Source organism: Netta rufina (assembly GCF_964035555.1).
Source record: "Netta rufina genome assembly, chromosome: 1".
Taxonomy (NCBI): Eukaryota; Metazoa; Chordata; class Aves; order Anseriformes; family Anatidae; genus Netta; species Netta rufina.
Genome location: NC_140123.1, coordinates 3,646,265 through 3,714,749, shown reverse-complemented (window position 1 = coordinate 3,714,749; position 68,485 = coordinate 3,646,265). Strand labels below are relative to the sequence as shown.

The 68,485-nt window shown below is 48.4% G+C and overlaps 8 protein-coding genes across 8 annotated transcripts in view; 6 read left to right on the top strand and 2 right to left on the bottom strand.

Annotated features, from left to right (window-relative positions):
• Positions 1 to 11,631, bottom strand: part of USP35 (ubiquitin specific peptidase 35) — a gene marked incomplete at its 3' end in the record, with an annotated part of 14,969 nt that extends 3,338 nt beyond the window's left edge. The window contains exons 1-7 of the mRNA XM_084281878.1: positions 10,935 to 11,631; positions 9,782 to 9,917; positions 5,049 to 5,178; positions 3,553 to 3,654; positions 1,493 to 1,651; positions 849 to 1,042; positions 637 to 730 (exon numbers count right to left, since the gene is read on the bottom strand). Of these exons, the coding sequence (XP_084138004.1) occupies positions 637 to 730; positions 849 to 1,042; positions 1,493 to 1,651; positions 3,553 to 3,654; positions 5,049 to 5,178; positions 9,782 to 9,917; positions 10,935 to 11,616 (1,497 nt within the window). The 5' untranslated portion in view covers positions 11,617 to 11,631. The remainder of the gene's footprint in view (positions 1 to 636; positions 731 to 848; positions 1,043 to 1,492; positions 1,652 to 3,552; positions 3,655 to 5,048; positions 5,179 to 9,781; positions 9,918 to 10,934) is intronic.
• A 7,472-nt stretch (positions 11,632 to 19,103) lies between these two features.
• KCTD21 (potassium channel tetramerization domain containing 21) lies at positions 19,104 to 25,604 on the top strand (the record flags this gene model as incomplete). The annotated part of the gene is made up of 2 exons (XM_084297367.1): positions 19,104 to 19,128; positions 24,790 to 25,604. The coding sequence occupies exon 2, from the start codon at positions 24,822 to 24,824 to the stop codon at positions 25,602 to 25,604; it is 783 nt and encodes a 260-aa protein (XP_084153493.1). The 5' UTR covers positions 19,104 to 19,128; positions 24,790 to 24,821.
• Positions 25,605 to 32,528: 6,924 nt separating this feature from the next.
• ALG8 (ALG8 alpha-1,3-glucosyltransferase) lies at positions 32,529 to 45,795 on the top strand. Its single transcript, XM_084306704.1, has 13 exons — positions 32,529 to 32,635; positions 33,236 to 33,314; positions 34,263 to 34,456; positions 35,506 to 35,615; positions 36,487 to 36,554; positions 37,106 to 37,232; positions 40,568 to 40,671; positions 40,797 to 40,917; positions 41,223 to 41,362; positions 41,683 to 41,822; positions 43,026 to 43,123; positions 44,195 to 44,267; positions 45,219 to 45,795. The coding sequence occupies exons 1-13, from the start codon at positions 32,556 to 32,558 to the stop codon at positions 45,448 to 45,450; spliced, it is 1,566 nt and encodes a 521-aa protein (XP_084162830.1). The 5' UTR covers positions 32,529 to 32,555; the 3' UTR covers positions 45,451 to 45,795.
• A 1,318-nt stretch (positions 45,796 to 47,113) lies between these two features.
• NDUFC2 (NADH:ubiquinone oxidoreductase subunit C2) lies at positions 47,114 to 51,286 on the top strand. Its single transcript, XM_084290569.1, has 3 exons — positions 47,114 to 47,324; positions 50,243 to 50,386; positions 51,097 to 51,286. The coding sequence occupies exons 1-3, from the start codon at positions 47,186 to 47,188 to the stop codon at positions 51,144 to 51,146; spliced, it is 333 nt and encodes a 110-aa protein (XP_084146695.1). The 5' UTR covers positions 47,114 to 47,185; the 3' UTR covers positions 51,147 to 51,286.
• Positions 51,287 to 51,975: 689 nt separating this feature from the next.
• LOC311207489 (mid1-interacting protein 1-B-like) lies at positions 51,976 to 52,714 on the bottom strand (the record flags this gene model as incomplete). Its single annotated transcript, XM_084283549.1, has 2 exons — positions 51,976 to 52,174; positions 52,295 to 52,714. The coding sequence occupies one exon, from the start codon at positions 52,712 to 52,714 to the stop codon at positions 52,313 to 52,315; it is 402 nt and encodes a 133-aa protein (XP_084139675.1). The 3' UTR covers positions 51,976 to 52,174; positions 52,295 to 52,312.
• A 2,083-nt stretch (positions 52,715 to 54,797) lies between these two features.
• Positions 54,798 to 55,536, top strand: LOC311210396 (mid1-interacting protein 1-B-like; the record flags this gene model as incomplete). Its single annotated transcript, XM_084288305.1, has 2 exons — positions 54,798 to 55,217; positions 55,338 to 55,536. The coding sequence occupies one exon, from the start codon at positions 54,798 to 54,800 to the stop codon at positions 55,197 to 55,199; it is 402 nt and encodes a 133-aa protein (XP_084144431.1). The 3' UTR covers positions 55,200 to 55,217; positions 55,338 to 55,536.
• A 2,220-nt stretch (positions 55,537 to 57,756) lies between these two features.
• LOC311213500 (mid1-interacting protein 1A-like) lies at positions 57,757 to 59,057 on the top strand (the record flags this gene model as incomplete). The annotated part of the gene is made up of 2 exons (XM_084293539.1): positions 57,757 to 58,185; positions 58,919 to 59,057. The coding sequence occupies one exon, from the start codon at positions 57,757 to 57,759 to the stop codon at positions 58,156 to 58,158; it is 402 nt and encodes a 133-aa protein (XP_084149665.1). The 3' UTR covers positions 58,159 to 58,185; positions 58,919 to 59,057.
• Positions 59,058 to 63,243: 4,186 nt separating this feature from the next.
• Positions 63,244 to 65,884, top strand: KCTD14 (potassium channel tetramerization domain containing 14; the record flags this gene model as incomplete). The annotated part of the gene is made up of 2 exons (XM_084286417.1): positions 63,244 to 63,357; positions 65,213 to 65,884. Exons 1-2 carry the CDS (start codon positions 63,298 to 63,300, stop codon positions 65,882 to 65,884), a joined length of 732 nt encoding a protein of 243 aa, XP_084142543.1. The 5' UTR covers positions 63,244 to 63,297.
• Positions 65,885 to 68,485: the final 2,601 nt, after the last annotated feature.

Below are 68,485 nucleotides of genomic sequence, written 5' to 3'. Positions count from 1 at the left end.
GACCTATCTGGAGTCACCCACGTTAAATTTCAGATTTGTCAAGAAAGCATTCATGATTAATTTGTTTTGGGGTTATAACTTTTTAATTTTCCTCAAATGCAGAAGACTCAAAACATCTGGAATCCACAGGTTTGTTGTTGCTGGTATTGTGTGTGTTGTTTTTTTTCTGTCCAAACTGTTTTTAAGGCAATTTCTATTGATTGACTGCACTTTGCCATGAAGCAAGGGGACAAGCAAACTGCTCCAGTCTTCTTTGCTGCACAGCAAGAAACAGAAACTGCTGCTTTACACCAACAGGCTTTTCAGCTGGCCACATATGTAAGCTATTACCAAATGGATTTCATTGTCAAAACTATTAGTGATTGCATCAGTCAAACCCAGGAAGGCCAGAGGCTGGAGAAAGGCAGCCTGGTGTGAACACAGCTCGTTTTCATGGGTGAGAGGAGCTTGAGACTCGCTTGCCTCCTCCACCCCCAAAATTAGCCTCTTTCACGTAAACAAAATTCGTCCCGTTATAAAAATCCACCAAGATCCACAATTCCTTATCAGCACATTGGAGTCGGCAGGAAGCAACTTGGAGACGAGCCTTTCCGCAGCCGACAGTCCAAACAAATAACTAGAACATGAAATAATTACCTGACTGTGCTCCAAAAACGCAAAGAGCCACTGGAGCTTTGTCATCAGGGGCTGGGAGTTGCCCTCGGTTAAATTCAACACCGAATGCCGAAAGCTGCAAAAGAAAACCAGAGAGGCAAAACAAGATGGAAAATTAGCGTGGAAAGCATAACGCCTGTGTGATGAGCAACCCCAGAGCAGTCTTGAATGGGAGCAAGGGAGCAAAAACTCACTCTGAAGCCATGAAAAGAGACTGTATGATGCTATTCATGTAGCAGGTGTTTCCCAAGTTAATTAAGCCAATCTTTCCCGTCTCTGATTTGGATGCCAGGCGTGGGTAGAAGCAGGCTAGCTCATTCTTCTGGGAGGTCCAAGCATTTTGTCCCAAGAGATGTTTAATCCTGTCTTCATTTGGAATTGGAAGAGCCTTGGAAAAAGAGATGGCTGTCATGAATCCTTGCCTTTCTACATGAAGAATTACTAAAGGGCAACTGCAAAACTCCTCTGCTGGAGGTGTCCATGGCACAACTCATTTCCCTGCTCTTCACCTGAACATGCAATCATGCAAGGAATTGTTTAGCTACTAGTATTAGTACTTTAGAGGCACTCAAGTCTAAATCTATGGCTAAAACCCACAGCCATGACAAGGACTTCTGCAGATCCACCATAAGAAAAGTCTCTACTCCCAAAACACAGCCAGCTTGCCTACATGGGGTTCAAACTCAGAATTTTAAGCTGTTTCTTCTGCCACAACTGGAGGTGTTGAAGTTTGGGCATCCCTACCAGTAGGACAGTCCCTCAGCACTGCACTGCAAACTGAGATGTCATGTCCATAAGCAATACAGAAAAAAAAACAGCCAAGAAGTACACATCTTACTTTAATTGCTTCCAAGACCGGTTCGTAGAGATCTGGAAATCCTGAGAAGCGGAAGAACATGCAGTGGATGAGCTCGGCCAGCTGCTCCAGGGAGCTGGTGGCAGAGTTGGAGTCCTCCTTCTTCAGAGAGGCCACCAGCCTGGGGATGTGAGGGAGCAGCTGGAAAACAAAAAATAATAAAATAAAAGTTTGCCATGCTGTATTTTCCATTCTTAGTGCAGATCAGCACCTGCTCAAACACACACCCATGCTGGAAAGGAATGTTATATGTTAAACACCAAGTGCAGGGATTCAAACCTGTAAAATAGGTGAATTAACCTCCAAGAGGTGTTATATCGTGTGCTATATTTTATTTCGTACTGCGTAAACTGAATTGGATGGGTGGATGGGTAGCAAGAGGCACGTAAAGAGCACGTTTGTTATTTATATATATATATAAATATATATATATATATTATATATTTATATATTTATATATATTATATATATTATATTATATATATTATATTATATATATTTATATATTTATATATTATATATTTATATATAAAATCTAGAAGATTTTACAATGAGCACACAGACCCAAACACAAAGATACATTGCTCACGGGCACCCTCTGCCGACCCCACAGCTGCACAGAGCCTTGCTAACCTGTTCCCAGCCCTGCAGATGTGCTAGTCAGACCCCGTTTTTCTTATTTCTATTTTACGTGATTTTACCCCAGAATGATCCTGGTTTAATGGCTCAGAATCCACAGTTCAACCTTTAGCTTCAACCTTTAGTCCCTTCTTCACTCTTCTTCCTCTCTTCTCCCTCTCTTTTTTTCTTCCTCCTCAAAGTGTTGGGGATTTTAACTGCTTCCTTTCAACTGGAAAGCTTTGGTGGGGGAAACGAATCCCAGAACCTTTACGCATCAATATTTTGCCAAGCTGTCATCTGAACAATTCTCAAAACTCTTCCAAGGTGCCAGGGCAAACAGAAAGAGATAAGAAGCATGACAGGCTTATGCCTTGTTGTTTTGTTGGGTTTGGGGTTTTTCTTTTTGTTTTTTTTAAATAGGAGAGGGAGGAAATTTGCACTCGCTGGGCTGCAGATGGAAACTTCAGGCCAAGAGCAACTGATGGCTTTTGGAGTCTTTCAAATTTTGGACGCCCAATCGAAGACAACCCTTTGGAACGTCTATTTTTAGGAACTGAGGAGTTTCTCAAGAAATGAGGCTCGTTTAAAGCGGCTGCAGCTGAGGAACTAGAAAACATCAGTTGAAAACTTTGGATGGCTTTGCTTTTTTCCAACCTTATCTGTTTATTCCGTGAACTTTAGGTGAAAAGCCAAAAGTAAGGGCTTTAATGCAAAAGTATGAAATCGAGCATTAATAGCAGTAAATTTCCATTAGCTCTTTTATCAGTTCAATCACTGCAGGCATGCCTTTGCTCTCAGCCCCACTTTTTAATTACAGCATTCTGGGGGCAGCGCTGGTGGGAAGCAGAGCTGTGCCTTAGTGTCAACAGGCAAAAAGCACCACCCTGGAAATGAAAAGCAACTTTCAGAAACTTTCTTAGGAAACAGCAAGAGCTGTTTGGGATTATATTTGCTGCTACTTGAGCTTTCCAAGATCCTCTCAATCTAAAGTCTTCTCCTACTGCATCCCAAAGTCAAAGTGGCAACACCCACAACACCTCAGCTGAAAGGATGGGATCAAATATGGGGCCCTATCTTCTAAACCTGCCCACGAAACCCCATCCTGGGTCAGCATAGCCCTGCCCAAATTCCTTCCCAGGCCACCTCTCAATGCTCCCTTTCCTTCTCCAATGCAATAATGCAGTTTGGTGGTGACCCAGACCAAGCTGGGCAATACCAACCATCAGACTTCATTATATATATTACCATATTTATTTCTTGTTTACCAGAGGGTGAGCAACCTCCAGCAGGGACAAGCTGCAAGTTGATGGGCTGAATTTACATCACAAGGCAGAAGCTAGCAGAGGAGGGAGATATTCAGCCCCTTGGGCTCCCTCCCAGCTGTGGCAATGCACCCAGACAAGGGCTGGACGCATCCTTACCAAGTGAAACGCTTCGTGGGAGTGCTGGAAGCTCAGCAGCATGTACTGCAGGACAGACAACGCTCCCTCTCTCACGATGGGGTACAGCAACTTGGAGAAGACCTGGTGGGGAGAAGAAAAAAAAGCAAATGAGAAGGCAGGCTGGTATCATGACATGAGTGAGAAGGACCCAGCAGGAAAGGGAGGCACTGGGCATCTACCACACCTCCAGAGTCATCTCCTGTCCAGAACACATCCTCAGAGCACCCTAAAAATACCATCTGGGTTAGAATCACTCATTCAGGCCTGTGCAGTGCCTGGCACACTGAGGTGCAGAGCTCTGGGTGATCCTGATAGCTATAACATACCTCCAGATCTCCTGATAGATGAGGCCACCCGAGCACAAAGGGATGCTAGATTTTCTAAAATGTGCCTCTCCTGTTTTATGGTTGTATTTGGAACCTTATCACCTACCTTTCAGGCAAAGAGATAGAAAGCAAAGCTCTTGCAGAGCCTCTCAGCACTTTCAAAGGCTAAGCAATGATATTTATCTCATTCTACAGAAAATGGCAATGGTCTCTACCCCTTTCAGACCATACTCCTGAGAGTTTCCAAGAATCACACAGCATTTTAAGGGCAGTGTCCCTTTAATATGCATCAACAGTGTAAAAAAAATAAATAAAAATAAGGAAGTGTTGGAGATACTCAGCTACCTTCTCACTGCTTGATGCACATGGGGAATCACAAGAACAAGTGCAACCACAGATAATGTTCTGATGCAGATAATTATGGTATTGGTAACTTCTGTGGTGACTTCCACTGGAGACACAGCCAGGTATTATCTCCATCTTACAAAGGAAGAAATAGCAGGACCACAGCATGGAAAATGTTGGAAAATGGGGGTAGGGCTGTATCTGTGCTGGTAAATCAAATAAGGCCAGGACACAGGCTTTAAAACTGACCTACAAATACGTGACCTGTTAACCTATTCACTAGTGTGATGGACCAGCACTGATCCAGGCACAGTTGAAGGACAGCATTTCATGTTCCCAAGGACAAGCTGTAGAAGAACTTTGTGTTTTGGGAAGGAAAGTGCTTGGTTGGCTTTGAAGTCCTTGGTTTGTTATATTTTATAACCTTTAAGATATCAGTACCTCTGCAAACCAAGCACTAAAAAACTTCAGGTTGAGGTCTCAGTTGCTGCCACACCCAAAATCCTTTGGCAAGGAGTAGTCCCAAAGCTGGGAAAAGGAATCCCAGTGTCCAGCTCCCTCTAACAAGGAGCTAGGCACACAAACGGGTATTTCTGGTGAACATCATTCCTAGCTGCCCACGACCCTATAATATATTGCAGTAATGCAGCATCTGCAGAACATGCAGCGGGCTCAGTGGTCCCTTCAAAACCCCTTGGGACAGCATAATCTTTTCTATACATCTCAAGTCATATCTCATCCTTATTCAGTTGAGAGGCAAGATCTCCCAGATGCAAGGAAAAGCTTTTCCAAATGCCCACTGACCTTCTCGATCTTTGAAAGAGTAACTTCAATCAGGATGCTGAACTTCTTCACTGCAGCCAAACCCTTCAGCAGAGCAATAATCCACTTGTCTATGTTCTTTCCCAGGGGCCAGGACACCCAGTCAATCATCCTGAAATGAAATCCAAACTCTGACAGTAAACAACGGATATATTGTGAAAGCCCAGCTCCACTCGGGGTTAAATCTCTTCCAAGTTCCTGTCCATTCAACAGGTTGGCCAAATAAGAGAGAGGTTCCACATCAGACATTTAAAATCGTGTAATAGTTTGGGCTGGACGGGATCTTACAGACCATCCATTTCCAACCCCCTGCCACAGGGGGTTCATCACAGCATCCATCCCATTACTCAAAGCACAACAGAGCCTGAAGCTGAACTGCAGCAATGGCATCAGCATCCTGTGGCTCATCAGAGAATCTGTCCCAAATCCATACAAAAAAGTGGAGATTTCTACCATTAACTTAAATCAACTCGAGTTCAAGTTTCTAACACCAGTCTGGTGCCCTATAGACCACAGCACTGCTTTGTGTATTCTCAAATATGTCCTTCAGAGGAGGCCCTAGAAGGCCAGTTCTGTTTTCAAAGTGGTGGATATCTGCGTGAGGTCTTCACTGAGGTCTTCTCATTGCTGCTGTTAGAGAACTAATGATACTGGTATGGAAAAATACCCAGATTTGGATCTTTATCTTCTCTGGGTAGTAAACATTCATTCCCCAAATCACATTAAAGAAAGAAAATACTGGTAACCTTAATAGAAGCCAGATATTCCTGAAGGTCACAGCTAACAAATTTCTCCTATAGCCACTCAGCCAGCAAGATGCCATGTTTCTGCAACTAACGCTTCACAGGAGAGTCACTCGTTAAAAAATAACCTCAGACTGAGTGAGGACAGGTTGTTTAAATAATTACTTAAATTAAGCATTAAAAAAAAAATGCTTAAATTAAATGTTAAACAGAACAGCAGGGTAGCCAAGGCTTAGGATCTCCAAAGGTCAAACTTTGCTAATCATTTCAGGACCTTTGATTTGAAGATATCCCAGGTCTTCACTATCTCCCACCTCACCCCAGCTTTCTTACCCAATCAGCCCCTTTTGTTTATAAGCTTACGTCTTGTGCAAGATATATAAAAGCAACTGTGGATAAATAACCACATAAGGCAAAGAGCAAGCCCACAAGGAACTGGGAGGAAAAAAAAAAATAAAAGAACAGTTTGAAGAACAGAATATGTTGGGATGTTGAGAAATAACAAAAATCAAGCCAAGCTGGATAATAAAATAAATACCAGAAAAGCTTCTGCAGACATCTGCATCAGAGCAGAATAAGGAAAGACACGCAATCGCTGTACAGGGAGGATGTGATGGTGATTAAAGATATGATACAGCCTCCAGATTTGACTTCCAAACTAAACACATCCTCTGCCTCTATTTTGACGGAGAGGAAGGAATTGATCAGGGTGACAAAGAGGAGGCAGATAGAAGATATGAGAATGGAAACAGGAGCAATGACAGCCAATGTGAAAGAGGAACGAAGAGCTCATATGCTCCGAGGGGGGGCAGTGATGTTCATCAAGTAAAATTGAACTCTGGTGAGTTTAATGACCCTATTAACACTGGCATGGAGCTTTCTGTGGGAAGAATAGGAGGAGAGTTCCTACAATTAAGACAGGCAATAAGGGGGTGACTAAAAAGAAGGGGTAGCAAGGCACAGGGGTTTATCATAGATGACAAAGTATGACTTGTCAGGATATCTGATTTTCTAGTCAAAGGACGCAAGCAGATCATATCTGGCTGGGTATCTGAGCGGATACAGGACCTGACGGTGTTGGCACAAACATCCTGAAGGCAGCTGTGAAACTTGGGATGATGCAAAGCTGGGAGGCATCATCAAAACAAGAGGAGGATCCTGAGGAAGACCCTGATGACTACAGATGCAGAACCAGGATGAAATACTTTCATTCAAAGCACATGCAAGGCATGTGGGGAGCAAATAACAATAAACAGCTCCTGTGTGATGAGAATTGATCTGCCTGAAGAAGACCAGCAGGGCACCAGGTGGCTGTGAGTTCCCAGTGTCAGAATAACCATGGAAAAGGCCACCACCTGCTGCAGTGCAGGAAAAAAAAAAGACCTTGTCCAAAGCAAAACCATCACCTCCTAAGCCATCATTTAAGGCCACGATGCACCTCATCAGGAACACAGTGCACAAACCTCTCCATCCATATCCAAGACCGATGAACTGAAGTGGGAGCAGGTGCTGAAAAAGCCTCTTAAGATGGTCAGGAAAATGAAGAACCTCTCCTGCAAGAAAAGCTTGAAATAAGCTGGCTAGTTCAGCACAGCCACTGGAAAGCAGAGAGGGGATGGGGCTGTTGTCTGTGCATACATCGACACAATAAACACCAGGGAGGGAAAAGAGGTATTGCAGCTATTGATGCTGGCATAAAATCAAAAGAACTATGAGAAAGCAGGAAATAAATAGAGGCTGGCTACCAGAAGAGAGCTCTGAACCATTAAAGCAATCAAATGGTGGGGCAGCTATGAAAGAAAGCAGGGGGAGCAAAAGCCCTTCCTGCTTTGAAGACCGTGGCTGGACGTTCGTGAAAGGGATCTGTAGCATCAGTGCCTAAAAAGCAGGGAGATGGATTCAGGCATCCAAAGGCCTCCCTTCACCTATCTTCTTTTACACTGAAATAAAACAACCTTGTCTGCAATAAGCTTTTTTTTTTTTTTAATCAACATTAATGGCCAAGTTACAATCCTGCCCCACCTGCTGCTTGTATTGCTGCAGGAGGAACAAATTCCACTTTAAATTCACACTGCAGTTCCCACATTGTAAGATCGACAAACATTTTGTGAGCCGGGCCCCTAATTTGCCAAAAGGAGCCATTGATGTGACCTGCCCAGCTTTGAAAAGCTCAAATCCTGATTTCCAGAGATAACAAGTGCTTGCATCTCGGTGTGACAGCAGGCGCTCTCCGCAGCCGAAGCTGGGCTCTTTGAAACAGATACACCCTAAGAAAAAAAAAAAAAAATTAAAAGAAAAGTAAAAAATCAGTATTTCTGGATGCACATCAATAGAGTTTATCTGAAAAGAGACAAACTCTGAAAGAGAAACTAAGAGATTGCGGTGTACGCTTACACCAGCAGGTGCCAGGCTTGCTGTTTTTACCGCTCTTTGCTCTTTAAGTGCTTGATCAAAAGCTCTGCCCCACATCCATTTTTTTTCCCCAATGTCATGCACTCCCAAACCCAAACTTTGGAGGAAGACTTTGCCAGGGATCCCAGGCTGAAAGACCCTTTTGACTTCTTTGATTTCCTAAGCATGCAGCACACTCATCAAAAGGCCAACAGTCGCTCAGTTTTCTGGGGCATCCGTCTGCTATAAACGCGCTGCCAAAACTTCTGCACTTCTCCTAAGTGAGCTTAATTACATTTTGCAGGCCCTGCTTAATGTTTGGCTCAGTCTGAGTAATCATTTACTCACCCTTCTGCATGACAAAGAATTTTTTTAAGGCATGATGCAATCGCTTTTGCAACTGCTATATTTAGGCACTGGCGTTCGCGGAGGATTTATCGCCTGGAGCTCACAGCAGCATCTGGGAATAGGATCCCAGAAGGAGAAAAAGATGGAGAAGAGGCTTAAGAACTGAACTGATAACTTCTTGTTGTTGTTGCCTTGGGTTTTTCTTGCCCCTGAGGAAAGCATGACCCTCCCCAGCAAGTCAAAGTGAAGGGATCTCTTTCTTCAGGCATCAGGAATAATGTGGGTTTCTGTTCTGTAACTTACCTGGGGGAGGGGGAGAAATCCTTTAAGAGAGAGGGGAAAAAAGGAAAAAAAAAGATTTTTTCCAGTGAGATCAAGTCACCCCAGCTCCCTTGGGTTAAATCTGTGTGCTCCTGCATGTGAACATCACCCATTTAAATAGAGACCTCTGAGGAAGATACAGGTTAGAGATAATCCTAGGAAAAGCAGGAGCAAGGTACAGGGGCATAGAGGAGCTGTAGGACTTGGACATGGCTGCGCAAGGAAGATCTGGTGATGCCAGAGAGGATCCTGGCTCTGCAAAGACCAAGTCTGGCTCGTCAGGCAGTATTTCACCCGCTACTGCTTCATCATGCCTTGATGTCTCCGTGTGCTCTGCCTGCACTGACGTCAGGGATAAGCATGGCACAGCACCAAGATCCAGACCAGCAGCACCGCAGCCGCCTGGTGAAGGTCAGGGTGGGCTTGTTGAAACAGCTGGACATTAAAAAATGCCTGCGAGGTTTTTAGCTGTGGCTGGTGGTTTAGGGTGATGTCCTTGAAATTCTTTAAAGGAGATTTGGGGAAGAAACAGCCCTTTACATCTTCTGGAAAAAAAAAAAATAATCCATTCTTTTCAAGATACCTTATGGTGGGTATCCCATAACACAGCTTATTTCTGAGAAAAAAAAAAAAAAAAAATCAAACCAGACAAATACAGTAATAATTACAAAAATCAGTCTTTCTAATAATATAATCATAAAAAACAGTCTTTATTCTAGTTCTTTGGTCCCTCAGAACTGGAAGGAAGGATTCAGAAATTCCCCTTTTATCCCCATACCTCACAAGACACCAGCTAAAATGGCCTTTGCTCCAGCCCTGGGGTAAAACCCCACAGAGGAGCCGAGAGAAGCTTTGGGGCAGTTTTTTCTCCAGACCGAGAACATTCACTCCTGCATTCCCTAATTCTCCTACCTGCCAATGGCCATCATCATTTGCACGTCGCTGATGCTGTCGTCGTTGGTGAGGTTCCTGATGACACCGTCCATCAGCTCCAGAGGCACAAACTGGACCACGCTGGCCAAGGCGTTGGACGGCGCTTCCTGCTCCTCTGCAAGACAGGGACGAGCACCAGCAGGGAAGATGTTAGTCCCCGGGGAAACCAGGCACGTGAGGTCAGTTCTCAGCTCTAAAAGCCAGAAAATTCCTCCCTAGGTAAATGCAGCTGGCATAAACAGGCCATGAGGAGTCCACGCGTAGCTGTGCTAGGAGGACAATCCCCCAAACCCCAAAATATTGAGGTTGGGTCGCAGCAGAGGTTGTTGCATGCAGTCATACCCAGCCCAAAAGGATCACAGACACTAAAACATTATTGCCTGGGTCCCAAAGTCCCTCTGTGTGCTCTCTTTATGTTAATTACTGCAAATAATTGTAATAGGATACGACTCCATGTTTGCCTGCCTGGAGCACGTTTCAAAAGATGAGGTTTTGATATAGGGGATATTGAAATGTCCATCTCCTTATGGGCTCAGGAATAGCTGGGACAGGAGCTCACCTGCCTACAGTCTGACATTTCACGGCACTGGGATCTCCAAAAATCTTCTGAGCCTCTCTGTAATAATCTAAAGGCCCCAAAACATGGATCAATATTTTCTGTCCTACCTTAAGACGTAACCACTGTCCAGAGAGACAGCTGGGCTCCCTACCTCTAGGTTGGTGAGGAGTTAAGTCCTTAGCTCTGCTCTTACTTTCTGCTAAGGAGCAGGCTGAGGGCTTCATCGATTGCGAGTGACATTTCTGAAAGGTTTCAGGTCCCGCTCTGACCTGCCGCAGATAAGACGCTTTCCATCAAGCCCAGATGATGCTGAAAAGTACTGAACACACAAGCCTGCGCTGCATATATTTCAGCCCAGTTAACAATTCCTGTGTACAGACTCTGTGTGGTTTCAGGAAAAATTATTTTCTTAGCCTAAGGTAACAGTTAGGGGCACTTCTTTGTTATTTTTCAGTTGTGGTTGCATTTCTGGAGTGGGTGGAAACCAAGAAAACCACCAAGCGCTTTTGTTCCTCATCAAAGCCAATCCCTACATTTGCACCCCTTATTTTTTTTATTTTTTTTAATCATTACCTGTCGAAGAAATGATAGTGAACAGCTCCTTCAACGAGGGCAGGATGGCTGAGGTCTGAGTCCTCCAGATCCTCTGCAGGAGACCGCTCACCTTGTTCACATGCTCCAAAAACTCCATGATGTCCTCTTCCCCCTCGGAGACGCACTGGAACTGCCCGATGCACCGGATCAGCTGCTGACAAAACAAGACCTGGTGCTTGCCCGTGGGGATGCACTGAGGATGCTGGCTTAAGAGTTTGCTGATCTTGGCGCACTGCTTGGGGCCGGGCCTCTCGCAGACTTTCCGGAGCACCTCGATCCTCAGCAAGCTGAAAATGCTGTTTGCTGACGGGCTTTCCAAGACGAACTGCAGCCCTAACTGGATATAATCGAGGACGTAATGGCTTCTCTTCCCCAGGGGGCCGTAGCCCTCCTGGAGGAGACTCAGGAGGAAGCGGACGTTGAAGAACTCCTCAAATTCCTCCGGGTGGTAGTGGCCATAGACCTCCAAAACCTCCTTCCCGATCTCTCTTTTATATTTGGTGTCTCCCACGAGATAAAGCTTGGTGCACAGCTCCAGCATGGACCAGCACTGCTCGCTGTCCATGGGCTGCTTCGACGCCTCGATGACGCGCCTCACGAGGCCTTGCTTCACGTTGTTGGGGTAGGAGGACATCACCACAGCTTCCAGTATCTTATCCATCCCTGCTCCCAGCTGCTGAAAGAAGGAACAGAGCACCAGGTTAGTTCAGGAAAGATTTGTCAAGCTTTTAGGACCAGAAACAGAGCTTGGAAGCCATCTGGGACCTTATAAAGACGATAACCCTTGTGACTTTTTCATGGTGGTGTTCTGAGGGATGAAGAAAAGTTTCCACTCTGGTGATGCTTGATTGAGACAAAAGTCCCAAAGCCAGAATAAATACACAAAAAACACAGAATTTCTTCGGACTAGTCACATACTTGAGCATTTTTATCTTGTAAATAACCAACTATGACCTTACACTTGACCCTAGAAAAGGATGAGCTCCCTCTCCTCAAGGGGTGCAGCAGCTCAGAGTGGTGCCCCACATTTCCCCAAATCCACCCAGCTCTCAGCAGAGGGAGTGGTGAGATCCTGGCTGCCCCCCAGGACCTGCTGCATTTGTTTGCTGGACCAAATTGAGAGGGGAGAGAAACTGCAGAGTCAGGCAAAGCTTCCCATTCATCACAGCCCGAATTCACCAGCCATAAAGCATTAGAAAGCACTGAAAAAGCCCCCGGGTCTTCCCCTGGAAGACAGCTCTCCAGACACCATCCTGGCCTTTCTGTCCCCTGTCTGTTCACTGTTCATCGTTCACAAGCTGACCTTGTGGTGGAGGATCCATCACCAGCAAAGGATTTCACAATACAATATTAAACCTGTATTAAAGCTACATTCCAGATGCATTGTACTAAATAAAAATAAACACTACAGTCTTCAAACTACACTCAGACAGCATTCAAGTGGCAAAGTTTAGGAGTTAGGAGGGCTAATTCAGCCCCAGCACAGCTCCAGATGCTTTCAGGGATATTATTTAAAGGATCTCATATTAACTCTATCTATTTTTTTTTTCCAGGGACTTATTGGAGAATGAATCAGGGTTTGCAGTGAAGGAGACTGTTGCCTGCAAGAGCACTGCCTCATTTGTTGCAGAAATTGGAAATGTGTCATCAACAACCCAGGGAACTGCAGGAGACGGGGGGAGAGCTTCATCACTGGGCAGCCAAACGCTGCTCCGGAGATCTGGTGCCTGGTCCTCTTCTGTTAAATACTAAAAAAAAATAATAATAATAATAAAAAATAAAAATAAAAAAAATAAAAGAGAGAATAAATATTCAAAGAATCAGGAATCTGTCATAAGAAGTGGGAGAACTTCAACATTTTAGCACTTCATATTCCAGGCAATAACTCATAGAAAAGTTGGAAGGATCGGCTCATTCCTGCTTGCAAAAGAGAACTGAGCTCCTGGAGCACATGAAGATGCTGGAGGAGGTCAAAGTGTTAATTATTAATCTGAAGAGCTGCTCTGAGGTTCCATCTGGTGTGCAGCTCACACGAAACAGAAAGTACACAGCTTTGCAGAGAAAAAGAAAAAATTCCCATAAAGTGGTGAAACTGTTCTGCTCCCCTCGTGCACGACTGGCAGGAGCAACCTGGGGAAAATCGAAGGATCAGGTGGGAGGTTTGTGGTCCAACCCTTGCACAAAGCTGAAATTAAACCAATTTGCTCGGGGCTTTCTCCATCCAGGTCTTGAAAACATGCTAGGATGGAGATCACACAACCACCCTGAGCAACTTGCCCCAGTTTTTAACTAGCTCGCAGTGGGAAGTTTTTCCTTATTTCCAGTTGGAAACTCGTGTTTTGATTTATGCCTGGTTTTTCTCTCATTCTCCTGCCATGCACTGCTGTGAAAAGCCTGGCTCCATCTCCCAGATAACCTCCTGGGAGGCACTGGGCTGCTGCTATCAGCCAGCGCCCAGCTTTCACCAGGGGGTTGGTGCAGCCCAGCTGAGTCCATGCTGGATGAGTTCATCCAGAGACGAATCTGTATCAAATGCAGAACTTTGCATTTGTCATTGCTGAATTCCACGAGGTTCTCGTCAGCCCTGGCCAGCCCTGGTCCCCCTACATGGCAGCCCTGCCATCAAGCAAACCTCCTTCGTGTGCCCAGACACAGCTTTCAAAAGGCTGTGCCCAATGATTTTCCCAAAGACAGGCTGACAAAGGTAGTTTCTGAGATCGTCCTTCTTGATTTTTGGAGATGTGCTGGAGAGGGAGCTGTGCTTTGTAAAAGGGAGGAATGTCTTCCTACCTCATCTTTGTCATGCAGATGCTCAGACTTAGGAAAGTGTCCTGCAAACACTCTGCCTTCTGCCTGATAGATCAACGAGCACGGATGATATTTGGTAGCACAAACTGCATCCACAGACACACAGCAGTGCTTTCTCCCATACCTCCTCAAAATAATAAATAAATAAATAGATAGATAAATAAATAGATAGATAAATAAATAAATAAATAAAAAGGATGCTGTAAAGGACAGCAGCTCTGGCTCCAGACCTAAATGCCACCTAAAGCCACAAAGAAAATGAAGTATTTCCAGGCTTGCAACAGGCTTTGTTTGCTGCAAGATGCGTCCCTGCAAGGACAGCTGGCCAGCCGTGTTTCAGAAAGCAGAGAGTGAAATGGAGTATAAGCAGAGAGCATCATCGGCCAGCTTCATTTCACTCCCTCAACTGAGTAAACTGCAAACAAAAAAATAACAAAAAAACTGAGCTCAGGATGAAAAGTCACCTTGGGCTTTAGTTGGGTCTAATCTTCATATTCTGTAATGCTCTGAGGTGTCCTCTTAATATATTTCTCTCCTGACTATGTTTTTTTTTTTTTCTTTAATTGGGACTCATTTCACTTGAAGTCTCTCCAATTAGTTCTAAATCAATTCATTCCCCCATCTCTGCCAGCAGCAGATTTCCAGTAAAGGCTCCCCAGTACTTTTTGCAGAATGCAGTATTGGTTCCTGCACCCACACCATAAAAGCTGGGAAAACATAGACCTGAGATTTATCTTACCTTCAGGAAATCTTGGTAATAAATTTAACACATTTCCTATGATGGCATCCGGACTGTTTCATGCTATATAGCTTGATAAATACCACTAGGGGAGGGAAAAAATCCCACCGTCCAAATGTAGGCTGATAAATAATGTGACTTCCTTCTTACTTAAAAAGAAGACAAAATTGTGATCTACTTCCCTAACTGCTCTGGAGGTCTGGAAGTACAGAATCAAGAGTCACCTTTTATTGTCCTTAACTCCTGCTCAAGTGGTTCCTTTTATGTCAGCCAAGACATTACTGTTATTCTTCCTTCATCCTCCAGGCAGTCAGGCAATTAGGACTCGATCCTGCAGGCTGCTGAGCTGCTGCAGGACGGAGGTGAGTGCTCACAGCACCTTCCTAGAGCACAGCACACTGCACAACAGTATTCTCCGAAATTTCTATAAAATTTGCTGTGACTTATTGTCCAAACTTGTCCAAAGAAGCAGCCCCTGCTGTCACACACCTCTCTAGGTCTGTTTTCCAGGAACATCAAAGCAATTTGCAGTCCTAATTTTTTTTTTTCTCTTTCCTTTCCTTTCCTTTCCTTTCCTTTCCTTTCCTTTCCTTTCCTTTCCTTTCCTTTCCTTTCCTTTCCTTTCCTTTCCTTTCCTTTCCTTTCCTTTCCTTTCCTTTCCTTTCCTTTTTAGAGAATAAATATTTCCTTAATTCATAAGCAATGGGAATATTTTTGGTCCAAAGTACCTGCACATCCATCCATCTGAGGAGGGCAAACAACCTATAACACATCAGTACCACATCCAATAGATGCAGCCTCACCAGCAGGTATCGAGCAAGCACAAGCAATCATTATCACTTCCCTATGACTTTTTTTTTTTTCTAAAATGCTAAAAAAACTTATGTAAATAACCATAAAGAAATTGCAACTGACCTACAGAATGGTAAATCATCAAATAAAGGCTGTCATCACTGCTGCCATATCCCCTGCTCTTCTCTCCCTGTGATCTATTGCAGTTTACACAATCAGTTATACTCTTAATTTAGCTGGGATCTAGCTATTTTGGCTAAATCACCTGAATTAATTGGAGTGATGTGATGCCAGCTCTGTGCTCTTCCGTGCATACCTCAAGCACTCACAATGACTTAATGCTGCGGTTTCTTCCTCAAGTCCCCTCAGCGACACAGTTGCTGCTTCCCTCTTTATTTCTTTCCTAATTATTTGTCATCCTGCTGTTCATTAATATCTAAAGCCTCAGGCTGCCTTATTTATTATTCGCACTGTAATAATGCCTGGAGGCTTCAGCTGAAGCAGTGCCCGCTGTTCTGCAAGCCGTGGGTATCTATGGGGATACGCACAGAGGAGCACACATCGCCTTCATGAGACAAGGCTGTTGCAGCAATATAACAGAAACTCAGAGCTAATAACTTCCCCCCAAAACGCAGCTAAATAGCCCTTTAGAAACCAAAGTGAGACTCTACCCATCTGCGGTCGTAGCAGGGAAAGATTGGCAGCGTGGAAGGCTGGCCAAAATTTTCGCCTGTAATTACAATCTGCCTCCTCTAATCCACCTCCCCTTTTCGAGGAGATAACATATTCCTCGCTTCCTGTCCCAAACTGTTTTCCAGTGACAGATTGCACTCGTGTTGCGTGTCTCCTACTCACTACAGCTAATTAATTTGGGCTCTTAAGGCTCTTTCATGCTTTCCTGCCCTCTGGTGTACTCGATCTGAAGCACCCTGAGCACTTGTGGGGCTCCTCGCCCCACAGCTGGTGGAGCCACAGGTGGGTCCCCATGCTCTGCAGGACCTCCTGCCCTGCCCAGCACCTTTCTATCCTCTCCAGAAACTAAAGATTCATCCGAATATCATCACCCAGCCGGGGCAGCAGTATTTTGTGGGGCTTTGCTGTAGAGCTGGAGGTCCGCCTTGGGATCAGCAGGCTCCTTGTGGCCATACATTTCTCTGAGGGGTCCCTAAAAAGTAACTAGCTAAAGTGCATGTGTGCAACCAGCCTAGATTTACCAGATAGCAGGCCATATCTTTACTAAATTCTGTTGATGTTTCTAAAATCTGTTGGTTTTTCTCCTAAGAAGCCAGAGCTGGGGGTGGTGGGCCTGGGGAAGAGAAGGCCCTGGGGAGAGCTGCCAGGGCCTGCAGGGGGGGTAGGAAAGCTGGGGAGGGACTCTTGGTCAGGGCTGGGGGGACAGGACGAGGGGCAGTGGCTGGAGCCTGGCAGGGGGGAGGCTTCGGGAAGAAATTGGGAAGAAATTCTGCCCTCTGAGGGCGCTGAGGGCCTGGCCCAGGCTGCCCAGAGGAGCTGAAGGCGGCTGCCTCAGCCAGCCCGCTCTCTGATCTCCAGTGCTGCTCCTTCGGTCCCTTTGCTGCACACAAACCCCAAAGCCTCTTCTCTTGCTTTATGTTTCTCGCTGTTAGGCACTCAGTCATCAGACAAAACAAAACAAAACAAAACAAAAAAAGGCTTTGGCTAGATGTCAAAGCGATGAGTGCAGTAATGCCAAATAAAGCCCAAGGCCCTGACATTTCATCCTCTCTCCGTCTCCAGACTCCTCCCAGCTCCATTCCTCCCCTCCAGACAAGAGATACATGCACAGCTCTAACACATGTCAGCATCCTTCTCCAATAAAGCCTCTCAAAAGCATTGCTAGCATGTTATCAGCCATCACCTCCAGCTGTGGCTGCAGAAACTGAGGCACAAAGAATTACATTTCCCTCTCCCATTGCCCCCGAATTCAGTAGCAAAGGCACAGGAACCGGGACTTGGACCACCACTGACAAACCGCTAGCTTTATGGCTAAGCCCAGCACCAACCACAGACAAAATTTCCTCCTCCCAAAGCCTTCTGCTTTCCTCCCTAGCTCTCAGCCAGGGCTGCGTTTCTCCTGTGTGATACCAGGAGAGCCTGGCTCCTGCCCTGACCTTCAGACCAACGTCCTTTCTATTATCATCCCCAGGGACTGTAAATACATCTACTCCGGAAGGCTTTTTTGGAGGTATTTATAGAATAAACATCACTCTCCTTCCTTCACATTGCTGCCTGCTTTTATCTGTGTAGAGAAATAAAAGCCCTGGAGATGGTCCAAGCGAAAACCACGTCTCCTCCACCAAAGCACACCGGACCGAGCACTGGCTGGGATTTATCCGCCCTTGCCTAACTGCTTGGAGATACAGAGACCTCCAGTTTTCAGGAAAAAGGGGACGTGTCCCTCATTTTAGACCTCGGTTTCCCTGCAGCCCCCAAGTATTTGGCTGTGCCTCAGCTAATCCAGAAACCAGGAAGGCCAAGCGAGATCATGGCACATGGAGACTGTGGCAAACTTCACCGCCCCTGTCACAAAATGTGCTCTGAATCTTTTAGGGCCTGTGGGATGGGAACATCCCAGGCTGTTCCACTCCCCAGGTCGGTTTCCCTGGGTGAAAGCCTGGACACAATTTGTACCAGCTCCTTGTGGCAAGCTGCTGCCTCGCAAAGGAAGGTTTGCGGAGCTCTGCAGGCACCAGGGGAATGCGCACACACACACACACACACACACACAGCATTGTTCTGGGTTCCCCACCTGCATCCTGAGCATCCCCTTTGCATCCCAACCTTCATTCCAGCCATCCCTGCTGCACCCATTCCCCCAAAAATCCCTCCTTCTGGGCAGGCCTCCCTTTAGGCATCCCAGCTCCCGAGCCCTGAACACTCCTCCTGCACGCTGAACCCCAAGCCCCCATTAATCCCAGTTCCCTCCCTCATCCCAGTCCCTAAGCATCCCATTCTCTGAGCATCCTGGCCTCCAAACATCCCTCCAAGTCTCCTTGCTGTATCCTGAAGCCCCGAGCACCCCAACCCCTGAGCATCCCTCCCTCTGAGCATCCCAAGCCCTGAACATCCCTCTCTGTGAGCCTCGAGCCCCAAACACCTCTCCTGCATCCCACCCTCTGAGCATCCCTCCTGCATCCCTTCCCCAGAGCATCCCGAGCATCTCTCCAACTCCCAAATACCAATCCCGCATCCCGACCCCCGAACACCCTTCCTTTGAGAATCCATCCTATACCCTGAAACCCTGAGCACCCCAACCTCCCGATCCCCGAATACCAACCCTGCACCCTGACCCCTGAGAATCCCTCCTGCGTCCTGACCCCCAAAATCCCTCTCTCCAGTATCCCTCCTGTATCCTGAAGCCCCAAACATCCCAACACATTGCATCCCGAGCATCCCTCCAGCATCCCTTCCCCGGAGCATCCCAAACACCCCTCTCTGAGCATCCCTCCCTCGGAGCAGCCCTTCCCAAGAGCATCCCTCACCCTGCGCATCCTTCCAGCATCCCTCCACCCTTTTACACCCCAAACCACCCCCCAGCACCCCATCCCCTGACCTCCCCCCGTCCTCCTGCCCCCCGTTACCTCCCCCCCGGAGCCGTGCCGAGCCGTGCCAACCCGTTTCGCTCCTCTTTAGGGCAGAAAAGCCGCAGCCCTGCGGGCAGCTCCGGGGGCAGGGCGAAGGGAAGGCGACGAAACTACAAATCCCAGCTCTGGCAGCACCGGGAGAGCCGGGCTCGCCGCCCCTTTGCTTCCTCCTCCTCCTCCTCCTCCTCCTCCTGCGGCGCCCGGGCGGGGACGGGGCTCGGCGGGGCCGCAGGTGGGTGCGGGGCCAGCGGGGGGGGCTTTGGGGGAAGCCACCCCATAAGGGGGGAGAGGGATGGCTTGGGGTCACCCCCTTCCCATCCCACCGCCAGCTGGGGAAACTGAGGCACGGGTGGGATTTGGGGAGGGGGGTGCTGCTTGCTGGGCCAGAGGGGCCAGAGGGAGAAGGGCTTTGGGATGCGGGGAGCATTTAGTGGGTTTATTCCTATTATTATTATAATTATAATTATTGCAATTATTACTATTATTAGGATGAGTTTAGCTTTTCATTCTGCTGTAGCGAATTCCCGGCTGTGCAGGGAGGAGCCAGCCCCTCTCAGCATGGCGCAGCACCGCCCGGCAAACTTTGTCCTCCCCCCATTTCCCCAATCCCATTTTTCTGCAATTCACGGGTTTTTCAGCACTTTGGGGGACGAAGCTGGCTCTGAAGGCGGCCGGCTCGGATCCTGGCCCCTACCACATTCGTCCCACCTCCTCTTCGCCCAGAGCTGCACACTGCTTAACTTCAGCATCTGCAGATGCAGCATTTTGGGGTCACCTCCATCCCCCAGCAAGAGGCACCAGCCTGGACCCACTGCCAGGAGATGCTCCAGACCCCAAAGAAGGGAGGTCCTGGCCCTGGAAGGGATGGAGGAGCACGCCAGCGAGCCGGGGATGTTAGGAAAGTCGTGTTCATCCTTCCCCGTTTATTGCTGTGTTTAACGCAGCGTGATTAGAAAATAAACCTCGAGTCACCGGTGAGCTTTTCCTCGAGGCTATAGGGGATGTTTCCTCGAGGCTATAGGGGAAGGGTGAGGTGGCGTTTCCTGCACGGTGCCTGCCGGGAACTGGAGTCCCTGCCACAGCTCTCTGCGTCTTGCAGTGGTTGGCAGAGCTCCCCGCGCTCGGCCCGGTGGCCAGAACGATGTGGGATTGATTTCCATCCTAAAGCAACGGGAAAACGCGGGGTTCCCTCTGTAGGATCGCAGTAAATAAGCACGTAGTGTGTAGAAGGCGTGTTGCAAACATTTAACCTGCCGGAGCTGAGCATCCGCTGGGATCACTGCGTGCATCAGTGGTACCCTAGAGGAAGGTTAAGCCTCTCCTTGTAACACATTTTATCCCAAATCCTTCCTTAAACCCAGCTCTCACGTGCTGCCTGCTGGCTGCTGGGGGCTGCCTCTCACTCGGGAAGCCAGGAACCAAGTTTTCCTTTTATTTTTCTTTTCTAAACCCTTCTTATTTTATTTCCACTTTCCCTTGGTCATTCTTCGTTACGGCTTTTCCCCAAGCTGTCACCGTAGGGTGACTTCTGGACGTCAAAGTGCCTTTCCTCTAGCCCCCATAACACAAATTCCTAGCTGAGGGTCTTGCTTTCCCCTCCTTTTTACCCCAAATCCATCTGGCCCCTCCGGGCTTCCCGCAGCGCATTACCTGGCCAGCCTCGTGCGGCGTTTCTGCAGCCACTGCGGCTCTCTTGGGCAATACCCAAAAGTCAGGGAGGTTTTTTTTAGGCTGGCTTTTCTTCCCGATACTTATCAGAAACGGTCCCCGTCTTGCTTTCATCTTATTGCCACTTAGGTTTTCTTCCTAAATAATTCATCTCTCATTTTTGCTGCGTTTGTGCCTTGCTGCTCATCTCAACTCCGCAGCTTTTTCTTAACCAAGCTGGGTTTTTCGCTGCCTTAAAGACGGCTTTCCAAAGTTTCAGCCATGAAGGGATGTTTTATGGGTTGGGTACGGAAGGGTACACTAAAATTAATCAGCGAGGCATCTATAGAAAATTAAAATTAAAATGCACTCCTCCCACATCACATCGCCCTTTGCTGCTCTGCGTTTAATTCATTTCCCTAACGAGATCCTCTGCACGATGCTCTGAGCAGCCTGTTAACCCCGTCTTACCTGCTGCCTCCCCAAAATCCCCCAAAACGGAGTCATTTTCTTTCCCTGTAAAGGGAAACCTGTGTCTGTAAGCAATTCCTGCTGCTTTTATTTTCCCACTCCCAACAAATACTTGTGCTTGGTTTACTTCTGAGGGAAACCAAGGCATCGCTACGCCTTTTCCCAAATAAAAACTTCATTTTGTTTTCTCATCTGCTTAGCACCTTTTGTATCTTTTCTCTGCCCTGCCACTATTTCTAGCTTTGGCCAAGCTACTTCTATCTTTATTCTGTTAATGCAGAGCCAGTTTTCTCCAAATATTTAATGAGATTGTGAAAGAGAACCAGACGTTCGATCCCTCGGGTTTCATCAACTCGCTGGTTCGGGGTAGATTATTTTTAACTGGAAAGATCAATTTTTATCTGAATCAGGAAGCAGAAAACTCATATTAAAAAATGGCTTTTCCTGTGCTTTATATATACACAAATTTATATTTTCTGTAAGGAAAGGTCCCTGTTGTTTTTTTGTTTTTTTGAAAATGTTATAAACATAACTTTAAAGTTTACAGCAACCTGCATTTTCTGGCTAAAAAAAAGGGTAAACTGCAGCTTTGCTCATTTTTCAGAGAGGTTAAACACTCAGCAATAGTTGTGCCACTTGCACCATTTTTACCTAAGGAGGCACATCACGAATGATGCATTTTTGGATGATTATTTGTGCACGTGTGGGTTGTTTTTTTTTCTAAATTGGGTGAAACCAGCACTCTGTTAAATTATACATGCAGAATTTTATTTATGATCTAATTAAAGCACTCTTAAATGCAATGAATAAATAAGAGGGGAAATAAGCTTGCCCAAGGCTGTTTTGCATTGAAAATTATTAAACAAAGGAAGCCTCACAGATAATGAAGGAGCTGAGGTGATGGTTATAAATATGTGAAGATGTTAATAAGTGAAAATGGGTAAATTTTGTCATTTCCCACACCGTTTCCTAACTTCCTGCTGTGGCAACCCCACGACTCTCCCAGGTTCAGACCAATTATTTGCTGAACTAAACTCCTGGAGTAGAGGCTCCTTATAGAAATGGGCGCTCTGCATCTGCTGAGGATGCTCCTGCCAGTAAAACCCACCTTCAAATTTACAAACCCTGGTCTGCCGAAATGCTCGGAGGCTCAAGCAGCAGCTTTGACTCAGAAGTTGGACTTCTCAATAAAAAACCGCCACGAAGCAAGGCTAGTTTCTCTCAATTTGCATCGCCTGAAGAGATGATGTCTTCAAATAAGTGTAGTTTTTTTTATTTATTTATCTCCTTAACACTAAATTACATCTATTTTTTGAAAGAAAAATGTATTTAAACCCAAATCACTCTCAAAGCACGTAATAACACTGTGCTCTTTGGTGAAACTCACATCTTCGGCTCTCAAATTAGATCTCTAGGTGATCTAATCGGACTGAATTTTAAGTACTGCTTTGGGAGCAGCTCCACAAAAGGCTTTACTGTAATTCTCTTGCTTCCAAGAACCATAACCCAGTTCGTACTTGGCCTTGGGGACCGCAGCTTACAGCCATGCATGGCCACGTCAGAGGCTCTCCTGCAGCCTCGTGTTCGTGGAAATGCCACCAAGCAGCAGTGCTGCACTCTTGGAGAGCCCTTCTCTGATATTAGGTCAGATAGGTGCCAAGAGACCAGAGCCAGACCCTTTTTTTTTAACATTACCCATTTCAGATCAGTCTGAGCCATCTGCCTCATTAATATGTGTGTAACCAGCCGGGTTTGGGATCAGAATAAACTTAGGGTGGATATTGGGTTTGAAATGGACTCTCTCTTGTCTTCTCAGTGAAGATTTGGGCCATCCACTGGTCTTTAGGTTCTTGATGAGAGAATTTGCCAGGAGAAGGCTGTCGCAGACCCACGGAGGAGGACATCTCGCTGCAGCTGGCAGACAGCATGAGAAAACTCCTCCCGTGGTACCAACAAGCAGGCGTGGGCTCAAAAATCTGCAAACATGACCTATAAAGAAAGAACGGAAAAAAATGGGGTTGTTTGGTCTAAAACAGCCTGAGTTTTAGCAGAGGAGGGAAGCCGTGAACGGGCCTTTGGGCCGGTGTCAGTCCTGTCTCTGCCGTCTGTTATTCACAGGGAGATGTTGGGAACAATTCTGTTCTTGGCTGAAACGTGAAAAAAAATACGCATTTGGGGCTGGTTTTGTGAATGTCAGACCGTGTTTGTAGCAACACTTTCACAGGCATATTGCAAGCCCTTAGGGGGGAAAAATACACGGCAGCCACTCGTACAACAGAATTAGACCGGTTGGAGCCGATATAAAATGGGTTTGAAGAGCTCCCGGCTCTAATTTGGGTTGAAGCCTTCAAGAGTGGGAAGTTTGCTGAGACGACAGTGCTGAGGGGAGGGTAACGCTGAAACAAACAGCTTTTTTTTCAGGGTGTTTTTGGCTGAAGTTAGTACCAAGGACGGGCTTTGGTCACGGGGGTGGAGTGGGTGCTGTGTTGCTTTCCACGTGTCTTTATTTTCCAGTTTTATTGGATGCAGGATCTCTGTTGCTTACACAAGCAAAGCCCTCGGTGGATTTGCAGAGCTGATTATTTCCCCTCATTATTGTGCAGTGACAAACGCGCTGTGTGCTGAGGCCAACCCGGGCTACAGGACAGAGGGAAATGTTATACCTGAAGTATGTGACTGCAGAGCTGATAACAACGTTATCCTGGCTAGGATTATTCCATGACTATTTAGGCTTAATAAACTTAATTTTAAGGCAGCTGTTTGGCTGCTTTCTGTTGGATGACCGTAGCTACTACAGCAAGAGCTACCTCCTAGCTCTGCAGCAAATACCGATGGGTTCCCTGCTGCTTTTTAAACAGTCAAAGTAAAGCTGAGGATGAAGTTGTTGATGGATTTGGATTCAGCAAACAAGGAAAAACAGCTGTGCGATGGAGCAGCAGCTCCCTAAACTGGCTTAGTGTGGGGTCAGGAAAGTGCTGGAGCTGCAGGAAGGAATAAGGACGGTAGGGTAGCGGGTGAAGGGAGGTATGTTCCCTCCAGAGGCAATGATGCTGAACTGCAGCATAAAATCACATCCTCAGTTTGGCTCAGCTGATTGCAGAGGAGCTGCACAGAAGCTACGCCAGCTGAGGATACGGCCCCAATTAATTAGGAAATGTTTTCTCAGGCAAAGTACGTTGGAAGGAGAAAGTCTGATTTTTTTATTTGTATTTTTTTTTCCCTGAATGGTAGCACTTACGGCAGCACAGCTCGCTGGCTCCCTGCTAGGATGACTGCACACAAATGTGTGCTAGGGGGGTTCTGCCACCACAGCTTTGTTGCTTTGATTACACCTCAAGATGCCTTGGAAGATATTGGGAATATGTCCGGTTCTTGTCCTGCTTTTCTGTTTCCTCTAAATCCTGCGATCATGAGGGAGATGAGATCAGGTGAGCCTAGGATCTAACTCTTGAAGTCGGCAGTCGTTCTGCTGTAGGCACCTGTGGGAGAGATTTCACATTCAGCATGACTGCAAAGCTTTGGAAAACTCGTGATTTCTGGCACTAAATTTTGAACTAAACAAAGCCCTGTTAAAGACCCTTAGGAGAAAAAAACATCCTTAAGTTTCTTTTCAAGACACATCCTCCAACAACCCAAGTTCCAATTCCTATGATGAATTATTACCCTGTAGTTACCCAGATATATTTAGTACTCTTTTTTTTTTTTTCCCCTGTTCCTTTTGAGCAGGTTGATGCAGCTGAATGTGTGGTGTTGGATTTTTATTTTTATTTTTTAGAGTTAGTCCCAGCACCGCGGGACTTTTCCGTCATGTCAGAACCCATCACGCTCAATGTGGGAGGGAAACTCTACACCACCTCCCTGTCCACCCTGACTAGCTTCCCAGACTCCATGCTGGGGGCCATGTTCAGTGGGAAGATGCCCACCAAGAAGGACAGCCAAGGCAACTGCTTCATCGACAGAGACGGCAAAATCTTCCGCTACATCCTCAACTTCTTACGAACTTCTCACTTGGACCTCCCCGAGGACTTTCAGGAAATGGGCTTGCTTCGGCGGGAGGTGGATTTTTATCAAATCCAGCCCCTGATCGAGGCCTTGCAGGAAAAGGAGGTGGAGCTTTCCAAAGCGGAGAAAAACGCCATGCTCAACATCAGCCTCGACCAGAAGACCCAGACCGTTCACTTCACCGTCCGAGAAGCGCCCCAGATCTACAGCCTCTCCTCCTCCAACATGGAAGTCTTCAGCGCCAATATCTTCTCCACTTCGTGCCTCTTCCTGAAGCTTCTCGGTTCCAAACTTTACTACTGCTTCAACGGAAACCTCTCGTCCATATCCAGCTACCTGCAGGACCCCAACCATTTGACCTTAGATTGGGTTGCGAGCGTGGAGGGCCTTCCCGAAGAGGAGTACACGCGGCAGAACTTGAAGAGACTCTGGGTGGTGCCTGACAATAAGCAGATCAACAGCTTCCAGGTGTTTGTGGAAGAAGTGCTCAAAATAGCCCTGAGCGATGGCTTCTGCATAGATTCTTCTCACCCACACACTTCGGATTTCATGAATAATAAGATTATTCGCCTGATTCGATACAAGTAGGAAGGGCTGTTGATGGTGGTGCCGGCGTGGAGATAACACGGGTTAAGTGTTTCCCTCTAAAACACACTTACAGCCTAATTCAGAATCGTGCTTGCCTGGATTAAGAGCCACTAACAGGGAGATGATTTTCCTTTAATGTATTTACCGATGCCATCTTCCAGAATATGGCCATACTCTAAGCAGAAGGAATATTGTCTAACACCTGAATTCAGGGTTGGTTCTGTCTCTGCCTCCACCTCTAACCTGCTGTACAACTGTGGGGAAAATCACTGAACTTCTACCCTTCCTACGTTCTCTGGTTGGAAAATGGGGATGGTCCTTAACCTATCCTGCAAGGGTGATGCGAATGTTCAGTCATCAAGATCTGGAGAGTAGCTGGAGACCTGATGCGGTGAAAGAAGCCATGGAGCTACACTCCAGTGGGCACATTTTCCTTCTCTTACCATGCCACCTGCGTGGAGCACGCAAGAAACTTGTTGGATCCACAGAGAAGAAGCCTCGCCACGTGGACTCATCCAATATTGCTGCAAAGGACGGTGCGAACTGCACATGAGTAGGGGATCCTGTCCTGTTGCCATCTGAAGGTGACTTTTTTTTTTCCTGAACCCTGGGAGGAAGCCTGTTCTTCTTTCAGGGAAACCGTGTTTGAATGATGTGCCTGACACTGGGAACGACCAAGAAAGCCATAAGAGAGAGAGTGATGTTCTTAAAACTTGAGAAGATTGTGTCTGTTGGGGAACTTTGCTTTGGATGCTCTTAAACCTTTACATTCCAAAGTCATCCGAGACCACTGGTCCTTTTCCTTCCCTCACAACGCTATAATTTGTCCTGAGGATGCTCCGAAAACTCTTAAGAGGTGAAGACATCAAGAGGGCAAAGGCCCCCAAATAGATTCTGAACGGTTGAACCTCTTCTGCCTGGACACGGCCTTCTTTTGGCCATGTCAACCAGCACGGGATGGTCTCGAGGTAGGCTGGATTCCATCTGAAAGGACTATTTTTCCATCATTACCCCCAGTATTTCTAATGACAAAGCTAGGGGCTCGTTTTTGCTGCACATTGAGCCATTTATGATGTCCTTGTGAACAGTCAGGCTGCTAAGGCAGCATTTTTGCCTTCTTGCTGGGATTTCCTGTCCAGTCGTCAGAAAGATTAGGCAGGAGGAAACCAGAGGTGATGACAGTGGTCGAGCCCTTTCCTAAAAGCTTGGCCTGGTGCTACGGTGATCAAAATGATGGTTAGCTCATCTGTGCCACGTTCAAGGTGGTTCATTCTCAGCTAATTACGTTTAGAAATACTTTAGGTGTCCCTAACCAGATTGCATGAGAGACCCCCCCCGGAACATTTCCCGTAACCTCTAATGAGATAGAAGGGAAAATGCAATAACCAACTTCTGCATTTGTAATTTTATTGCTTCCAAAAGTTCTCGGTAGGGGGCTGCAAAGCTCAGTGTCGCTCATGGTCTCGTTTCCCAAAGCAGCCAGTTGTTGCTGTGTTAAGCTGACCCGTAAGCAGCATAAAGAAGTGTTTTGTACTGTTGTAAAAACAGCAAGAGAAATACAATAAATATAACTTCTACTTCCCAAGCTGTAATTGCATGAACAACACAAATCAGCATGCTGCTGGTGAAAATGCACATTCCGTAGTTATTAGCAACCTACTGTAAGCTTCTTTCCCTGTCTGCCTTGGTGCTAGACCCACCAGCACGATGATGGAAGTGGGACCATGTTGTTAGGAAGCGCTGGCTGGGATTGAAAACCACGGAACCATTAAACCTGGCCAGTTTGGGGAGCCTTGAGGATGGTAAACAGTACGTTGTGACCAAATTCCAGCTTGTGGGACCATTCTTCGGGGTTAGGAAGCATTAGGAAGAACTTTTTTCTCCCCACTCCTGCCCTGAACTGTGAAGCAAAAGTCGTCTGTTCCAGGGGTTGCAGCGTGTCACTGACAAAGCAAAGCAAGAACAATGTGAATCTTATTTCTGCCACGAGTTTGCCGCTCATTTGGACATTCATAGCGATGCTCTATGCATGTGATATCATTGTGATCTGTAAAATACCACACCTGAACCCTCCTTCATCAAATCTATGCCTTCCAAATAGGTATGCCCTTGCTGAATTTATGGTAATAGTTTTTGGGGGATGTCAACTGTGTGTTTTTTAAACTCAATACTCAAAAGAAAAGTTTTCTTTCAGCTTATTTTGTTTAATTAGTTGAATTAAATCAACTTAATTAGTTTCCTTTCAGCTTGAGTTCATCAAGGGGCAAGAGCAGTGTGCTTAAATCTCATTTGAAATGGCGTGGGGGAAGGTCTGATCAACACCCCTTCGAGCTCTAGATTGGTACTGCCTTATTCTGTTTCAGATAATAATAAAGAAAAAGAGCTGAATCATTCATTTTCTGGTGAAAGGCATGCAAGAAGAGGCACCCAAAGCACTATGCATAGCTTTACAGAGAGCTCTAATCCTCCGTTTTGCCCCCACCCCTTTTTCTTTTCTTCAGACAGCAGCAGAGCCCACACTCAAAGCAGTCAGATAGTTCCTTAAAAATCTGGGCAAGAAGTGAAGAGAGCCCCAACGTGGCCCTAGTAACTGAGGCAATCTGCTGAGATGGAAATACGGGTTTGAGTCTCCACAGATCAAGGAGAGAACTGATCCAGGTCCTCATCTGGAGAGCCTGAACCCATCAGGATATTATGCAAAAGATGGACCGCCTGAATCAACATTTTTCTGTGCTCAGGTAATTAAATCAGGCAAAAGTAGGGTTGACCACAAATCTCTGACGTTTATTGATATGCAGAGAGATGCAAAATGTCCAACCAGTGTAAAGACAGAATAAAAACAGGCTTTGGGAGGAACACAAAAGCTTGAAATAGCTCTAAATTGTTAAATGGAATAAACATCTTTGAGAAGGAGGTATTATTTATAGCACCACGGCCGTTCTGCGTGCTACCAAGTATGTGAAGTAAGTGCTAAGCTGGGATTGCAATCAAACACATGTTATACAAATGGAGTTGCTATTTCAGCGGACGTGCTAAGCTAAATATATAGCTGCTCCCTAATTTTGCGCTCTGATTTATGTTGTAATGACTGTTTGGAGGCACATTCTCTCTCGGAAGCATTTGTTCCCTTGTTATCTTGATAGCTAGCTTTTGCTTACCTTCTGTTTCTGAGCCCGAGGGGTGTAACTTGCTTTTCTTTCACCACTCAGCAGCACTGGGGATTCTTGTTCTCTGCAGTTCTCCTGAGTTAAAGAAAAATAAACATGCACAAAGCCATATCAAGTGCTTAGGGTACAGCACAACCTCATCTCTAGTCATGGAAAGCACTTGATGTTTATTAGCAGTAACATCTAAAAATTATTTCACTGTTGGAGTCGAATATTTCCTCCGAGAGCAAACTTCTTATTTTTTTTTCCTTAAAACAAGGAAAGAATCTTCCTTTCCCTTAAAGTTTGAAGGACCTCAGAGCTTATCTCCTGTTCTGATTCTGCCATCAGCCCGTCTCCCTCACCACCTCCATCTATAAAATGAGGCTGACATGCACTTTATTTTTTTTTTTTTAATGGCCTAAATGCTGAGAGAGTCACTGGGTAGAGAGATCAATAGTTTCAGGGCAGAAAAACATCAGAGTTAGGGCAGATGATAAATAAGTTATTAGCTGTACCATAATGGCATCTTCAGACATGTGCATGTCCATGGCACAGTGGGATTTCTTATGAGACAGAAAGATTATTATAAAGCATCTTAGTGGAGTCCAGAAAGAATCAGTCATGGATTTATCTTATGTGTTTTTTTGGCTTGATATCTCTTAATTGTCTAATAATGCCCAGTTACGATAAAAGGACTGAAATCATACCTGAATACTAAGATGTCTTTGGGTCATGCTGTTGTTCTTCAGAGTCATTAGGAGACAATGAGAGGAGTGTTTGTTTCTGCAGGGGGTGGTAGGGAAATAAAAGGTGTAAAATGTTAGACCTGGAGGAATTCTTAAGTTAACAAGAATGTGAAGGGGGAGAATAAAGGATCTAGGTGCGTTCAGGAAAAGAAAACAGCAAGGTAACAATGGAGACAAAGATTTTGTTGTGGAAGAAGGCTGTGATTAAAATGACTCCCTGGTCCTCTCCAGTTTTAATCTCTTGTTAAGCAACTTAAATATTGCCCATGCCAACAGTTACGCTAGTACCCTGTCAGATGCAGACAGCTTTGCTTGAATTTGCACATGCTTTAAATCGCCAAGCATATGCACTGCTGTAGTTACCCGTGTTTTAACTTGGATGCTGAATGTAAATCGCTACTCGAGTTTACTGGCAGTAAATGTCTGCAATCAATCAGATTCATTCCCAGTCTTGGGAAGGCTGGTGGGGTCTGTACGTAAAGTTCAAAGGGTTGATAAATACGGCCTTCAGCCCATGCCACGGACTGTGTAAAATAAATCTACGATCTTCTGATACTTCACAGATAAATGGAGAAGTTATGAAGAAGACTTCTTTTGGAAGCTTCGTTTTCACCCCATCCCTTTTAATTTGGTGTCACTGCCCAGAATTTCCACGTCTTTGGGAACATGAAACTGTCCTTTAATATCTCCTTTAAAATTCTTTAATATCTCCTTTACCCACGCACTGCTGGTCACAAACGTGCAGGGTACGAGCAGTGCTAATTAATATGTGATGCTCCCAGTAAAAGTCTCGTACATGAATTATTACAGACATATCGGTGTTCTGTGTGAGAAGGGCTGGATCGAGCAGATCATGCTGTCAGATTCACTCAGGAATAATAGGAGCAATGGTTTTCCTATGGATTCAAAAATTTAAAATAAAAAAAAAAAATGAAGGAACTACAGGGGAAGGCTCCATGGAGTAAATAATTTATTTTCTCTCTTACTTTCTTGTTCTTAATCCCAATTTGGGATTTTTCGGGATTTTTCTGTTGATCAGAACTCGGTCCCTGATTCACTAAGAGCTATACTTTTGAATGAATGTTTTTTGGAAGGTGTCAAAAGATGGTTTGACTTTCTTACCACTTTTATAGAGAGCCTGTAGGGTATCACACTTGAAAATCTGGTTGCATTTATCTGCCTGTAAGTCTTCTGTGAACTGTTACTAATATGTATTTTTGAAGACAGTAAATAAAATGTGAATGAAGCAGTAGATGCTCTGCATATTATTAGATGCTCACATATTATTAACATGATTTCAAGGTGCCCCTATGAGTACTGTTCCTAGAAGGACAGAGGTTTGCTATAAGCAACCAAAAACCCATCCTCTTTGCATATATCTGCCCTCTAGGCTGGCAGAACTATCAAATGGAGCATGTTCCTCTCGAAGAGCACACCTAGAAGGGGACTCAACTCCCAATGACACTGTTTGGAGACGGTACCTCCCTGGAAGAGGGCTAAGCTTGTAGGTTTTGAAGTGGCTTCTGCTCGATTCAAGAGAATTGTTGGCATGAGAGCTGCTACACAATTCCTTCCAACGTTAATGCACCCACAAACACCGTGCTTCTTGTCCTGAGGGGGAACCTTTCACAAATCAGATCAATAGGGTTAAACCCGTGCTGATGAGTAGATTGGCATGGGGGGCTACCGAGCACACTGCCCACTGCCACAGAGGAGATGGCAACAGAATGACGAGAGAGACCCTAAAAGATCACCCAAATCCAGTGTGAGCCAGATCCCTCTGTCTCTTTGACCATATCCCAGGGTTGTCCTGGAAGAAGCAGCAGCTGATGTTGAACCCTGTAGGAACAGCATTTCTCCGCTCTAGTAAAAACAGAGAAGGAGCATGAAGGGAGGGAGGTGGGGCAGTGCTTGGGCAATGCCAACCCTTCATGAGACCAGTAATGCTGGACACATAACCAACACCACAGGCTGTCCCCTCCTCGTGGAGGTGCTGGCCACCAGGATCGGCTCAAGCCCTGGCAGCAAATACAGCCTCAGAGTGGCTCCACACCACCCAACCCCACATCCCGCAGGTCCAACACAACCCAATACCCCTGGCAGGCTCACAAGAGCCAACCTTGCGCCTGATCCCACAGCTCTCAACCCCATGCTTTCTCCTACACCATGCCTGACCCCGTAACACCCAGCACCAATCCTGACCCCACAACACCCAGTTTCACTCCCAAACTCAAGGGGAAGATGTATGGGGGATGGCTGAGGGCCCTCCATGTGTTTAGCCCAGGGAAGAGGAGGCTGTGGGGATGTGAGACACAAAGTTGTGGTTTTTTTTGCAGTAGAGAGTTGCTTTTCTGTATTCCAAGGTAGTTGTGTAGTCATAATAAGGAGAAAGGCTAAGTAGGTAAGTGGACAGTAGAAGGCCTCACTGCTCCAAAATAAGGTAGAAGCTGGAGAAAAACAGGATGAGCAGTGTGAGAATAGTGAAACAAAGATCACAAGTTTTCAAAACAGAAGGAGAAATTAAAGGGTTGGGAAAAAAAAAGTACATATATGGTATAGAAGAGCGTTGAGTAGCTTGTGAACCTGTAGTAGTCAGGCACTGAGGAAACAGGGAGGTGATCAGGCATCAGGTAATAGGGGATAAAAGGTTATGATTTGATTACTAAAATGTGCTCCTGATTGACAGGACACCCGTCATTGCGATAAAATAGCCTCACAGAAGAGCCTGTCTGAAGAAAATTGTTTGTGGTTTTTCTCACAGGGACACCCCCTGCGGTGTTAGGGCAAAGTTAGGGTGGTTGTCCACTATGACAGCCTCCCCACGGCCGTGCTCACAGCACCGAGCCTGCAGGACCTCAAGGAGCATTCAGACACCGCTCTCGGACACATAATTTTATTTTTATGTGGTGCAGCGTGGAGCCAGGAGCCGCGCTCCCAACCCCTCCGTGCCCCCTCCAAGCACCTCCATTCCCCCCCCCCCACCTCCATGGCTCCCCTCAGGCCCAGCCCTGGCGCATGCGCGGGGGGGGCGGGCGCGTAATGGCGGCGGGTGCATAATGGCGGCGGGCGGGAGTAGCTGGTTCGGAGCCCTGGCGCTCGGCGTCTCCTTCCTCAAGTGCCTCCTCATCCCCACGTAGTAAGGAAGAAAGGGACAGGGATAGGGATGGGGGGCTGCTGGCTCTGCCCCTGCTCGGGTTCGGGGATCCATTCGGTGTGGGGACGGCCCCGGGGGGGGTTGTTCCCCTCAGGTATCGCTGGCCCTGGGGTGCCGCCTCCTCATCCTCTGGGCAGTGTAAAAGGGGATTAAGTTTGGGTTTAAAGGTGTTTACAGCCAACCTGGCTGTTGTTCGGGGGCTTTAATATGCTGAAACAGGCGCGCTTTTTAATTAATAGGGGGGAAAATGCAGCTTTTTCCTCAGAAACTTTAAATTGCTTTTAAAAAGTCGGTAACCCCAGGAATTTTAGCGTTAATTGTAAGAAAAGGCTGAGCTATAAGTCGTTCCTGACCAAAATATACCTATATTATACCTGCAGTATACCTTGTCCTACATCTATTAGTGTCCTGGGTACAAAGTTTGTGCAGCATCTCTGTTACTGCCCAAATTATTTGGGCAATTATTTGTCAGAGTCTGGCAGCTGGGTGGTGTAGGCTCCCTATTTATCTGTCTCTGGCCTTGTATTCAGTAATGTTTTTCCTTCAGGTGCATACGGCTGACTTAACGTAAACCTTTTGTAGTCATTCCACAGATTTTGAAGTGCACAGGAATTGGCTCGCCATCACGCACAACTTACCTCTCTCTCAGTGGTACTATGAAGTAAGTTTCTTTAGGGGGGAAGGGTTTCATGTTCTTTTGTTAGTTGTGTGTAAGTTACAGATGTGTTGGTTATGCCAGCCTCTCTGAATGCTAGAGGGAAAAAAAAAACTTTATTTGCAGAACATACATGCCAGGGATACTGATGGCTGGCAGCTGGATAGCAGTGCTACAGAAGCATATCAATCCCAATTAATTGGTCCTATATAACACTTAAAAAAAAAAAAAAAAAAAGAATTGTTCGGGACAGCTGCTCGTACTTATGAAGGCAAACTGGGAAAGACAATTAATGCACATGGTTTATTAGAAAGGCTGCCTAGCACGGGAACAAGCTGTGTGGTCTTGCATTGTTGCTGTCTTCGCTGTTGTCATTAATAATTCATAGTTATTGCAAATAAAAACGAATCTTGTAAAGGGGTTTGTGCATTATGAAGTTAATTAGTATATTAAAGTTATGATGCTCTGCTGGTATTCTACTAGCATGCATTGATTTTAACCTGGATGGATCACCTTCAACTTGATGATAGATTAAAACCCAGTTGTGTAGGCTCACTATCTCAAAATATTTCTTGAAGTTCTGGGATAAAGATCAGTCTCTAGGACTCCACATAATAATTTGGGAACTGTGCATCCAGAGATAAATGATGTGTGTGGGTCAGAACTTTCCCAACAGGCTGATCTAATAATGTAAAAGATTAATCATTGGTCAGGGCATAACAACTGTCCTTTTAAGAAAAGCTTAAATAAAACTATTGGATTGAAAAGGGGTTGTTAGATGTGAAGTGTAAAAAAATAATTTTGAGTCCAAGAAGACTGCGTTGGTGGTTTCTTTCATGCAGACAAAAGATAAGGTAGAGATAAAATGTCAATTGATTTGATGTCATGAACTAGTTATGAGGACTGCATACAGCACAGGTTGTGTTAAATTATTTATTCTCATTCTATCTTCAGGCAACTTCAGAATGGACCCTGGATTATCCGCCTTTTTTTGCTTGGTTTGAGTATGCGCTCTCACATATTGCCAAGTACTTCGACCCCAAGATGTTGGTCATTGAAAATCTGAATTACAGCAGTCACGCAACCATCTTCTTCCAAAGATTTTCTGTCATCTTCACGGATATCCTTTTCATCTATGCAGTTCATGAGTAAGTCTTAATGATCTGATTGTAGGGACAGTGAGTTCAGTATTCTAACTTCTAGAGTAACGTCAAAATTATTTGTACAATTAAGCTTGTAGACGCATGGAATCATCAAAGGTGCTTTAACCTACTCAAGGGACAACTATGGAACATGCTGCTAAATGCAAGATAATGTTTTGTTTCCCTTGGAGATGCTGCTGCTATAGATGTGATCAAATTTCTATGCCTTCAGACATCAGCTGCCATTTCACACTCTGGGTATTTGTTTTCTGTGATGGGTTGATTTTGTAGGAGCTCTGGGTCAGTTTGGGTGAGCCCAAGTGTTTTTGTCTATTTTGTTATCACTCTGTCCTTCTAGAACAGAAGTGTATAAGAAACCTGTGATGAAATTTTAAGTATGATCTCAAATATGCTAAGTCACTCCAGTGTTTTTGATGTTCTTGATGATAAATTGTTTCAAGTTTAACTTAGCATTGTTAAGATTCTGTGCTTTTAGGGTGCCCCAGCTTTCTGAGGGGGAAGAATGATGCTGCTCGTAGCAATAAAACACATCACCCACAAATTTTTAATCTGGTCTTCAGCGTATGAACCAAATGGCTTCACACTGAAGTTATAGGATGTTCTTAGCCAGTAAGCATGTAGCTCACAGTAGTGGGGGAAAGCCACAAAGAGGTTAATGCCCCAGCTGGGGACTTTAAATACAACCCAGTGTGCTGTCTCCAGATACAGCAATACTCTGGTCTTTGATAAGAAGCTGACAGCAAACAGACAGTAAAAACTAGTGTTAAAATTGAAGAGGAGATGTGACCGAGACCAAGTTAATTAACAAACCTTAGCGTGTGGAAAATGTTATGGCTACTGGTATTTTAAGTCCTTTTTTTCTGCTGAGCTTTATCCATGACATTCTGTTCTCTTGATGAGTTTAACAAGAGCTCTGTCATTGTCTTCCAGCCATGTGATATCCTCAGGTTAAGTTCATGTCTCAACTTCTAAAGGCAACGTTGTTTCGTTAATTATTTCAATTAAGACTTAACGTTTCTTCTGCTGTTTTTCAGATGCTGCCGATGTGTAAATGGGAAGCGCTCTGCAAAGGATATTTTGGAAAAACCAACGTTTATTCTTGCTGTTCTGCTCTTGTGGAACTTCGGGCTGTTAATTGTGGATCGTATCCTTTCAAACCAGTTGTTTGTGGGGTTTTCAACCTGTTACAGCGTGTGGTACAAACCCTTGGGTTTTATTTTTACTGTCACAGCAAGGAACACTGCTGTTTGTGTTCTAGTTGAATAACTTCATCATGTTTTCTTGGCAATTATTATTTGTCAAAGTGGAAAATGATCAGGTTTTGGTCTGATTTGCCAGAGCTGCTGAAGGACCAGTCTGGAAGCAAGGTGCCTGTTCCTGCTGGCTGCTCCTCCACCTTCCTACAGAAGTCTTAGCAGAGAGCTTCTTTTTCCTGGGTGTAGTTCTAGGTTTATCCCATGTAAAGGAAAATCTTACAGGTGCTTTATGTTTGGGATGTATTTAAATGGTAACGCTGTGTGAGAATTAGCGAATTTTCTTTAAAAAGGATATAAAAATAATTCTGGGAGGTCCAATTATTGTCAGTCAGTTTTGACATAATGTGCATTGATGTTGAGGAGGGAATGGGGAAATACAGTGGTTCTTAATAGAATGGACTCATTCTTTGCTTCCCTGTCTTTGTCAATTCGGATTCCTTACAGGTGGTAGGTGATAAGTGAGGGCTACTGTCTCCATCCATAAACCAATGTGAGGCAGAAACTGGGATTTAAAAATTCAAAAAGTGGATGATTAACCTTTTATTTTGTCATGTAAGCTTCATGATAGGTATGTAGCCAGACTGCTGAGCTTCATTTCATCATGATAATACTCCAGGGTTAGTAGTGTCTGTACTTGGTGTACTTAGAGGTAAGATTAATGACTTTGTGTCTACATGGAGTGAATTTAAGGTTGATTTCTTGCCTTAAGTTCTATTTTAATTTGATTATATCATTATTCCTTTCTTGACTCAAGTTCAGATATTCACTTTCAGTACAATGGCTTTCTGTTTGGCCTGATGCTTCTTTCTGTTGCTCGACTATGCCAGGTAAATTTAAGTGGTTCTTTTCTCTTTATTTGCTTACACACTTTAGGTACATCATTTCACTTCCTTGGGCTGCTGCTGCTGAAGCTAATGGGAGTGGCTCACGGTTGGTGTGTCCTAATTTGGCTGTTCAGTTATGGAATCTGGGGGGAAGAAGAGAACCTGAATGTAACCACAGTTCCTTATTGATGCTGCAGCATTTCAGTTCCCTGTGAGAAAAAAGCTAAATCCTGTGTTACACCTGAGCAAAGTGACATGGCTTGCTGCCATCTTATCTCCTTCCAAGTCACCAGTCCTTAAAAAATGTACTTCTGAAGCTGCACAGAAAGGAGGCCATTCCCAGCTTTCAAAGCAACATCTGAGAATGCATCTTCCTCCTCTATTTATTCCTGACTATACTGTTTGTAATTTGAAGTAAACGCCTCATTTGTTTTTTATGCCTATGGTAGTTCTCCTGTCACTTTAGGATTACACTAGAGGGCTATTTAAAGTTCATGCAAAAGAAGAACAAGTAGAAAATCTTGGATTTTTTTGTTGTTTTCATTTTATTTTAGAAAAGATATTTGGAGGGCGCTCTACTTTTTGCTATTCTTCTGCATTTCAAACACATCTACATGTATGTGGCCCCAGCATATGGCATTTATTTGCTGCGATCCTATTGTTTTACTGCAAATAACGCAGGTAAGATGGGGTTTTCCTCGACTGCTTTTTGAGGAATTCTGTTCAATGGGGTATAGAAGAGACACGTTGGATCAGAATGGCTGTTGGTCAGATGAAAATTCATCTTGGGGAGCACAGCTGGGAAGGTAGATATTTCATAGATATTTTAAAACATTAAAAAAATTCCTATTTATAGGAATTTTCCTATAAATAGGAATAGGAAAATTCCTATTTATAGGTAATTCTCTAAGAAAATGCAACATGAACTAACTGCAGATGGCAGTTTGAAGCAATAAGAATTACTCTGAGTAAGAAATAATGAGATGGCTATTCCAACATCTGTCTTTCAGGCTTCTGTCCACTTTTCAGCACTGAAAAATGTGTTTATTTTTCATGTGAACAAAGAAATCCTTTCTCTTTAAAAGGGAAAACAACAAAAGATTGTAAAATGCAGGAGCTGCCACGTAGAAAAAGTGAATAGGCATAGGCTAATGAAGAGCACAAACTTAACTCAAAACTTAACTCAAAAGAAGTGGGGTAATCTCAAGTTGTACTTTCCTTCTCTACGTAAATTCAGAATAAAATAAATACCCATACTCTTACCTGTATGAAAATATTATGTTAATATGAAATTAGTTTATTTTCTGTCTGGGTCAGCCTTACTTCTTTGGTTTTGTCAAGCTGGGCAGTGTCGTGGTTCCGCTCGAGTGGGCAGCCGAGCTCCACCACAGCCGCTCTCTCACTCCCCCTCCTCAAAGAGGAATGGGGAGAAAATATGTGAAAAGGACTCAAGGATTGAGATAAGGACGAGAAAATCACGCAATAATTATTGTAACGGGCAAAACAGACTCGGCATAAGGAGATAGTAAGATTTATTGCCTACAACTAACAAGCGAGAGAAGTGAGAAAACAAAGAAAAAAAAACCAAAAGCACCTTCCCCCCCCATCCACCCTCTTCCACCTCCTCCCCCCGAGCGGCGCAGGGGAACGGGGAATGGGGGTTATGGTCAGTCTACAGCACTTCTTCTCTGCCGCTCCTTCTCGGTCACTCTCGTCCCCTGTGCTGTGGGGTCCCACCCACGGGATGCAGTCCTTGATGAACTGATCCGGCGTGGGCTTCCCACAGGCAGCAGCTCTTTCAGAACTGCTCCAGATATGGGTCCGTACCACGGGGTCCATCCCTCAGGAGAAAACTGCTCCAACCTGGCTCCCCTACGGGCAGCAGCTCCTGCCGGGTCACCTGCTCCTGCGTGGGCTCCTCTCCACGGGCTACAGGTCCGGCCCGGAATCTGCTCCGGCAGGGGTCTTCCACAGGCCGCAGCCTCCATCGGTGCAGGGCCACCTGCTCCACCGTGGTCTCCTCCACGGGCTGCAGCGTGGAACCCTGCTCCACCGTGGTACTCCATGGACTGCAGGGGGACATCCTGCTTCACCATGGTCCTCACCACAGGCCGCAGGGGACTTCTGCTCCGGCGCCTGGAGCACCTCTCCCCCTCCTTCTACACTGACCTTGGCGCAAGGCTGTTCCTCGCTCCTCTCACTCTCCCGGCTGCTGTGTGGCGCAGCGTTTTTTCCCTGTCTTAAATATGCTCTCACAGAGGCGAAAAACAACATCGCTTATTGGCTCGGATCTGGAAAACAATGGGGCCCTTCCCAAACATGGGGCAGCTTCTAGATCTTTCTCACAGAAACCACCCCTATGGCTCCCTGCTACCAAAACCTTGCCACGTAAACCCACTACATTCCACCCCTCGCCTCTGTTAAAAGCATATTTAAGATTACTCACAATATACTCTTACTTTACAATTATCACAACAACCTTCACAAAATTCACTTAAATCAAAATGAAAAAGAATTCACCACACCAAAATAAACATAACATCATCACAGCACCGACAAGGTGGACATTTTACACACACACCACCCCTCGTCCCTTCACCACACTAACATATCACAGTTACTGCTTTCTTAAATTCTTCACAACTTGTACATTCCTAACAATCATCCTGCACATATTTTTGCCCGTTACTTCTACTAACTATCATCCTTATCTCAAATTCCTCGAGCCCCACGTTGGGCGCCAAAAAAGACTGTCGTGGTTCCGCTCGAGTGGGCAGCCGAGCTCCACCACAGCCGCTCTCTCACTCCCCCTCCTCAAAGAGGAATGGGGAGAAAATATGTGAAAAGGACTCAAGGATTGAGATAAGGACGAGAAAATCACGCAATAATTATTGTAACGGGCAAAACAGACTCGGCATAAGGAGATAGTAAGATTTATTGCCTACAACTAACAAGCGAGAGAAGTGAGAAAACAAAGAAAAAAAAACCAAAAGCACCTTCCCCCCCCATCCACCCTCTTCCACCTCCTCCCCCCGAGCGGCGCAGGGGAACGGGGAATGGGGGTTATGGTCAGTCTACAGCACTTCTTCTCTGCCGCTCCTTCTCGGTCACTCTCGTCCCCTGTGCTGTGGGGTCCCACCCACGGGATGCAGTCCTTGATGAACTGATCCGGCGTGGGCTTCCCACAGGCAGCAGCTCTTTCAGAACTGCTCCAGATATGGGTCCGTACCACGGGGTCCATCCCTCAGGAGAAAACTGCTCCAACCTGGCTCCCCTACGGGCAGCAGCTCCTGCCGGGTCACCTGCTCCTGCGTGGGCTCCTCTCCACGGGCTACAGGTCCGGCCCGGAATCTGCTCCGGCAGGGGTCTTCCACAGGCCGCAGCCTCCATCGGTGCAGGGCCACCTGCTCCACCGTGGTCTCCTCCACGGGCTGCAGCGTGGAACCCTGCTCCACCGTGGTACTCCATGGACTGCAGGGGGACATCCTGCTTCACCATGGTCCTCACCACAGGCCGCAGGGGACTTCTGCTCCGGCGCCTGGAGCACCTCTCCCCCTCCTTCTACACTGACCTTGGCGCAAGGCTGTTCCTCGCTCCTCTCACTCTCCCGGCTGCTGTGTGGCGCAGCGTTTTTTCCCTGTCTTAAATATGCTCTCACAGAGGCGAAAAACAACATCGCTTATTGGCTCGGATCTGGAAAACAATGGGGCCCTTCCCAAACATGGGGCAGCTTCTAGATCTTTCTCACAGAAACCACCCCTATGGCTCCCTGCTACCAAAACCTTGCCACGTAAACCCACTACAGGCAGTTCCATGTAGATATTTAATGGGCGAAATTGGCTTTGATGCTTACCTTAAGTTACCTAAAAACTACCTGCTAAAGGAAACAATTGAATATTTTGAGATGAAGGACTTTGTGCTTCTAGATGAGTGCTAGCGTTCCCCACTACCAGTGGATTGCTTTGCCTCTCTCCTTGCCACAGTAACTGCATTGATAATCTGTTTTCTTCTTACAGACGGATCCCTGAAGTGGAGGAGTTTCAGCTTTCTTCACGTAATTCTTCTGGCATTGATTGTTTGTCTTGTTTCAGCTCTTTCGTTGGGCCCCTTCATAGTCTTGGTAATGACCCCTTCTCCACTTGTTATTCACCTGAACAGCTAGAAAGCTATGTTATGAAACTATAAACCATATCTCATCTAAAGAGACTGGTTTTTTTTTTTTTTCATTCTTTTTCTTTCCTGTAGGGCCAGCTGCCTCAGGTCATTTCACGGCTCTTCCCTTTCAAGCGAGGCCTCTGCCATGCTTACTGGGCCCCTAACTTCTGGGCTTTGTACAACGCCGTGGACAAAGCACTCACAGTTGTTGGTACAGTATGCACATCTTGTGGTTTGGTGCTCATTTGCAGGTAGAGCTCTCTGGATTTTAGGCTTCCCCATTTGAAATACAGGTAGTAAATTATACTTCCAGTAAATCAGCCAATTATCTACCTAATTCAGTGGGTGACAAGCTCCCAGTGGTAGGTCAGAAATCAGTCTTACCTCTCTGTTATATTTTAATACAGAAAAATCTCAACCATATACTTCAGTTCTGTTCTACAGAACAGTTCAGTTTGACAGCTACTGTATTTTAGTAATATTTAAGTTTGTACGTCTTTAATCTTCTTTTTTCAGGCTTAAAGTATAACTTCCTTGATCCCACCAAAATCCCTAAAGCCTCAATGACAGGAGGGCTGGTTCAAGAATTCCAGCACACTGTCCTTCCTTCTGTGACCCCGCTGGCAACGCTGATCTGTACTTTCATATCTATATTGGTAAGAACAAATCGTGGTTTGGGAAACTTTTCTTTTGTCCCCAGCAGCTTTCAATCTGATTAGCATGTCCTTTGTACAAATTTCAATCCCAGATCAAAAGATACCTTTTCTTAAAAAAAAAAAAAAAAAAAAAAAGAAGAAAATTATGATAAATATGGGGTTAATCTTTTTGGATACAGTTGTGTATCCAAAAGTATTTTATTTTTATTTAATATCTATTTGGAGCACAGTTGTTTAACATTGAAAAGCTCTTTGGACAATGGCTTGCATTCAGGATTGCAAAACTTGACTGAAGTCCTGTTTTTGCCTGTTGTTTCTAGCCCTCTGTTTTCTGTCTTTGGTTTAAACCTCAAGGGCCCAGAGGCTTTCTCCAGTGCCTTGTTCTTTGTGCATTGAGCTCCTTCATGTTTGGGTGGCACGTGCATGAAAAAGCAATCCTCCTCGCTATTCTGCCTCTAAGGTGAGTGAATCCCACGTGTGGTAGTTGGCCAAGCTGAACCTGCAGCTGCTTGCTGAAGAATCCTCAAAAAAGGATCCCTTGGTTTTCAGTATATTTCATAAAATAAACGTGTTTATATAGAATGCCTTAAGCTGTAGTTTTAAAGTGTTCCAAGTGCATTAATTTCTGACACAATAAAACAGGTCTTCCAGTGCTGAGTGCTATTAAGATGTGTAGTGTAACAGGAAATCTGTGTTTTGGATTCAGACATGATTTTTGATAATAAAAAAGCTCATAAAAGAAAGGGGTTCAGACTTCTGGCTGTGGGTACCCCAGAGCTCTTAAAAGAATTTGTTGAGCTTCCCCTTAAAGCCTCCTTTCCATACTGACAGCTTGAGGGCAAGCTTGATAAAAATCATAAAATCAGAACACTTTAGGTGGAAGGGACCTTAAGAATCATGTAATTCAGCCACTGCCCCAAGCTCCTGGCTTCACCTAGTGCTCAAGTTTGGCAAATGAGGTCTGAATTGAGTGACTAAAACCCTAACCCGGGACTTGTTCTGATGATACGTGAATGTGGGTACAACTGGAAAATAATCCTGATCATGTGCTGCATCACTTGTAACTGTACACAATCGCTCTGTAGTACTGGTCATAGAGAGAAAGGGATGCTCAGACACATGGCAAGGAAGCATAAATGTTACTTCTGAATATGATTAGAAGCAAGATCACTAACACTACGCTTATTGTCACAGTTTCAGATAGTTCCTGCATGTGTACTATTGAATAGGGCTACTGTAACCACCGAAATAAAACTCCAGCCAGTGGTGGCAGGGAATTTAACATGGGAAGAACAAAGGGAAGGAGAAGGAAGCAGAGCTGACAATGTTGCCAGGCAGATGGCAAAGGAAAAAGACCATTTGTAGGGGGGAAAAAAGTAGCATTTTTAGAAAATCTTGGAACTTTCTGATACTTGTGTTCAGTGAGCGTGTGGTTTTCTGGGAGGGGGTTTCTTGGATGATTTTTCTCCTGTGTTTTTAAGAAGTCAGGTGGCTTGGTAGCAGAAGATTCCATCACAGGTCCAGGATTTGGAAGGACTGGGGTCCTACATAACTCCTTATCACCTGTTTTTCATCTCCTTTGTGACTTGCATAGTGTTTTTGCTGAAACAAAGTTTCTTTGCTAAAAGAAAACTGGTTAACATAAGTTCTTGTCATTTTTTAGCTTGTTGTCTGTTCAGAGAGCAAAGGATGCTGGCATCTACTTGATCCTGACGACCACAGGGCATTTCTCCCTCTTTCCATTGCTGTTCACAGCACCGGGTAAAGTGTCTTCTTTCTGTGCTCTCATGTTTCTGGTTGCTGAAGAGCAGATAATGGCTTTGGATTATTTCATGTGATAATTTGGAAGTTGCAAGATGCTATACATGTACATGTATGTGAGCCTGGTTTTGTAAATATGGCTCTCCAACTAATGAAATCGTGGTTTTAAAAAAAAACAAACACAGTGGAAGAATCATCGAATTCAAACTGAAATAGAGATGGGGAATTGTAATTGTCAGTATTTGTTACCCCGCACTCTGCCACAGTTCTAGAAGCTTTCCCCTGCCATGGGGAAAACAAGATAACCACGTGAAGCAAGACATGATAAAGACAACTTGAGACTACAGATCTGGCAGGCTGTTTTCCAGCCAACTCTTCCAGCTGACTGCTGCTTAGTGCTATCAAATAAATTAAAATTCCTGCAGTAGCATCAATTAAGTCAGTTGTGTAGGGATAGATTTTCTTGTGTGTGTGTGCATGAGTGCTGTTCCTTCTTCCTCTTGCCTTTGATTAATCAAAGGTCTGATGTGTTAAGGTTTAAATGAAATAAACAGACAACCATTTGCGTAATGATTGGCATACTTCTGGTAGAGTTCAAATCCAGATGCTCTCCTTCTGGTCAAATAATGTCATTTATTTGCAGTAGACTTGCTGCCTTTAGACTTCAGAAACTTCCTTTATGTTCTCTGTTAACTAACTCCTTTATAGTGTGTAACTTAAAACTAGATTTTCCTGTTGTTCACGTGTTTTAAGCTTCCTGGTAATTTCTGATCACTTCTGAATAGAAAAATCTTATTAGCAGTGTTGTTGTGTATTGTAATTGTGTTCACTCTGTATCCCGTGTGTGTTGGAATGCTTGGCATTTGGTTTAGTAAATACATATGCTAATTCTTCCGTGTCCTAAATATATATATAAATGCAAGTCCTATAAATAATTTTGTTTGGTTTGGAGAAAATAATTAAATTGGACAATACAAGCTTGAATGCTAGCACTTAAGGTTGCTGTAACTTAAATGGTAAATGTTTTGTTGTAACTGATTTTAATTGTATATTGTGTTCCTTCCGTTTCAGAACTTCCAATCAAAATACTGCTTATGCTGCTGTTCACAGTTTATAGCTTCTCTTCGCTGAAATCTCTGTTCAGGTAATGAAACAATTTTGTTCCTGAAATCAAGAATGAAACCACCTCTGTCACTGGGAACTGTGTTGTCATAAGAGACAAACAGCCCTTCAGCTTCATGTTTTAGCATTAGTTTTCTGTGTTAAGGTGATGTCTCCGTTCTCAGGAAGGAGGGCTTAAGATAGGATTATTTTTAGGACATCCTTGTTCTGTTTGAACTGTGACAACTGTCCAGTTAGTCTCAGAAGGGTGTAAACCTACTGTATTTAAGGCAGTTGATCCCGCTCAACCAAAGACAGTGCTTATTATAAATCCTGTAGTCTCCATGTCCTATTTCCCAAACTTTTTATGGCAAAGCCAAGCTGTAATGAAGGATCTTTTTGCTATAAGCCTGTATTTACTACATCAGTCACCTGCTTTTTGTAGGTCATCCCCTTTCAGCCAGAATTCTTTGTCCCCTATAGTGTTCGGGACTCAGATCATTCCTTAAGTGCCCTAACTCCTCTGTAGGTGTTTAACTTGTGTAGAGCTCAAGCTTCTGCAAATGTATTGTTCATAACTTTGTTAAAATCAGAATATGAATGTAGCCTGTTGACTACAAGTAGTCAAAACCCTACTAGCAGTGTCCATTCCAAGAGATGAACTTCGGTTTCCTACACAAAGTTTGTGGGGAGGGGGCAGTGGTTAGGATAAACCTGACATTTCTAGTCCTTGGGTGCAGAAGAACTTGAGTGGAACAAACCCATGTATGAAGTACAGGAGATCTGTTTAATTGTCCTTTGGTGTGATGTGATCTCCACCTAGATTGATTTCTGCTCAGCAAAGGCCTTTTGAAACTGTGTAAAAACCACACGATAAGGGAATTGACTGTGCTGTGTGTTATCGTGGGTTTTCCTCCTGAAAACCGAAGGTCTAAAAGTTATTTTTAGTAACAACACGTATTTTAACATCTTTTTCTTTAATTCTCTCTGACAGGAGAGAGAGGCCTCTCCTTAACTGGCTTGAAACAATCTACCTCGTCCAACTGGTGCCTTTGGAAATCTTCTGTGAAATTATATTTCCCCTGACCTCCTGGAAGCTGCAGCTTCCTTTTGTCCCTCTGTTGTTGACCTCTGTTTACTGTGCTCTGGGTGTCACATATGCTTGGCTGAAGCTGTACATCCGTGTCTTGACTGAGCATGTTTCTGTTAGACAGAAGGCTGAGTAAAGCTGTGTTGGTGGGACCCGTTCCAGGTTATTCCTTGAAGAGGGTTATCCAGCACGGTGAGGCGTTGTCTTACAGCCAGCTGTATGTTTACCATCTCCGTGAGGGGAGTTTTTCTTCCAACACTTCTGTACTGTCCAACTGCTGTACCTCTGCTCAGAAACATTCATCACAATAACGTGGTCCAGTGAGAGGACACTTTGCCATGAATAAACTGTGAAGCTTAACAAAAAAGGATTTTGTATTCCTGTTGACTGTGTAAGAGGTTCAGGCTTCCGTCCTGAGGAAAACCTGCCTGGCTTTCCCGTTACTGTCTGTATTTGAATAAAAAGAGAACCAGAAATTACAAGAGGTAACTTGTAATTTCTGTGTAACGAGAGCATTGTAACTGCATACTGTGGAATATGGAAATAAAAGGAACTTGGTATTTTTGTTTTCAGCCTTTCTTACCCCTTTTTCAGCTCCTGTCCAAGCTCTACTGTTGAGGTACAAATAAGGACCTCAACAGTAGAGCTTGTGTCCCTGGGGAAATGTCCCTGGGGAAACTCTTGGGGTGCTCTGTGAAGCTTCTGAACACCTGAAGCCACAGCTTTGCATTTCTGCTTAATGTGGCCATGTCCCTTTGATCTATTTCATAGTCTCTTCAAGGAGGTTTTAATGTATTCTAATCACACTTGTTTTTGAAGACAAGGTTTTTGAAAACCTATATTGCTGTCCCTCAGAGATTTTGCTCTAGGAATAGGAATGTTTTGGGACCCAGCGATGTCACACCCGAAAATGGGGAGGGATTCTGTGGGGGAGGGCAGAGGGGATGGATCTTCTGAGCTGTTTTTGGACCTCAACCCTGTCAAAGAATGAGGTCCCCTTTAGAGGGGATTCTTGATTAAATGGCTACACTCTGAATATTTTGGATGTTTAAGTAATGTGTGGCTCAGGTAGGAAAGCAGGTAGCAGTTAGAGGGGTTGCTGTGGCAATAGGGGTGCTTGGAGTAGGATTTTAGGAAATCTGTGTAAACACAAGGTACTGATAAAACTCTTCACAGATGACAAGCTCCTTTTCAGCTTTCTTGACTGCAGTTGTCATTACTTTTGCATAATTTCTTGAGGCCACTCCCTATAAATCCCATCACCAGTTACCTGTGAGCAGAGGCTGACCCCCAGCTCCCTGCTTTGAGGGGGCTCCCGTGCCACCTCCAGCACCCTGCTATGGGACATTGATACCCAAACATCCTCCTTGCGGGGACAGACTAAATAATAAATAGGGTTAGATGGGGAAGTTGTGACGTGTTTGGCTATTTTTTTATGGTTATGTTGTTGTATGGCTATCACTCTTGCAGGTGACTTAAGGTAATTTCAGATTCATTAAAAGAAATCATTCTGGGTCGCGCTGTCATATTAATATTTATTTGTTTTGCAGAAAGAATTCTCAAAACGAAGTGGTTTCGATGCAGTTTAACCAAAACTCAGGCCTCCAAAAGCTGCAAAAACCTCACAGCCGCCGCGCCCCCTCCTCGACCACCACAAGAGGGCTCAGCCCCGTTACCACCACCCCGCTTGGGGGGGGGGGGGGAGCATTTAGGGGAGGGCGTTCGCGTTAAAAACACCGATTTTCGTTCAAAATCGAAGTGAAGAGTGAGGAAGGAAGGCGGCGGAACCCGCGTGAGGGGCGGGCGGGCTCGGCGGAGGGGCTGGCGGAGGCGCAGGGAGGCGGGCGGTCACCTTGGGCGGCCCGGGCGCCATGGCGGCCGGCCCTGAGGAGGCGCGGGGGCTGCCGCCGCCACCGCTGTTGAACAAGATGTCGGCGTGGCTGGGAGGCATCGGCTGGATGGCGGCACTGCTGGCCAACGGCTTCAGCCAGCGGCCCCTCCTCACGGCGGGTAGGGGACGGGGGAAGGGGCTGGGGTGTGGGGTTTTGGGGTTGGTTTGGGGTTTGGGGTGGGTTTGGGGTTTGGGAGGGTGAGGGGAGGTGAGGGGGGGGTGGGTTGGGGGCGTTGGGGAAGGGGGAGTGAGGGGTTGGGGGGGACAGGCTGGGTTTGGGGGAATGGGGAGGGATTTGGAGGGTCTGGGGGAATGGGGAGGGATTTGGGGGGCTGAGGGGGAATGGGGACGATTTAGGGGGAATTCTGAGGGGTTGGGGGGATTTGGAGGGATTCTATGAGGTAATGGGGAGGGATTTGGGGGGACTGAGGGGGAATAGGGAGGGATTTGGGGGTCTGAGGGGGAATGGGGAGGACCTGGGGGGACTCTGAGGGTGAATGGGGAGGATTTAAGGGGGGCTTTGAGGGGTTGGGGAGGGATTTGGGGGGATTCTGTGGGGTAATGGGGAGGGATTTGGGGGTCTGAGAGGTAATGGGGAGGGATTTGGGGGGACAGAGGGGGAATAGGGAGGGATTTGGGGGTCTGAGAGGTAATGGGAAGGGTCTGAGGGGCAATGGGGAGGGATTTGGGGGTCTGAGGGGGAACGGAGAGGACCTAGGGGGGACTCTGAAGGGTAATGGGGAGGATTTAAGGGGGGCTTTGAGGGGTTGGGGAGGGATTTGGGGGGCTGAGGGATAATGGGGAGGATTTAGGGGGGACTCTGAGGGGTTGGGGGGATTCTGTGGGGTAAAGGGGAGGGATTTGGGGGGCTCTGAGGTGTAATGGGGAGGAATTTGGGGGGATTCTGTAGGGAAGTGGGGAGTGATTTGGGGGGATCCTGGGGGTAATGGGGAGGGATTTAGGGGAGGCTTTGAGGAGTTGGGGAGGGATTTGGGGGATTTCTGTGAGGTAAAGGGGAGGGATTTGGGGGCGATTCTGAGAGGTAATGGGGATGGATTTGGGGGTCTGAGGGGGAATGGGGAGGACCTAGGGGGGGCTCTGAGGGGTTGGGGAGGGATTTGGGGGGATTCTGTGGGGTAATGAGGAGGGATTTGGGAGAACTGAGGGGTAATGGGGAGAATCTAGGGGGGGCTTTGAGGGGTTGTGGAGGGATTTGGGGGAATTCTGTGGGGTAAAGGGGAGAGATTTGGGGGATCTGAGGGGGAATGGGGAGGGATTTGGGGGGTCTGAGGGGGAATGGGGAGGGATTTGGGGGGGTCTGAGGGGGAATGGGGAGGATATAGGGGTAATGGGGATGGATTTGGGGGTCTGAGGGGTAATGGGGAGGACCTAGGTGGGACTCTGAGGGGGAATGGGGAGGATCTAAGGGGGGCTTTGAGGGGTTGGGGAAGGATTTGGGGGGCTGAGGGGTAATGGGGGAGGATTTAGAGGGGACTCTGAGGGGTTGGGGGGATTTGGGGGGATTCTGTGGGGATGTGGTGAGGGGTTTAGGAGGTCTCTGAGGGATTTGAGGGGTGTCTGAGGGATATGGGGAGGGATTTGGGGGGATTCTGGGGGGTAATGGGGAGGATCTGAGGGGGACTTTGGGTGGTCTGAGAGGTAATAGGAAGGGATTTGGTAGGACTGAGGGATAATGGCAAGGATCTAAGGGGGATTCTGTGGGGTAATGGAGGGGTTTGGGGACTCAGGGGTAATGGGGAGGATCTAAGGGAGATTTTGAGGAGTTAGGGAGGGATTTGGGGGGATCCTGTGGGGTAATGGGGAGGGATTTGGGGGGTCTGAGGGGTAATGGAGAGGATTTAAGGGGGGCTTTCAGGGGTTGGGGAGGACTTTGGGGAGGATTCTGAGGGGATGTGAAGGGGTTTAGGAGGACTCAGGGGTAATAGGGAGGATCTATGGGGGGTCTGAAGGGTTGGGGAGGGATTTGGGGGGATTCTGAGGGGATGTGGTGAGGGGTTTAGGAGGTCTCTGAGGGATTTGAGGGGTGTCTGAGGGATATGGAGAGAGATTTGGAGGGATCTTGAGGGGTAATGGGGGGGATTTGGGGGCAGTGAGGGGCAATGGGGAGGGATTTGAGAGGACTGGGGTAATGGGGAGGATCTAGGGGGGATTCTGTGGGGTAATGGGGAGGGATTTGGGGGGATTCTGAGGGTATGTGGTAAGGAGTTTAGGAGGACTGAGGATAATAGGGAGGATTTGAGGGGGGTCTGAGGGGTAATGGGGAGGTATTTTGGGGACTGAGGGGTAATGGGGAGGATCGAAGAGGGGCTTTGAGGGGTTGGGGATGGATTTGGGAGGACTCTGAGGGGTTGGAGAGGGATTTGGGGAAATTCTGAGGGGATGTGGTGAGGGGTTTGGAGGTCTCTGAGGGGTAATGGGAGGATTTGAAGGGTGTCTGAAGGATATGGTGAGGGATTTGGGGGGATTCTGAGGGGTAATGAGGTTCTGGGGGGACTCAGGGGTAATGGGGAGGGATTTGGAGGGGTAATGGGGAGGGTCTGGGGGGATTCTGATGGGTTGGGCAGGATTTGGGGAGATTCTGAGGGGATGTGGTGAGGGGTTTAGTAGGACTCTGAGGGGTAATGGGGAGGATATGGGGAGGGATTTGGGGGGATTCTGAGGGGTTGAGTGGTTTGGCAGGGATTCTGAAGGGCCTTGGGGAGGGATTTGGGATTCTGAGGGGTATGGCAGGGTTTGGGGAGATTCTGAGGGGATGTGGAGAGGGATTTAGGAGGACTCTGAGGTGTAATGGGGAAGATTTGGGGGAACTCTGAGGGATATGGAGAGGATTTGAGGGGAATTCAGGGAACTGGGGGGGAACCCTGAGGTGACAGGCGTGGGGGGGGATTTGGGGCGACTCTGAGATTTTGGAGGGGGATTTGGGGACAATCTGAAGCGAGGGATCTTTTTTTTATTTCTTTTTTTTGTGTCCTCGATGTCAGATCACCCCTTTTGGCCTTTTCTTTTCCCCTTGCAGGTGTTCACCGCCAGGTTCTCCTCACCACCGTGGGCTGGTTCGCTGGCTACTTCCTCGCCAAGCGCACCCAGTACGTGCACGCCAAGAAGGACCGCGAAATGTTCGAGTACGTCAGGCACCACCCGGAGGACTTTAAGACAGCAGGTTGGTATTTTGGGAAAGACCTCAGCCTGCCGTAGCATTTAGGTTAATAAACAAACATATAAATATAACAAGACGTCGATGTGCTGCTTGCAGGTTCTTTTTTGACAACTCAAAATGCTTTTGATGCTTTTTCACGGTATAAATTGTAGCAGCAGTCAGCAGTTAGCATCTGAAAGCAGATATTTTTTTAAGCTGATGACCAACTCTTCCTCTTAATAACTTATTTCAGTATAAAAATGGCAGAGCCAAACCGAAATAAGCAAATGGACCAAAATTGTGCCAGTAAATGAAAATCCAACAACGTAACGAATATCAGAAATCACAAAAAATGTCTCGGTAAATAAAAGTTTCACTGAACGTACTTGGCTGAACCCAGCGATACGACAGCACAGCTGAGGGCAGAATTGTTTGTTTTCTCGTGAAGCACAGCCAGCTGGCTGCCCGTTGGATGATGATGGCATCGCGCTGTGTCAGCGGGCGGCTGCAGACGTAAGGAGGCGTTGCAGAAGTGGGCTCTGCACTTCTGCCCCTTGGAAAAGAAACCGCGTGCTGGGTTTGTGCAGCAAGCTAGCTGGTAGCAAGAGAGAGGTTTTTGGTGGCTTGGTAACCTTCTGAACAGGAAAAAATGATGACTCAAGTATTTAAATCTTTAAAATCGATGTCAGATGTTGAGTAGGGGGTGTCCTAAACCATCTCCTTGCCCCTTGCAGGAAAGAAGAGAATCGGAGAGCTCCTGGAGGACTTCATTCCAATCCGCTGAGGATTTTCTCAGCAGCTACAAGCCTGTGTCTCACAAAGCATCCTCCCAATTCCATCCTGAGAACTCCTGCAGGCTGCTCATGGCCTGGGTAAAGAGCTATCCTTCATTTTCACTGAATAAATGTTAGGATTAAACACAGAGTATTTAGTGTTTTATTCTTATGTTACATTATCTCAATATATTTTGCGTTCTTATGTTGGTTTTTCTTTGCCTGGTGGTCAGGATTCAATCTTTCTGCCCTGCTTTGTGGATCCTAAGTCAGCACGTTGACCCCGAACGTGTTCCAGACGTGCTGAGAACCCGCAGCTCTCCCGAATTTCACTGCGGGGTGCTCAGCACGTCTGGAGGTGGGAGTATTTCCAGATGTATTTAAACATTTAGGTTTGGAAATACAAGAAGGTGGAAGAAAATACTGCAGGTGCAGCCTTGCCAGGGACCTTTGGAGCTCGGGGCAGGTCACAGCCCCTTCTGGGTGTCCCCCCATCCTCCCAAATCCCTCCCATGGGGTCACCTCCCCTTGACAAAACCATCTTTCCCCCCTTGCAGAGGTGGCTCCTGCCTCTCCCCAGCACACGCTGAGCCTCACGCCGGCTCCCACGGCCCCAAAACCCAAAGTGTCCCCTCCCAGCTCCCTGGGGCCCCTCTCCGGGGCCACTTGTCCCAGCTGCAGGTGCCGGGGCTGCAGACGGACCCCGCTTGTCCCCGTGTCCCACAACACCACAAGCACGCGGCCGCTTCGGAAGAGTCCTTTTATTAGCAAAGAGAGGGGCAAAGGCCCACGCGGCTCCAGGTACCAGCTGGAACCAGCTCCGCAGAGCTCGGGGCGAGAGCGCGAGGCCGCCGCCTGCCCCCACCACCGCTTCTGCTGCTGCTGCTGCTGCTGCTGCTGCTGCTGGTCGCCAATCGAGAGGAGGGCGCGAGGCGGGCGGCTCCGTGGCGGCCCCGGAGGGCGGCGAGGGCTCTGGCGCTGAGGATCCGGCCCCACGGCGTTCCCCGCGGGTCCTGGCGCTGGAGGTGGAGGAGCGGGGCTGGGGGAAGAGGCAGAGACGCCGCGTGATGCCCGGCGCCTCTCCCGCGCGCCCGGGCTCCGCCAGCACCTCCCCGGGGTCTCCCCCCACCCCGGGCTCCGTCCCCCAGCCCTCGCTCACCTGGAGCCCGCGGCGGCTTCACCAGCTGGGCTGCCCGTCGCCGGGGCTGATCTGCTCCAGGATCTGGCTGTACCTGCGCGTCAGGGCCGTGGTGTCCCTGGCCAGGTGGCTGAGGACCTGCTGCAAGCCGGCCAGGTGGTGGGACAGGCGCTCCTCCAGGTTGCCCTCGGCTCCGTCGGCCGGGGACGCCTCGGCGTCGTCCTCGGTGTCCCCGCTGCCGCCGGGGTCGGTGACGGAGGCCAGGCCTCGCTCCACCACGGGCTTGATGGCCTTGAGGAGCTGGTAGCGCTCGTACAGGTCTGTGGGGCCGCCCTCGGGGGCCTCCCCGTCCCGCTCCTGCTGCGGGAAGACCCCTCGCAGCAGGCTGGGGAACATCACCTCCTGCTCCATCTTCTGGGTGGCCGACAAGTACTGCTCCATGGCCTCAGCGCTTCTCCTGCTGCTCCCCGTGTGTCCCACAGAGGCTTTTTATGGGGCCGGGCTCGGCCCTGCTCCGCTCCCCTCTCCTCCCCTCTGCTTCCTCCTCCCCTGGCTGGGCTGGGCTCCAGCCCCATGTCCCTGGCTCTGCCCGCGCGTGGCCTTGGCCCCAGCTGGCCCCCGGTGCCGCCGTGTCCCCAAGGTGCCCAGGGAGCCGGGTGGCGAGGAGGGGAGGTGCCGTGCGGCCTCCGCCTGAAGATTTCCCATCCCACCAAGGCCACTCGGGAGTCTGGGGGTGTCACTGCCGCTGGGGTGGCTTTGGCTGGGGCTCGGTGGCCGTGCTGTATCCCTGGCTCTGCTCCCCCCAGCCCCAGCGGTGCTGCTGCCACCCAGGGGGACGTTCCCTCTGCCCCCGTGCCTGTCCCCGCCTGTCCCCCCCATCCCGTTGGGGCCACGGGTGTTGAGCAAGGCCCTGAGGCAGCCAAGACACAGGGGGACACACGGGGGGACACCACCTCCTGCTCCCCACCCCGGGGCCAAGTGTTGTCCTCCTGGGCTGCTGTGGGGCTCAGGGCAGCCGATGGGGACTCAGCAACCCAAGGGTGGTCCCCGGCACCGCAGCGTGTCCGTCCCCACATGCTGGGGGTGCTGCTCGCAGGGGACATGGAAAAGGCCAAGATCAGAGCAGGGCTGAAGTTCTGCTGAGATCCCACCGGGAGCACGCCCGGCGGCGGCGCCTGGCGCTTGCAATAGGGCCAAAGGCCGGGCTGCCAGGGAGTGTGGCAACCAGCTCCTATTTTGGGATCGGCCACGGGGTCCTTTGGCCCTTTGGCAGCCCTCACCGGTAGCAGCTCTGCCCCGCATGCACACCGTGGGATGCTCGGCCCCACACGCCCTCACGCCGGGGCCCCGTGGCTGCCCCCACCTCTTCCCCTAAACGGACCCAAACGTGCCCCTAAAGGACCAGGGGCTGGAGATCCCAAAGCACAGGACCCCGAGTGGCTGCTGGGGTCGGGCAGTGGCGGGTCCCTGTGGTGCCAGGGCTTTGTCCTTCTCCTCACTGAGCTCCAGGAGATGTTTCTCAGCCCACCTCCCCGGCCTGGCCACCTCCTCCTGGATGGCTGTGTGGCCCTGTGCCCGACCTGCCACTCCTCCCCGTGCCATGGCATCAGCAAACTTGCTGAGGCTGCAATCTGTGGGGCCGCCTGGCTCCTTACTGAAGTTGTCAAACACGGCTGGGTCCGTACTGCCCACGGGGTGCTCCACGTGTGTCCATTTTCCAGCAGGACTTTGCTCCCCTGCCCACCCCTCTCTGGGTGCAGCCATTCGGGCACTTTTCGAACCCCCTCGCTGGCCTCTCCCCCTTCCCCTACTTCAGCAGCGACTCCATGGGGATGTTACGGGGACAGTGTCAAAGCCCTATTGAAGTCCAGGGAGACAAAATCCGCTGCTCCCCCCTCTCCCATCAAGCTGGTGATTTCCTTTTATCAGCGTCTCGGGTAGCTCAGGCACGACTTCCCCTTGTTGCATCGCCACCTGCCAGCTCCCTCAGCACCCCTGGGTGCATCCCGTGAGGCCCTGTGGGCTCCTTTGTGCCCACTCTGCTCAATATTTTTGTGGCCCGACCCCAGCAGCCACTCGGGGTCCTGTGCCTTGGGGTCTCCTGGTCCTTTAGGGGCACGTTTAGGTCTGTTTAGGGGAAGAGGTGGGGGCAGCCACGGGGCCCTGGCGTGAGAGCACGTGGGGCCGAGCGTCCCACGGTGTGCATGCGGGGAAGAGCTGCTACCGGCGAGGGCTGCCAAAGGGCCAAAGGACCCGGCGGCCGATCCCAAAATAGGAGCTGGTTGCCACACTCCCTGGCAGCCCGGCCTTTTGCCTGGGCACCCTGGGGACACGGCGACACCGGGGGCCAGCTGGGGCCAAGGCCACGCGCGGGCAGAGCCAGGGACATGGGGCTGGAGCCCAGCCCAGCCCCACAGTGCCCAGGGAGCAGAGGGGAGGAGAGGGGCATGGAGCAGGGCTGTGCCCGGCCCCATAAAAAGCCTCTGCGGGACACACGGGGAGCAGCAGGAGAAGCGCTGAGGCCATGGAGCAGTACTTGTCGGCCACCCAGAAGATGGAGCAGGAGGTGATGTTCCCCAGCCTGCTGCGAGGGGTCTTCCCGCAGCAGGAGCGGGACGGGGAGGCCCCCGAGGGCGGCCCCACAGACCTGTACGAGCGCTACCAGCTCCTCAAGGCCATCAAGCCCGTGGTGGAGCGAGGCCTGGCCTCCGTCACCGACCCCGGCGGCAGCGGGGACACCGAGGACGACGCCGAGGCGTCCCCGGCCGACGGAGCCGAGGGCAACCTGGAGGAGCGCCTGTCCCACCACCTGGCCGGCTTGCAGCAGGTCCTCAGCCACCTGGCCAGGGACACCACGGCCCTGACGCGCAGGTACAGCCAGATCCTGGAGCAGATCAGCCCCGGCGACGGGCAGCCCAGCTGGTGAAGCCGCCGCGGGCTCCAGGTGAGCGAGGGCTGGGGGACGGAGCCTGGGATGGGGGGAGACCCCGGGGAGGTGCTGGCGGAGCCCGGGCGCGCAGGAGAGGCGCCGGGCATCACGCGGCGTCTCTGCCTCTTCCCCCAGCCCCGCTCCTCCACCTCCAGCGCCAGGACCCGCGGGGAACGCCGTGGGGCCGGATCCTCAGCGCCAGAGCCCTCGCCGCCCTCCGGGGCCGCCACGGAGCCGCCCGCCTCGCGCCCTCCTCTCGATTGGCGACCAGCAGCAGCAGCAGCAGCAGCAGCAGCAGCAGAAGCGGTGGTGGGGGCAGGCGGCGGCCTCGCGCTCTCGCCCCGAGCTCTGCGGAGCTGGTTCCAGCTGGTACCTGGAGCCGCGCGGGCCTTTGCCCCCCTCTTTGCTAATAAAAGGACTCTTCCGAAGCGGCCGCGTGCTTGTGGTGTTGTGGGACACGGGGACAAGTGGGGTCCCGACCTCGCAGCGGGGTCCGTCTGCAGCCCCAGCACCTGCGGCTGGGACAAGTGGCCCCGGAGAGGGGCCCCAGGGAGCTGGGAGGGGACACTTTGGGTTTTGGGGCCGTGGGAGCCGGCGTGAGGCTCAGCGTGTGCTGGGGAGAGGCAGGAGCCACCTCTGCAAGGGGGGAAAGATGGTTTTGTCAAGGGGAGGTGACCCCATGAGAGGGATTTGGGAGGATGGGGGGCACCCAGAAGGGGCTGTGACCTGCCCCAAGCCCCAAAGGTCCCTGGAGCACCCCACAGCAGATCAGGCACTCACCACCATGGCATGGGCTCTGCTCTACTGGAGGTGACCCCATAAGAAGGGCTGACCCCAGAAGGAGGGATTACCCCATGAAGAAGGCTGACCCCAGAAGGAGGGATGACCCCACGAGTATGGCTGACCCCAAAGGAGGGATGACCCCATGAGGAGGGATGACCCTGTAAGGAGGGATGACCCCATAAGGAGGGCTGACCCCCTGAGGAAGGTTGACCCCACAAGGAGGGATGACCCCATGAGGAGGGATTACCCCACAAGGAGGGATGACCCCATGAGGAGGGATTACCCCACAAGGAGGGTTGACCCCATAAGGAGGGCTGACCCCATAAGGAGGGCTGACCCCATGAGGAAGGTTGACCCCACAAGGAGGGATGACCCCATGAGGAGGGCTGACCCCATAGGAAGGGCTGACACCATGAGGAAGGCTGACCCCATACGGAGGGCTGACCCCAGAACGAGGGCTGACCCCATACATAGGGCTGACCCCATAAGGAGGCTGGAAACCAGGCAGGAGCTGGGAGGGAGCAGGCAGGCAGCAGCCCTATGCAGGAGCCATGGGCTATGGGGCAGGGTGAGGGTGACAGAAGCAGCAGAATGGGGATTCAGCGGGGTCACCTCCAGCCCTTACAGGTGAGCAAGGAGGTGCCTGCGTGGCACCCCCATGGAGAAATCCCCTAAATTTGGGACGGATCCATGTCCCACGCACCCCTTTGTCCTGGCACACTTGTGGGTTTCTGTCTGATCCCCGACCATGGGGTGGTGACGCGGGGAGGCACCGAAGCTGTCCTGTGGCAATGAGATCTGGGGAAAAAAAGACTAAATTTGGGGAAAAAAGTCCTGTGGGGAGTGGGAGATCCACCAGGGGGGCGTGCTGCCATACAGAGGGACCCGGACAGGCGGGGGAGGTGGGCTGAGAAACATCTCCTGGAGCTCGGTGAGGGGAAACTGGGCAGAACCAGCCTTGGACCCGCCAGCACCCCGTGGACCCGCAGGTGCCCGACCCCAGGAGCCACGCGGGGTGCTTGGGGTGGGGATGTCCCCGCGGTCATTCACCCACCCGGAGCAGGAGGCCGGGGGAGGAGGTGGCAGCAGAGCGAGGAAGGCTGAGCCCAGCTCAGGCGATGCTCCTGGCTCAGGATTTTGGCTGGAGAAGCTCCCGGTGCCCCGGGCAGGGTCCTGTCAGGGCATCCGGAGAGCTCAGCACCGCTGATGAACGTGACTGATAAGGGCCCCAAGATGTTCCAGGCAGGGGCTGTGACCTGCCACCAGCTCCAAAGGTCCCTGGGCAGCACCCCACGGGGCATCAGGCCCCCTCCACCACGGCAGGGGATGCTGCAACAGCCCCTGTTGCCGCTGCTCGCAGAGATTTACCCCAAAAGGACTGCAGCGTTGGGTTCTCTGCCTTATACCAGGAACTGATCCCAAAATGGGTGAGCTGAGCATACAGACACGAGAAGGAACACAGGGGACAACCCGCAGTGCTGGACCAAAGACTTCCAGCCCCCTGCCTTGTGTCCTGCTGTCACCAGTGCCACCGAATCCCAACCGAACCCACCCCAAAAAGCAGCACGAAGCTGCCCGAGAGCCACCCTGCTCACTGGGCACCCGGGGACACGGCGGCACCGGGGCCAAATGGGGCTAAGGGCACAGCCAGGGACATGGGGCTGGAGCCCAGCCGGGCCAGGGGAGGAGGAAACAGAGGGGAGGAGAGGAGAGCAGAGCATAAAAAGCCCCTGTGGGACACACGGGGAGCAGCAGGAGAAGTGCTGAGGCCATGGAGCAGTACTTCTCGGCCACCCAGAAGATGGAGCAGGAGGTGATGTTCCCCAGCCTGCTGCGAGGGGTCTTCCCGCAGCAGGAACGGGATGGGGAGGCCCCCGAGGGCGGCCCCACAGACCTGTACGAGCGCTACCAGCTCCTCAAGGCCATCAAGCCCGTGGTGGAGCGAGGCCTGGCCTCCGTCACCGACCCCGGCTCCAGCGGGGACGCCGAGGGTGATGCCGAGGTGTCCCCGGATGACGGAGCCGAGGGCAACCTGGAGGAGCGCCTGTCCCACCACGTGAACGGCCTGCAGCAGGTCCTCACCGACCTGACCAAAAACACCAAAGCCCTGACCCGCAGGTACAGCCAGATCCTGGAGCAGATCAACCTCAGCGACGATCAGTCCAGCTCGTGAGCCTGCACCCCCCCGCCAGCCTCCGAGGTAAGAGTTTGGGGAGACGCGGAGCCCGAGGAGGAGCCGGCCAAGGGGTGGCACAGTGTCGTCTCCTTGCCCCATCAGCTGGGCGCCCTCCCAGCGTTTGCATCACTCCCCCAAACCCCAGGAGTTTTGAGCCGTCGTTTTGAGCCTTTTGTTGCTCAACAGCTCCTCCAGTGTTTGTCCTTCCCAGTTGCCAACTGGCACCGGGCTGTGCCGCTGGACAAAGGTCACTCAGCGAGCTCCAAGTTGTCCCCAAACCCCCCAGCTTGCAGTTTAGGCAATGTCTGGCTCCCTCTGGGCAGACTCCAAATATCCCAAAGCATCTTCAGGGAGGAAGGGGCCGGTTGCTTGGAGGACCCTGAGTTTTGGCCTCCAGGAGCTGCCAGATACCAGTGCCCCAGCTGCTTCTCCTTCCTCTCGGAGGAAAACCATAGGATTAATTTTTCGGGGGGTAAATTGGCCCTTTTGGGTCTCCAGATGTCTAAATGAGATGTGCCATCAGCTACCTCAATCCTCCTGGAAAACAAAGCCAGGCTCTGGGCTGGTGGGACTTCAATCCCTCAGTCCCCTTGGCCCCTGTACCCAACCCCAACCACGGGCTCAGCACCCAACAGAGCTCTGACAGCGCACGCGTACAGAAAAGATGCCCTGAACTGCAACGCCAACCCTAATTTTGGACGAAATTCAACCAAGGATGAGGTCTTTCCAACCCAAACCACCTCCGTTTTCCCCGCAGGGTGCTCTGACGTCCACAGCCCAGCGGCAGCTTTTCTCCTGCGCCAAGTCCCACCGAGGAACGTCCTCCGTGACCAGCGCCGAGCTCGGCCGTCGGCTCGCCGGGCGCCGCCTGGACCGGCCAAGCTGCCCCGCGGCCGATCCCGCCGGCTTCGTCTCACCTCCGTGCCCTGGAGGTGAAATTTCCCTGCAGCAGGGCAGAAGCAAGCGTTCCGTGTTATGGCTCTGTATAAGGCATCTGCAACTTTGAAGCAAGGCTTTTATTTTATTTTATGTTATTTTATTTTTGCGTGTGTCTAAACCACCTCCCCACCGGTCTCTGATGATGTAACCCAAGGGTGGTCTGAAATAAAATGCAAAGCCTCAAGCAAGTGTGAATGTGTGTTTTATACGGGCTGGTGCTTTCCCTTCCCTTCCCTTCCCTTCCCTTCCCTTCCCTTCCCTTCCCTTCCCTTCCCTTCCCTTCCCTTCCCTTCCCTTCCTCCTTCCCTTCCCTTCCCTTCCCTTCCCTTCCCTTCCCTTCCCTTCCCTTCCCTTCCCTTCCCTTCCCTTCCCTTCCCTTCCCTTCCCTTCCCTTCCCTTCCCCTCCCTTCCCTCCCCATGTCTCACATTATTCCTCAAGGGAATGAATTATTTTTGCTCACGCCATAGCCAGGCAGGTTTTCACCAGCTATTAAAACGAAAAATTACCTCTTTTATTCCACTCTCACAGATTAAAACAGGCGAGGAACCGGGCTGCATTAACAGCAACCAGGCAATTAAGCAACCAGCTGCTTTCAATGGCATCTTGGGGACTTTCCAAAGCCACCTCAGGCACCTCCTCACATTCCCCAGGCACGCAAAGGTGGGTGGAGGAGATAAAGGGCTGGAAGTGTTGCTGGTGTTTGCTCAGCGCCCGGCTGTTTGATTTAGGAGCGGCTCCTGGAGCTGCCCGGCGGCCCTGGAGCTATTTCGCAGCAGAACCCGGAGCAAACTGCTGCTGGTTTTGCTTTTCGGCCACGCCGTGCCTTGTTCCACGAGGCTGGAGGTGTCCCCAGTCCTGGTGTCCCATTGCCTGGCTCTTTCACAGAATCGTCTAGGTTGGGAGAGCCCTCCACGATCACCCAGTCCAACCTCTGACCTAACCCTAACCACTCCTCCACTGAACCACGTCACTGAGTTCAACATCTCAATGTCTTTTGAAGCCCTCCAGGGATGGTGACTCCACCACCTCCCTGGGCAGCCCATCCCAACACCTCACAACCCTTTTGGTGAAGAAGTTCTTCCTAATATCCAACCTAAACCTCCCCTGGTGCAACTTTAGCCCATTCCCCCTTGTCCTGTCCCCAGCTTTCCATGGAAATCTCCTTCCCTGAGATGCCCTGGAGCAGGTAGGTCGTGGAAATCAGGTTCTTGAGGTGGCCTCTGCACCAGTTGATGACTCCAACATGACACGAGGGGTGGAGATCAGCCCTGGAGCACCTCCTACACAGAGCAAAGTGCCTTTATCTCCTCGAGTGACTTCTACACCAGGCAAAAGGGAACCCAAGGCCAGCAGGAGCCGCTCAGAGCTGCTTCCAAGCTGCTTCCCCGTGTCCAAGCTTCTCATTTCCCTCTCTGTTTTCACAGCTGCTTTCCGTAATCGTTCCATTATTATTTTTTTTCCCCTCGGATATTTACTTGCAGAGGGGTATAAAACCCAGATAGGAATGCCGTCGACCTAATTCTCCGTAACAGAAGCTGCCCGCTGGATGTGTTAACGAAATAAATCTGTTAAAAAATTCTTGCACAGGCAACACTGCTTTCCAATCCGATGTACGAACGAGCACAGAGCTGTTCCAGCTCATTGCTGCGTGCCTATTTATACAGTTTTCAGAACCACGTATTTATTCCCCACGAAGCCATTGTCAAGTTGCTCATTCCTCGGCAGACACCAAGTTATTTATTATGATTATTTTTGTCGCTCAATTAATTTTTTTTATTACTTTTGTGGTCGCTTGTGTACAGGGTAATCCTTTCAGGCAATGCAAGGACGGCCTCTTGGAGTCCTGGAGATGTTCTTCTGCCATTCGAAAGCTGGGGACGGTGGGAGATCTACTTTTGAAGTGTCTACAGAAGAAATGTGATAGCTGTTGGCGACCTTCCCTTTGAGGACAGGAAGGGATCTACGACCCTCAGAGCTTCTCACTAAGCTCTACACAGTGGTGCCCCCAAATCCATCAAACTTCCAGGTTTTCTCTTCCCAGCTCAGTGCAACCATCGCAAAAGCCCAACAGAGATCCTGGGTGGAAATTCCAGCTCAATCCAAAGCCAAATCCATCCCTCAAAGGGAGAAACCCCGCTAACCCCACTGAAACAGTACGGTGGTGGCCAAAGCCTCCCAAGGGATGTGGAGCAGCAGTGGAGCTACAGTGGGGCTGCTGGTTGTGGGAATCCCAAAACCCTGGTCACTCCAGGCTACGGAGACATTCACCCTGTTGGCTTTTTACTTCTTTCCCGAGGGAAGAATGGAATTAAACCAGCCTGGGCTGTGTTTTACCAGCAGCATGGAGCACTGAGATCCCATTTCTGCCTTTCAGTGCTTGCTCTCCAGCCACCGCTTTCCCCGGCGTTGCTGTGACCGTGGGGTAAAAGGAGGGACACGAGCGCCTGTTTCCACTTAGTGCAGGCTCAGGGGGCTTGGATGCAGTCAGATGCTGCCCTGCAAAACCTTCCTCGACTGGGACAGCAAGCGGATCTGATGGGTGGTCCCAGTAATCCACGAAGGATTTGGTGTGACCGCCAAAAAAAGGCACCAAATCCCCGTGGGTAAGCAGCGATGTGCCAAGGGTTTGGGCTGCGAGAAAGTTTTTCAATCAGGACCCTTTTTAGATCGGATGACTTTGGCAGTTTAAAGTGAATCCTCACCAAAAAGGAGAACAAAAAAATATCCAAGTGGGAGTAATTTGCATAGCAGGACTGAAAAATGCCATCTTCAAGCAAGTCGTGCAGCTGGCGGGATTAAAAAGTCCCAGAAGAAGCACGAATAAAAACAATCAGTTTTTCCACATACACGGTGACCTCCAGCCAAACATCTCAAAATGCTGATTCTAGGATGTCAGCTAATTCCTCTTGCTGAGCTGGCGAGGATCTGTGTTGTGGCCCTGAAGGTTTGTTGTCTCTTCTCTCATCAGCCACCCTCGATTCTGGCACAGGGAAATCTTCCAGGCAAGGTGTTGCACGAAGCAGCCCCTTCTACTGCTCTTCAGCATCTGGGTCCAGCTTTGATGGAGCCTCAAATGAGGACTGGATTTGTTGTAAAGGTGAGCGGGTAGAGGAGATGAAGCCTTTTATTAGACTGATGGACAAAGCTGGAAAAAAAGAGGCAAGCTGAAACAGAAGCTGAGAGACCTGAGGAAGCCTCGTGTGCCCCAAAGCCTGCACGTTTTTATCCATCTCCAGCAAAAACTCCTCTTTGCTTTGGACAACCACGTCCAGTTTGGCCAATAATGAAACAAAGACACAGAAGCAATGAGTGGCCTCAGGACAAATCTGTAAGCAATAGGGGACCCCGAAACACTCTGATTTTTTTTAAAAAAAGAAAAGGAATGAACAGATTTCCTCGTGGGTGTTTCAGTTCTGTGAGAAACAGCCCCACCGCCACGCGCCCTGTGGTGTTTCCCACTTCTGATCTTTACTGAGCACGGGATATCTGAAACCAACGCGCCGCGCAAAAAAGATACCGACCAAATCTTTCCGGCCCGATTGCAAAGAATGGTTCAGGCTCCAGCAGAGATTCGGGTTTGGTCCTGTTTACCCTGCACAAATTACTCAGCAGCCGGGGTTTGTATTGGCAACGAGGGAAATAACACCGCCTGGGCCAGATGGTAGGCACCCCGAGCCGACGGTGGCGTCGGATACGATAGCGGCATCAGTGAGATGGTTTGGGGCAAAAAAAAAAAAAAAATGGGGGACAAAAAGTGGTAAAAATATTGATTTGGTTTCAATCCAGCTCAGGCATGGGTTGTGGGGCTCCCCAGAGGTGTTCCTTCTCTGGAAAGGATCGTTGTGCTCCTAGTGACGGCGCAGGTAGAGTTACAGGAGGTGTGCACTGGCAGCCAGCCCGAGTCCAGCCCGCTCCCCGCTGATTGCCAGAAAGCTAACGAGCAAATGCTTCCGCTTTCACGCTGTTCCCTCCCCTCTGGCTGGACCTGCAACCTGTCCCGAGGCTGTGTTAGGGCCAAAACTGGAGCTTCTGGGGCAGCAGATTAGGTAAAAAGAGCGACCCAGCGAAGTAAAACCGAGTGAAGGAGGGCTGGAAGGGCCATCCAGCGTGCGGGGCAGGAGCTGAGCAGAAAGTATCAGGTTTTGTGGTGTCGACGAGCCACTGCCTGCCTTCTTACCACCGTGGGTCTCGGGGAGATGAGCATTTCGTCAGAGCACAAGCCCCTCGGGAAGCAGGTCACCGGCAACCTGCACACGGTGAGTAAGGTACGGGCTCGGGGACACAGCTCTCTCCTCTGGGATCACAGCATCCCCCCTGGGCTTCATTATAGGGTTTTTTGTCCCCCATCTGCTACTTCAAAGACACCAGGGCTTGCCAGATGTGTGGTGACGAAGAGCATTCTGCTTTGCTTACAGAAGGGCCACATCCCTCGCAAGCATACAAGGCAGCAGCAAACAGCCTAGGTGGTTATTTTTCTCTTTTGGCAAGTGGTGGAATTAATTTGATATTTGATGTTAACCTCGATTTGCTGGATCCCTAAAGTAAAAGTGTGCTATGCGGGTTGTTAGTCAGGCTACTGTATTAACAAAGACTACATTTTCCATTTGTATGAGTGGCAAACATTAGGAAACACTCAGCCTGCCGCCTGAAAAAGGAGGAAGGGCTCAAAAACATGAGACCCTCCTGATAATGAACCCTGCTGGGGAAAGCTGTTGTTATCACTTGGAGTAATGGCAGATTTCCTAACTTAGAGGTTTTACTGGAGGAACAGCTTTGGGGCATGCTCTTTAGCGGGTAGAAATCACTAGATACTCTCAGAGAATCGTTTTCTCTTCTCTTGGCCCTGTCGCAGATGCTTGCCCTTGAGACGAAGCCCCCATCGCTGGGGCAAAGCAATACTCCAGCTGGGTCTTTGGCCAGCATCTCCTATCATTTCCCTGGCTTGCCTAAGCTGTGAGCTCATTTCTGCTGGACCTCACGGCTTGCTGCTGTTTTAAAGACGAGGTTTCCCTCAGCCATGAGTTGTCTGTTCCTGTCCCCTCCTTTTGCCAGCTCTGGCTGGCACGCTTCACTTCCAGCATGTGACTGGAGGCACTGGGGCAGATCCCTGCGTGGTCGGATCCAAGAAAGAGGAGGGCTGGTTGTTGACTCGCTCCGTCCCAATGGCAGGCGTGGTCCTGGGAGTGATTTGTCACAGGAGTGACGTTGTGAGAGGAAAGAAGTGCCTCATTTCTTCCTCGTCTCGCTCGACCAAGCGCTAAAAAAACCCAAAGGGAGGCTGCTAAAAGTTCTTCAGCAAGGTCAGAAGTGACGCCAGGTCCCGCGCTCTGGGCAGGCCTCACCTGACGTTTCAGACAGTGAACTAAAAGAAACACCAATCAAAATCCAAACTTTGCCTTCTTCCTTCTTCAATCCACCTCAGCTGCACGAATTATCCTCTTTACGTCCCATCTAATGCCACCACACGCAGATACTGAGGTAAAAAGATTCTGTGCTCCACCTCAGACATGCTGGATGTTGGCGTCCTGCTTCAGGGTTTGTAACAGACCCCCCAGACAGCTGAAAGCCAGTCCCACCATGTCTAAGGTTTCAAAAAGCTTGAGTTTTGCTTTTGAAGAGAAAACATTACCTCAGGTGAGAGGAACGGAGCTGCACGGCTTTGAGATGTGTCCTCGCCCCTCTGCAGTGCAGCGACAGGAGGGTGAGGGCCCTGAAAGCAGGGATAATGCTCATGTGGGATTTAGGAGATCGACATTAAACCCCAAAACCACTGACAGCTTCCCCAGGACTCTTCTTGTCTGTCTTTCCTATGGGTAAAATGACTCTGCTGTGTCCCAGAGATGTGGTGAGGACTAACCCATTTAGAAATGTCCAAGTCTCTGCCGCTCTGGTTATGTGGACCAAGCATAAATATCCTAAATTTAGAAACAAATGATGAGGACATTCCCATCTGTCCCCCTCGGGACAAGGGTTCATCCTGCTCTTTACGCTGCCATTCCAATTTCCAGCTGCAATTGTATTTCTTTTTTCTCCTTTTCCCTGATGCTTTTATGCTGACAGCCACTGAGGGGTAACGCGTGTGGGGTTTTTGTTCCCTTGTGCCACCCGCAGCTATCACCCATCGTGGAGCTGAACGTCGGGGGGGAGCTGTACACGACGACGCTGAGCACCCTAAAGAAACACCCCGGCTCCAAGCTGGCAGAGATGTTCACCGGCCAACCCAAACTCAGGCGAGACTCAGAAGGAAGGTTCTTCATCGACAGGCCGGGCACCTATTTCAAATACATCCTGGAGTACTTGCGCAGCAACCAAGTGCCCACCCAGTGCGTCCAGGACGTCTACAAGGAGGCCTTGTTCTACGACATCGAGCCCCTGATCAAGCAGCTGGAGGACTCCCCGCAGATTTTCGGGGAGCTCGTGGCGAGGAAGCAGTTCCTGGCCCGCGTGCCCAACTACAGTGAGAACATCGAACTGATGATCCGCATCGCCAGGGCAGAGGCGGTGGCGTCCCGCTGCTCCGGCGTCATCGTCTGCGTTGTCCGAACGGAGGAGGACGCGGCCAGGTGCCAGGATGCCTTGAACAGTTTGGACATGGACAAAAAATCCGTGGTGAAGTTTGGCCCCTGGAAAGCAGCACCGAGCATCTCTGATCTGCTGGACTGCATTCAGATGGATGTTGAAGCCAAAGGGTACAAGATATCCTTCCAGCCCCACGTTGCTGAGAAAGGTTTTCGCTTCAAATCGCACGACTTCTTCTACAAATTCCTGTTCACCTGGTGGTAGCGAAGTGCCACCGCTGATGGAGGGCAGAAGAAAGGAATTATTTAAACAAATTTACTTAGGCTGTGGAGGCTGTGGGCCCACGAAAGACTCTCTGGTTGTTTGCCAAATTAAAGAGCATGTTTTGTTGGGCTTTTGGGGATAACTATACAAAAAGTGTGTGTCTTGAAATGCAGTATGATGTTTTCCAAAATCTGTATTCCTTTTGTGTCCACTAGTACTGACTATGTTGAAGAGTAAAGGCACTGCAGAGCCAGAGGTACCAGGAAAAGGAGGAAATTTAATCTCTGTTGCCAACAATTAGATGAATTGAGGGAGCCAGATTTTAGGGTTGAGCCAATCTTACTCAACCTAAGGGAAATAAATAATCCCAAATACCTCCTGTGGACATGCGTCATTAGTCTCAGTACAAACAGGAACACTCTGCTGCCTTAGGGTCCAAGCTTGTTCCTAGGGTTAAGAGCAGCACATGGACTTGTCCACTGCACTCAGCTTTATTTTGATTCATAAACACCAAGATCTAGAGTCTCTTCACACTAACATGCTGACCTCAGAGCCTTCTCCTTGCTTTGAACACCCATAAATTAAAGTCTGTTGTACCAGAAGCTGCGCAGAGTGTAGCAGCTGCAGTTTTATTATCAATAAACACAGACAGTATTGACTATAAAGGACACAGACCAACCTCTAAATACTAGCAAACATTTGCAGTGTTGAAAAAAAAAATCAATTTTGTAAAGCAAGAGATCAAATCTGGAAGCAGTTTTGAGATTAAAGGCAGGAGTACATAAAGTCTTTCCTCTGATTAATACTTCACTGTTTCTCATGAATAATAATCATAATTATAATCAGACATAATCTGAACTGTGGAAAAAAAAAAAAAAAAAAAAAAAACACAAGGGAAACTCCAAGCGGAATCACTGAAAGCTGCGTAAATACTTACTCAATTACTCAACTTGAATTTGGATCTTTAATGAGAAAACAAAAGCTCTGGCTGTCATGGTTTTCATACCAGAACCTATGTTAAAAAGAATTTCAGTGTCCCATTCTCTCCTCTTGTTCCTTTCTAGCCTGCTCTCCAGCCAATGTATTTATTACTGCTATTTATTATTTATTTGGAAGGAAAGATAGCTTTCCTTTCAGCTATGGTCTAGGATCAACAAAAAATAAAAATGCCATCACTGATATGAGGACACGCACTCCTCTCTCCTGTCACACTACTTCAACCTTTTTATTGGGGCATTCATTATTATTACAGCACCATTTTTAATTTTATAAGCTTCTGGAAGAATAGGGAATGCCCCTGTGATTTGACTGGAAGGAAGTGCCACTGAAGTTAAGGCCTGGGTCTTTAATGGTTATTCTGCTTTACAGCATATGTTTTGGGTCCTAAATCAGGTTTAAAACACATGTCAATATTCCAAATGTTTTTTGTTGTTTTGTTTTTGTTGGTGTTGGTGGGTTTTATATTATTATTTTTTTATTATTGTATTTTTTTAATTTTTGTTTTTACTGGATATGGCTTTTAGGTGGGTTTTAATAACTGGAGATATCTGAAAATCATGATGGCTAATTTGATTATGGCTGTATTTCTTTTACTTCTAAGAACTCTAAGAACTCCTCCCTGTTAAGGACAATAATCTCTGGGGTGATAAACAAATATATTTTGACAGCTCTTTGAATGATACAGAAGTGCTATATTTACTGACATCCTCCGAGATAAATCCCTGAATTCAAAAGCTTTATCTTCATGATAATGGATATGAACCATTTCTAATTGTTTGATTTCAGATGTGCTCATCCTGACACAAATACCCCAGCAGTAAAATTTGGGAGCCATGCCACTGGCCTCCATGCAGTTCAGCCATAGGTGTGAGGGGACATGCTGAGACCTCTTACATGTATAACCTTGTTAAGAACTGGCAGAATCAAGGTCTGAAAAGGCAAAAAGATTTAGAAAATAGGATCTGTGATCATAACCAAGTGGTTGGTGGCACTTAGCCTGGAAGATAGATTTACATTTGTTCCATGGGCCAAAACTCACTGAAGAGCCTTTATATACTTTATTTCTCGACGACTGGGACCCTCCTCTGTTTCCCCATTGACTGGGTAGCCCAGGTTCACAACCTATGAGATGCTTCCCAGGTAATACATGGCTTCCAGTTGCCAGCCTGTTATTTTTCAGATTTCTTTTGACTTTCTTACTCTTTGAGGTGATAATGTTTCTTCACTTATCTGTCTCGATACCGTGAATTTCACCTGATTTGCACTAAGGAGTCTGGTTGTCTGCATTTTACAAGGTTGTCTGTCAAGCTTTCTTCTCACTGCAGGCATATTTCAATACCACATTCCTTCCCTCTAAGCAATGTAACTCTGTGCAAAAACAACATTTTTGTTCCCACACACATGGTTTCACAGCATCTTTCACCACACTCAGGGAAACACCTGAGGGAAGCTGAAGGAACCACCACTACCACCACTTCTCACCAAAATTATAATAAATAATAAACCCACAGCGGAGCAAAGCCACTGGGGCAAGGGTGGTGGGCGTCAATCTTTGGAAATGCTGCCACTTGGCGCCATGTGGAGGGCATTTTTGAGGAAAAA

Bases quoted from the DNA above. Each gene is read 5' to 3' on its own strand.
- NDUFC2 (XM_084290569.1), top strand. From the start codon at position 47,186: ATGGCGGCCGGCCCTGAGGAGGCGCGGGGGCTGCCGCCGCCACCGCTG. The intron at 47,325-50,242 runs GTAGGGGACGGG...TTCCCCTTGCAG, and splicing joins GCGGCCCCTCCTCACGGCGG to GTGTTCACCGCCAGGTTCTC. The intron at 50,387-51,096 runs GTTGGTATTTTG...TGCCCCTTGCAG, and splicing joins GGAGGACTTTAAGACAGCAG to GAAAGAAGAGAATCGGAGAG.
- ALG8 (XM_084306704.1), top strand. From the start codon at position 32,556: ATGGCGGCGGGCGGGAGTAGCTGGTTCGGAGCCCTGGCGCTCGGCGTC. The intron at 40,672-40,796 runs GTAATGACCCCT...TCTTTCCTGTAG, and splicing joins TGGGCCCCTTCATAGTCTTG to GGCCAGCTGCCTCAGGTCAT. The intron at 43,124-44,194 runs GTAAAGTGTCTT...CTTCCGTTTCAG, and splicing joins ATTGCTGTTCACAGCACCGG to AACTTCCAATCAAAATACTG.